Source organism: Lactuca saligna, chromosome 1 (assembly GCF_052625555.1).
Source record: "Lactuca saligna cultivar CGN05327 chromosome 1, ASM5262555v1, whole genome shotgun sequence".
Classification (NCBI taxonomy): domain Eukaryota; kingdom Viridiplantae; phylum Streptophyta; class Magnoliopsida; order Asterales; family Asteraceae; genus Lactuca; species Lactuca saligna.
The window spans coordinates 47,796,708-47,868,796 of record NC_136417.1 but is presented as its reverse complement, the minus strand read 5'-3'; the positions used below and the strand labels follow the sequence as shown (position 1 = coordinate 47,868,796).

The following is a 72,089-nucleotide window of genomic DNA, read 5'->3' as shown; positions in this document are numbered from 1 at the left end:
CTTGTTTGTTTTTGATAGAGTTATGGAAATCTTGAGTTTTCATCCCCATCGTATGAAACATGTCCGAATAAGAACTCGGAAATGATTTGAATATTCCCAAGGAAATGCAAGAATAGCCATGGTGGGGAAGGCCTCCATGAAATTGGGACAAACAAGAATGCGATCCAATTTACTGAGCGTATAACCATAATCACAAAAGTAAGTAAATTTTATGTCACCCATGTTTAACTCGATTAGCCATGCATTAGTAAATTGGATTCAAGAATGAATTTGTTAAATGAGGCGGAAATATTGTGACAAAATATTAAATTGTAGCTTTAACATTAAAGTCCCCAAGAAAAAATCTAATTGACGGGCCTGGAGTTCATCAAATTCAACAAGCTGGTCCATAGAATCTTCTTTTCCGTCGAAGCATGAGGCGCGTAAACGTTCACGAGAATGGTCTCACCTAAAATTCCGATCTAATACCCACAATAAATAATAACATTTATAAAACTTTGATGATCAATTAAGTCTATTGGATTAATTGGTTAAAAGGAAAGTTTGTTTTATGTTAGGAAAACTTTGATTATAGAGAATAGCTTTTCTTAGTTTTGGTATTGGAACAGGAGTCTAATATCTTTAGTATAAATATATGTGTAGGTTCTAGTTTCTGATTAATAAAAAATAAAAATATCGTAGGAAGTTTAGATCTTTTTTGTGCTTTGTAAGTGTTCGCAAGAGAATCAACTCGTTGTTTCTTTCTTTTACCTTGGTGCACAAGGTTTGATATCAACTTTTCGTTTACATTTGGTATCAAAGTGGTTTCGTTGAAGTGGGTGTGATTCGAGGTTGATTACAAGTAATTCCGGTTTCTCTTAATCGGGCTTGTGAGAGACTAACCGGAGGTGCGAAATAAACGGACGGGAAGACGTTAAAGCGGGTGGCTTTGATTCGGTTCGTTTTGTGGGTGACGGAAGACGGTAAAGGTGGTCGTGACCATGTCTTGTTGCTCGGTGGAAAAGTGCTCTCGGAACAAGCTTGATTAAAGAGGTCGGGGTTGTAAAAAATAATAGGATGTCGTTGGTTAAAGAATGAGATTCGATAACGTATCAAGTTCTGGTTTTGACTCCAACAAATTATCTGGTGTGGGCGATCAAAATCAAGTCAATTATGGATACACACGACATATGGGAGATGGTTGAACTAAAGACGTTAGGTGAAACATCAAATCAAAAGAAGTCAAAACAAGCTCTTGCCTTTTTGTTTCAAGCGATACCCGAAGGCATGGTGTTGCAAATGACGAGTTACACCGAACCAAAGCAAGTGTGAGATTGGCTAAAAATATGGTATTTAGAAGTGGATTGGGTAAGAACGGTTCGACTTGAAACCTTAAAGAGAGAGCTTGAAAGTTTACGCATGAAGGAAGGTGAAACGGTTGATGATTTTGTGACGAAATTATCCGGTTTAACATCAAAAGTAAGGAGTCTTTGTTACGAGTTTGATGAAGTTGATTTGGTGAAAAGGTTACTAGATTTAATGCCTATGTCGTTTCTCCAAATCGTACCTTCAATAGAGCAATGTTTCGAGTTGGATTCGATGTTATTCAATGAAGCGGTTGGAAGATTGAAGGCATACGAGGAGCGTATAAAAGGAATCGAGAAAGTGGAGGACACTCAAGATGGGTTGTTGTTGGCTAGTGAGGAAAAATTACATGTTTGTAAGCATTGTGGCAGTAGACGTTTAAATCGGGATGACTGTGAACATGACCAGGGAAGAAGTCGGGGGTCCGGAAGAAGTTGAGATGGTAATGAACGTATTCGGGATAAAAGACATGTTAGATGCTACAAATGTGGTGAGCTTGATCACTATAAAAATGAGTGTCCTAAATGGGAGAAAGAAGAGACGGGTCTAATCGAAGAGGAAACGTTGTTGTTTTGAATGAATGGCTTAACCGATTAAGGAGGTGATCGTTGGATTAATCGGTTAAAACGAAAAGTTGTTTTATGTTAGGAAAACTTTGATTATAAACAATAGCTTTTCTTAATTTTGGTATTGGAATAGGAGTCTAATATCTTTAGTGTGTGTATATATATATATATATATATATATATATATATATATATATATATATATATATATATATATATATATATATATATATATATATATATATATATATATATATATATATATATATATATATATCGTACTAAGTTTAGATTTTTTTTGTGCTTTGTAAGTAAGTGTTCATAAGAGAATCAACTCTTTATTTTACCTTGGTGAAGAAGGTTTGATATCAACTTTTAGTTTACAAAATCTCTTTATAAATATTTATCAAGTTATCAATTGGACTTTTAGATTAACCTAAAATGGTTGGTTCAAGCTACCCAAGTGAGAGCTTGTCTTATCTTGTTTGTAGCGTAGTGGCAGTGTGGCACCTAACATGAAATTGGAATAACAATAGCACGGTCAATAAATAAAAAGCAAATGCCAAGAGCCAAGTATTAAGTGAGTGGATTGGATTCATGCATGCTTTGGCGGTGGCTGGTTGCCAACCAATACATATTCTGACTCTAACAAAAGTCAAACCTTCTTTCACCAAAAAAAAAAAGTAATCAGTGAGTCAATATGGGTTGCCCACAACTCTTGAAGTTGATCCAAGGATTAATCGGTATATTCTTTTTTTGGCCACGATGTGAACGTTTTAGTTCTGATTCACAAGATAAGTTCTTTTTCTTTCTCTTACTTTAAGAAAAGATAAAACTAAATAAAAGATAGAAATTTTATAACACAATCACAAATTTTAGACTATATAGTAATTTTCGATTAGCTTGTAGTAATTTTGGACACATTTGTTTATTAACTGATTAACATGGATGTGTTTAATTTGTGACTGTTCATTTGGTAAAATAAAATGTAAATATATATATATATATATATTAAAAGTCGTCAGCATTGTATTATCAATACATAAAACCTTCTACATTGAATTATTTAAAAAATAAATTATTATTATAAAAAATATAGTTTAGTAATAACATCTAACGTTAAATTTGGAGAGAAAAAAAAAAAAAAAAAAACCCATCAAAGTTTGTCTAATTTTGGGATTAACCCTCACTGGATCAATCTCCATAAATTACTGCTAACCTTTTTCGAAAGAGCCCGATACAAATCAACAAGAAAGTCGAACCAAATAAAAGGATCCACCATACCAAATGGAAAATGAAACTCATTATTTCAACAAATTATCATTATATACATTAACTGCCGCTTAAATTACACTTATTCACCGTTCCTTTTAGTATATGTTATAAGCTTCTTTTCAACGTTTCTAAAACAGAATTGTTTGCAACCTTACTGGTAGGCACCATTCATTTGGATAAAAGAAACACGTCGGCAATGTGATCGATTCTCACCCACTTCATCTTCGTGACTTCATCTATCTTTTAAAACTCATGGGTCAAGACTATGCCCCCCTCTTTTGGCAATTTTTACCTTAAGTTTTAATTTTTGTCTAAATTTTTTAACAAATATATATATATATATATATATATATATATATATATATATATATATATATATATATATATATATATATATATATATATATATTTGCTAAATGTCAAATTTTATTGAATTTAGCACATGTTATTTTTGAAGAATTTTAAAATTATTTTTTTTCTATTTATCATTTTTGTATTTTTTTTCTTTTTTTATTCAAATCTCAAATATTAAATGCTATCTCATATTAATTTGTTTTATTAATATATTAATTAATGTATATTAATGTAATTAGTAACCTTCCATTTATGAATTTCTATGTCTATTAATATGTTAATTAATTTTATTAGTATTGATTAGTTAAGACAAAATTCCATAAATGGTCATTGTGGTTTATCAAATATCACAAACTCAGTCCTTGCTATTTTTTTGTCGAACATAGTCCTTATGGTTTTCAAAACTTGCATGAATAATTATTTTTTTATTACAACATCACTTTTGGTCTTTTTAGTTATGAGAGACTGAATATGTGACCATTGGTAAACCATAAGGACTATTTATGCAAAATTTTCTATATTTATGTTTATGAGTTTATGGTTTTCTATCATTTTACTTTTTAAAATATCAGTTTGATCCCATTCATTTTAAACTTTGTAAATTCATCCTCCATTTCTAAACTTTCATGGTTATCCACCATGGTATATATAATATGATTTTACTTTATAACTTTCGTCCGTTAAATAAATAAATATTTTTTACGTACTTATTTTTATATACGTGTTAGTATACATTCAAGGTGATCAATGTTTCAATATGAATTTATAACTTAATGTAATTAAGATGTGATAACATTTTCGTTGCTATCTTATATCATATCTACTTTACAAACATTGTTACCAAATAATATTCATAGGCACGACCACCCAACCCTCGTTATTATGCAAACATGGTTCATAAATAAATATTGGGTTATTGTCACTATAACAATAATGTTTCGTCTATTGGTGTAAGTGGTTTTTTGTGATTTTTCTAAGGATACAAATTCATGTTTTTAGGGTTTAAAAACCATTTTGAAAAAAAATAAAGGGGTCACCCGGTGAACCCCTTCCTAACCAACAGGTTTAAAATTAAAAAAAACACCACCTCATTAGACACGTTCCTTATCAATTAAGATCTCTCTCTCTCTCTCTCTCTCTCTCTCTCTCTCTCTCTCTTTCTCTCTCTCTCTCTCTCTCTCTCTCTCTCTCTCTCTCTCTCTTATCCTCACACCGTCGGAAAGCCCTAATCCCCTGTTTCCTTCCAGTAAGGACTACCTCTATTATTCTCTTTACCCTTTGTTCCAACACCACCACTAATCCACCATCATTTCCCACCAGAACTATCCACCAGGTTTAAGAAAAAAGATTCTAGATCCAGTTTAGGATTTTAAGCTATCGAACTAGTTAAATTTATTATACCTTTATATAGCTCTTCGATGGTACATGGAAGATTGGTTCATTCGACTCGATGCCAATTGATTAATTTCCAATATGATATATGGACCAACACTCCTACAAGTGTTCTCCAACGAAAACATACCTTCCTTAGATTAATGGGTTTAAGCTCTGACGAAAACGATCAGATTTTGTGTAACAATGCAGTTGACGACGATGTGGTGATACAGGAAATCGAAATTGACAATAGAATTATACGGACCAATGAAGTTGTGTTGAGAACCCCCCATTGAAGAAGATGAATACACCACCACCACCGTCGTTACTAGAAAATGGTGAACAACTGTGAATTACTAGAAAACTTGATTTCTCTCATGCTGGCCAGATCTGCCTTCCACTCCCTTAAACCTCGAAGGTGTGAAAGTTTCATCGTCATAGAGTAAAAGCGTTTGTCTTATTTGAAATATTTAACTAATTCAAGAGATTTGTTTCTTGAGCTCTGTTCTTTAATCACTTTAAATAGTAAATTTGCGTTTACAAATCAAAAAAGTATCGAAGGAAATAGATTTGATTTCCAAAGGGGTTAATCAAATTATGGGTTCGTAAATTACCAAACTAGGTGTTTGAAGCATCCATTTGGTGCATAGATTGAATGTGGAGGAGGAGATAGAAGCGAAAAGACAAGCAAGTCGCAAATTTGAAGACAAATTTCTTTAATGAACTTGACCCATCCATCCATGAAGTAATATTTGTCTTTGATTTTAACGTATTTGATACTCCATTCAACAGTAGATTTGTTCTTGAGAACAATTGTTGCTCTCTTGTCTTTTTCTAAATACTTCTCGGCAAAAGCAGGCGACAATGACCGCAAAATATGATGAATGATTGAAGATCTATGTAATGAGAAGCAAAAAAATGTTACGTGTGTTAGAGAGAGAGAGAGAGAGAGAGAGAGAGAGAGAGAGAGAGAGGTTCTTGCAGTTGACTAAATGGACATAATAACTATTGGCTTACGTGACAACGATAAATTGTCTCACTACTGAATCATTGTTGACTCACCTACTTAGTTGGTAGTTGACAAGACACCTACTTAGTTGGTAGTTGACAAGACAATGTAACCTTCAAAAGTGGATAAATGTATAAAATTAAACCGTAAAACAAAAGTTTGTACCCTTCAAAGACAAAAAAAAAAAGTCATGTGAACCATTTAAACAAATATACTCGAAATATTATTGGGCCACAGTGATAACAATCCATAAATATTTAACGGTATTATTTTAATATTTTTATATATCATAAACCTTTGTGTTTGCAGAAGAAAAAAAAAAGATTTGATAAACAAAATTCATTATGTATACGATTCGATTCGAATTGTTCTTTTTCGGTTTCGGATGTTGATGACTTGATGTTGTTGTTCAATTTGTGTATATATTAATGATTTTCATCATTTTGTACCTATTCTATGTGTCTTTAAATTTTACTCAAAGATTCTGAACCTTTTTATGGAAATACACGTGTTTAGGTTTTTTTTGCATTGTCGACTTGTCGTTCCTACCATGTGTCTGTGGAAAATTTAAACAGTTGTGGTGTGCCTACCATGTGTTTGTGGATATATTTTACAGCCTGACAGCATAAATGATCTCGACCTCTCTTCTCGTATCATTAAAGCTTGTTTGTATTGTAAGCACCAAAGCTAAGACAATGGTTTTAGACGAGACCGAAAAAGACAAGAAGGAAAAACAGGTAAGTGGCTAAGCATCCCATCAATAAATTCTAAGTCCCATATCTAAGACAATGATATAGCCTCTCGGCATACTTAAAGTGAACCAACTTTAGATGAACTAAAAGAGGAATGAGTTTAATCTTTATACATGATTATAAACTAAAAGCTACGTACACTAGAAACAGGTTTGTGTTTTTATCGCAACTGTTTGTTATTATTAAAAGAACTTGACAAGAGATCAACTTCAAACAAAATTTTTAGAGATGACAATTTCAACTTATTTACTTGTTAATGAGTTGATTTTATTATTATTATTATTATATATCTAAGGCTAATGGGTGTGGAGTGCGGTTTGAAACCGCGATTGTGTCATATAAACTGCAAACACCGCTCCCAGGGTGCGGTCTAGTGCGGTCTTGGCCACATTGCGGCTAGAAACAACCACGGCCGTGGTCTTGACTCCTTTTTTGACCGCTGATTTCGTGTAATTTTATATATATATATATATATATATATATATATATATATATATATATATATATATATATATATATATATATTACCATTATTTACACAACCTAAACCAAAATCCTTACTTTTTTCTTCCAATTTTTTTTGAAAAATGTTTTCTTTCAAAAGATCAAGCAAAGAAAAAACACTAGTTAGAAACACCACCACCCCAATACCTTCATTTGATCAACTGATTTTTTCACATATGTATTACCACTACGGCGGTATGTTTCCGTATTTTCCACAACGACCAGCGCAACCACTACCACAAACACCACCACTACCACAAACACTACCACAACCCGACCCAAATTTTAATCAATTTGATTTTTTGTCTCAACCCGAGTTTGTTCAACAAACACAAACACAACCAGAAACAGTAGTTTCTGATTCTGAACCAGAATTCGTTACAGAAACTCAGCCCACTTGAGCAGCAACTAAAAAAAAAGAGAAGGCGGAGGCTAAATGTTGGGAACCTCTGGAAGTATTAGTTTTGGTACAATCTTGGATCGATATTTCAGAAGATGCGACGGTTGAAAAAGACTAAAAGCATGACCGCTTTTGGATTTACGTTTTACATAAGTTCCATAAAGGAATGAACCGTAGAGAATAACGTACAAAACATCAAGTGTACTCCAAATGGGGGAATATGAACAAGGAAATCATGTTGTTTAATGACTTGTATAACAACATGAAACGTCAATGGAAAAGTGGAGAAAGCGATAAAGTGATTTTGAAGAAAGCGTTGAAAGTGTATCAAAAAGAAAATCTGATGGCTTTCAAGTTTCTTGAAGTTTGGAATTTTTTGAAAGATAACAAAAAATGGCTAAGTAGCAAAACATCAGACGAGCATATCGACAGTGGTTCAAAACGCAGCAGAACATCTGAGTCCGACCACACTATATCAGATGTTCGTGTTCAATTTGATCTGAACGAAAATGAACCTGTTTTAGTTTCACCACCTTCCCGACCTATGGGAAGAGACAAAACAAAAAGCAAAGGCAAAGCGTCAGATTCAGATGAGTTGAAAGAAATGGGGGCCGACATGAAGAGTATAAAAGATAGAATGAACAAGATTTTGCAAATTGCTTCTGAAAGAGAGCTTCGGAAACAAAGGGAGAGCGACATACGAATACTAGCGATGGACACGTCAAATATGATTGTGGACGAGCTTCAAGTTATTTTGACGATGAAGGAGGAAGTGAAAAAACCTTACATAAATCATGACTAATTTCTAGTTTTTTTTTTTTTTTTTTTTTTTTTTTTTAATTTTATTTTATTTTAAATATATTAAGTTTTTAATCGTTTTGGTGTGTGTGTGTGTGTGTTTTAAAATAAGTGTAGGTTTTATGTTTTTAATATGCTTTTCTAAATTTTTAGTTTTTTTTTAAGTTAAGCAATGTATGGTATTTGTATTTTTAATTAATGAAATATTATCTTTTTAAAATTATGTTTTTTTGTTAAAAAAGAAGTTTTATTAAATTAAAATAGCTACAAAAAATTAAATAAATAAAAGTGTGGCATCACTCCCTTGGTGTGGCAAGAAACCATACTAGTGTAGTAACAAATGACGTGACGCTCATGTGGCGGTGAAGAGATTGCGGTTTCAATGACACCACTTCCTCCAACCTAACAAGTTTGTAAATTAAAAAAACAAATTACACAATAAATAAGCTGAGTGGTTGAAAATAACTCCAAAATGTATTTTTAATTTGTATAATTATTCAAATAAAAGATAAATAGGAGGTGTAATGATGTTGATTTTATAATCATATTAGTTTATACATGTGAGAACTAGAATTATAAAATTAATTAAACTTTCATAGTCAAAACTCAAAATTATTAATAAATTGTTTTAAATAAACTATTAATTAAAAGATATTTTTTTAGTTATATAAAATTTTAATCGTTGATTTAAATAAATACACGACCTTATAATCTATATTAATTTTATTTTAATTTTTATTCTAATGTTATTTAATTTAAGATAATTAGAATGAAAAATTCTAAATTTGAAATGAAAAATAAATAAGTTGACATATAACATAACATTAATTAACAAACTCAATAATAGGATATATGAAAAAAATGATAAAAAAAAAAACCAACCTATTCTTCTATTAGAATAGGAATTTAATATATCTAGTATTTTTAAATGAGTTTAGAAATAGTTCGAGGTCAACTAACCCGGCATGTACCAGAAGTATCCTTGCGAGACACATGAGAAATTACCCAACCAACTTGATGACGCCAACTGTTTTGTTCATAATTGACTCCTTAAAAACCAAATCTTTTAGCCAATTGGCTTGGTCTTTAATCGGACCCATTCTTGCGAGACACCGGTCTAGACCCATTATTGCTCCTAATAAACAAGATAACTACACACAGCTCCGACCGGTTCTCATTGCTCATATACTATATTTCAGTTTTATTCTTTTTACAAGAACAATGGCTCTTCTGTCGAGCAAATGTCGTTTTCTTAAAAATACATGCCACAATTCAAACATATCCATTGCCCTAAAACGGAAAGAATTTGCCAAACCATAAGCTATGAGACTCTTTTAAGTATTTGAAAGGGAAGAAATGATAGATTCTTTAACAACTGGCCAAATTTACTCACAAAAGTGGCAGATATGATAAAATCTATGGTGTTTTTATAGGTCAAACGTAGAAAATGTTTAGGAGGGAATCTGATTTGAACGGATTTGTGTATTGATCTTTTTTTCTTTATTTAATTTTCTCTAGAATTCTTTGTATGTTGCTTTGCCTTTTTTCTAACTCTTTGTTAGGTTGGTTTTTCTCACGTTTAATAATATATTATATATTTGATGGTTCAAAAAATTTTTATGAGGTTTAAGTTTTTTTAATATGATAGGATTAGTTATGATGTTTAAGTTTTTTTTGTTATCATACTTGATATTGGGCCATTTCAAATATATATTGGGTTTGGATGGAAGAGAAAAAGAATCATTGGAAAATAAAATTTTATAAAAATCCATTATATATATATATATATATATATATATATATATATATATATATATATATATATATATATATATATATATATATATATATATATTGCTGGCTTTCCAAACACAAAATTAAAACAAATAAGCAAAACCATTAACGGACTTAAGTAAATTGTGTATTACATGTCATATTTAAAGCAAGTTCAACGAAAATGACAGCATCTTAATACATAAATGTTTATCCTTTTTAATGCATGGAGTAACTCACTTTTAAACAAAATTTGTGATTTTAAAAGAAACTCAAAACTAATCATATCACTTTGAATTTGCTTGCTTAACACAGATTTCTAATATTTTAATTTGACAAATCAGTTCATAAAAATGGTTTGATAAACATGAGAGTTATGTGTCTTGAATAATGACAAAAACATGTTGCAATAAAAAACACATACTTATTGATAGATTTAGAGTTCACAAAAAATAGAACTATAACGAATACATATTGTGAGTGTTTTATATGTTCTCCAAGTTTAAAGGAAAAAACAAGTTAGATTCTTGTAAATTACTTACTGCTTTTTGAAAAACATGAAAAGAAGTTGTCACTTCTTACCTATTACAAAGCCAATTAGTCCTCTTTGCTTATAAAGTGACTCAAAATATTGGTATGAAAAAACTAACTTTTCAGTGTATGTAATATATACCCGTGTTTCAGGTATTTTTCAATTTTGTCTTTAAGTATAAAAATATTGCAAATTTAGTCCTTAGATTGGGTATACCTTATAGGTACGTCGTTCGTAGCTCATCAAAAGATGTTGCGGGTTCTTTTGTGTACGTTGGGCGTACTCATGCAAATCCCAAACCCTACTTTTTTAGGGTTTAGACCATATTTAAAGGACTTTATGACCTTAAACCCTCCCTTACCTTCAACCTCTATCTTCTAAACGGCCCCTTGCAAACCCTAACTTTCCTTTGTAACATCCCGAAAATCAAAGTATAAAATTTTCATTTTTTAAATCCAGAGAAATCATTGTTTTCAAATAAAACCCAAATCAAAACCAAACATTTACAAAACATTGTTTTCAAAAGTAGAAATCATATATCAGAGTATCCCAAATCAGTATCATCAAAAGGCAAGAGGATGTGCACGATCACACCTTTTCTTTCCCACGGTCATCTGAAGTATCTGAAACATAAAAAAAAAAAAAAAAAACTATAAGCCAAAGCTTAGTGAGTTTCCCTAAAGTACCATTACACAAACATATAACAACATGCATATTGGGTTCACAACTAACAAACTAGATTACCCTTGACTCCACAACATGAGTCTAACTTGCCTTCCGGCGCACAACTCATGTCTGGCTTACCCTCACGCCCACAACACAAGTATGGGTTGCCCCTCGTACCCACAACTTATTTCTGGCCTTCTTCTACATTTGTTGGCTTACGAAACCAAAACGTCTGAAAGGTCAACTCAAATTAATTAGAAAACTAATAACCAAGATTGCATTTTTATAACCTTAGACACTACAAAATGTCTGAAAGGTCAACTCAAATGAATTAGAGTAACCCATAATCAAATACATCAAGCTTATGGAACCAAAAAGAACATAATTCATGACTAATCAACTTATAAGCAAAACTTTATCATGATTTGAGCTTTTTACCTCTAAGTGGTGTCAAATGTGATGTGATTATGGATCCAAAGTGTTTCACTTCTCTAAGATGGTCTCCTTTTCCTTCTTCTTCCTTCAAGATCACCAAAATACACACTCAAGGCTCAAAGATGCTCTAAAAATAGATTAGGGTTTGTATGGGTCGAATATGAGGTTGGAGGCTGATGAATGAAAGGGGCCTTGAGAGTTAAGGATGTATAAATGGTGCACAAACCCTAAATATTAGGGTTTTGGGTCCAGGCTACGTACACCCAACGTATGCAAGCAATTCCAAAAAACTACAAAAATGCCATGTGGGACCAAATTTGCAAATAATACTCATACCAAGGGTCAAAATGTAAAATACTTGAAAAGATGTTACAATCCCCCCCACTTGAATCAGACTTCATCTTCGAAGTCCTTTATTGTGAACAACTCAGGGTAATGCTCCCGGATCTCTCCCTTAGGTTCCTAAGTTCATTCGAAACCCTCTCGATGTTGCCACTAGACCTTGACCAAAGACACCACCTAGTTGCGCAAGGCCTTAGTTTTCTTATCCAAAATCACCACTGGCTTCTCAACATAATTCAAGAGATCATCAACCTGAATATGATCCAGAGGAACAAGTGTTGAATCATTAGCCACACACTTCCGAAGTTGAGAAACATGGAAAGTTTTGTGAATTTGATTAAGCTCCTCAAGAAATGAAACTAGTAAGCTACTCTACCAAACCTGGAAATCACTCAAAACAACCCAATAAACTAGGGACCCAAATTTACCCTATTCCTCATGCGTATTACACCCTTCCAGGGTGATACCTTCAGTAGAACCTTATCGCCGACCTGGAATTCCAACTCCAATCAACGTCTGTTAGCATAACTCTTTTAGTGACTCTGACCTGCCTGCAACCTCTATCTGATTTGTTGAATAAGCTCTATCATCTGAAGGACTAATTCAGTCCTTCTTATAACCCGGTAATTGTCCTCTCCCCAGAAGACTGGGGTACGAAACTTCCTCTTATATAAAAGCTCGAATGTCGGTGCACAGATACTGGAGTGATAGTTTTTGTTGTATGAAAACCCAGCTAAGGGAAGGTAGGAGTCCCAAATCCCACCGAAATCAATCACACAAGCTCACAACATATCCTCAAGTGTCTACATGATTCGCTCGCTCTGACCGTCAGTCCGCGAATGATAAGAAGTGCTAAAGTGTAGTCTCGTACCTAGTTCCTAGTGGAATCTCTGCCAAAAACGCGAAGTGAACCGTACATCCCGATTTAATATAATTGAAATTGGAAACACCATGTTGGGTGACGATCTCGCGTACATACATATCAACCAATTTCTCAGCCGAGAAGCTCTCCCTGATAGTTAAGAAGTGGGCACTCTTGGTCAAACAGTCCACTATCACCCATATCGCACCAAACCCCTTAGCCATCTGAGGTAGCTTAATGATGAAATCCATGGTTATCTGCTCTCATTTCCACATGGGAACCTCCAAAGGCTAAAGCTTTCCATGCAACCTCTAGTGCTCGTCCTTGACCATCCGACAGGTCAAGAACCTCTTGACATACCAGGCTATCTCCCTCCTTATGCACGACCACCAATAACTAAGACGCAAATCCCAATACATATTGGTGGCTCTAGGGTGTATCAAAAATCTAGACTTGTGTGCCTCCTGAAACATAGTTTTCCTGATCGCACCAAAATCTAGTACCCAAACCCAACCGCACCAGGTCAACAATCCACGGATGTCAGTAGCAAACCTGTCAATCTTGTCCCTAATTAGCTCATGCTTCCACTTCTCTTTCTTGACTCCATCAGTTTGAGGCTCTTAATCATATCCAGAAATGGAGACACAATCACAATCCTTCATACATAAGCCCTCCATACCAGAACTAACCGACTTGCGACTCAAAGCATCAGTGACCACACTTTCTTTCCCCAGGTGGTACAATTTTTTGCAGTCATAATCCTTGATCACGTCGAGCAACCTATGTTGTCTCATATTCAGATTCATATGATCTATGATATATCTCAAACTCTTGTGATCCATGTAGATAGTACACAGGACCCCATAGAGATAATGCCGCTAAATATTGAGAGCAAAAATCAATGCTCCCAACTCCAAATCATGAATCGGATAACAAACCTCATGCGATTTCAGCTGCCTAGAAGTATACACAATAACTCTATCGTGTTGTATAAGCACCGCTCCCAAACTGGTGATGGATGCATTGCACTATACAATAAAATCCTCAACACCCTCAGGCAGGGTCACTACTGGGGCCTCACATAATTTCTGCCTCAAAGTCTCGAATGCAGCCTGTTGCTCATGCCCCTAATGTAAATCCACGCCCTTCCTCGTCATACGTGTGAGGGATAAAACAATCTTGGAGAAGTCCTGAATAAATCTCTGATAATACCCTCCTAATCCCAAGAAACTCTTGAATTTCAAGGAGACTTCGGAACCTCCCACTGCATCATGACCTCAATCTTGTCCGGGTCGACCAAAATCTCGTTATTGTTAATGAGGTATCCTAAGAACTAGACCTCCTGTAACCAAAAGTCACACTTTGAGAACTTGGCATACAACCGTTCTCATCTCAAAAATCCCAGAAGCTCTCAAAGGTGCTGCTTATGATGCTCCCTCGTCTTGGAATAGACCAAGATATCATCAATGAAAACAATGACTGAACGATCGAGCATCGGCCTGCATACTCGATTCATCAAATCCATGAAAGTTTTTGGCGCATTGGTGAGCCCAAACGACATCACCATAAACTTGTAATGACCATAACGAGTATGAAACACGGTATTCTCCACGTTCTCATTTCTAACCCTCATCTGATGATACCCGACCTTAAATCGATCTTGGAGAACCAAGATGGATCATGTAACTGTCGAAAAGGTCATCAATCCGTGGAAGTGGATAACGGTTCTTCACCGTCAACTTGTTCAACTCCCGGTAATCAATGCACAGTCAGTGTGAACCATCCTTATTCTTGACAAACAAGATCGATGCTCCCCATGGTAAACTGCTCGGTCTAAAAAACTGCTTACCCAATAGCACCTGAAGTTGAGAGGACAATCCCTACATCTTCAGTGGTGCCAATCGGTACGACACCTTAGCAATAGGGGCCACATCGGGAACCAAATCGATCTTGAACTTAACCTGCCTCTCAGGAGGCACTCAAAGTAACTCCTCCGGGAACACGTCAGCAAACTCTCTAACAATGAGCACGTCTAAAACTGAAACCTCCTTCCCAACCTAGGTGTCAACCACATATGCAATATAACCTATACACCTGTGTTGCAGATACTGTCAAGCCCTGCCAGTTGAACAAAAGGCTGATTCCAATTTTGGCACCCTCTCTAGAAATAATCAGTTCTCCCCCACTTTGGGTTCAAACTACCACCCGCTGACCCTCATAGTCGATTATCGCACCAAACCTACTCAGCCAATCCATCCCCATTATCACACATACGTCCCTTATGGGGATAGGGATCAGATCAATCGGGTAAGATACCCCAAAGATCTCCAAAACACAACCTAATAAATGAATGATGTAGAAATCCCGTGTTCATTAGAGACAGATACCCACAAAGGACATTCCAACTCTCCAAGATTCATATCAAAACCCTACTAAAAGACTAAGATACAAAAGACCGACTCAAGTCTGATTCAAATAGCACAATAGCATACAAGGAGTTTAGTAGGAAGGTACCAGTAATAACGTCTGACGCCGGCCTGGCCTCCTCTGCTGTGAGCTAGAAAGCATGATCTCGAGCCCTCGGGAGATCCGCCTAGCCCTAGTTTCCATCTTTGATCTTAAAAGTAGTTGGTGTTGGAGCCTGAGCCAGTATCTTAGCGAGCAAGGGACAATTGGCCTTCACATGGCCAAGCTGCTCATAACAGTAACATATCCTAGTGCTTGGTACTAGGTCCTACCGACAATAATCATTCATATAATGCCCCATCTTGCCACAATTATGGCACCCAGAAGAAGAATCACAAGCACCCTCAAGAAACTTGTCGCACTTTACACAAGTAAGGCCCCTCTGTCCCTTAGAATGCAAATCAACGGGCTTGAACGGCTTCGCTACCGACTGTGACTGAACGGGAGCCTGGCGCTGCTCTCTCGTCTAAAGCTCCATCTTGATCTTTTGCCTCCTCACGACATCCTGAAGCTCGGCGAGAGTACCATAGCACTGGGTGGAAATGAACTATCGAATATCTGTCTTGAGCATGCTCAACTACCGGGTCATCTAATCCTACTCCGACTCAACAAATCAGGTCAGAAAAGAGCCCTCTCCATAAACATCTTTGTGATCTCCATCTCCATCATCATATCAATCATCTGTCGTAGATCCAGGTACTCCTGAGACAATCTTTCCCTTTCCACAAGGGGAACATATATTGTACAGAACATCTGTGAGAACTGCTCCTAAAAAACAGAAGACCTCTACTCAGGAGTGTATGAATTAGTCACCAATCTCCACCAATCCTTCGCCCCTGATTGAAGAAGGTTCAGGGTGCACTTGACCTTCTGGTAATTCGAGCACAAACATGTGAAGAAACAACCTTCCACATTATTTTGGGTAAAAAAAAACAAGTTAAGCACTTCAAACAAATATCAAAAACAAACTTTGATAAACTCACAAAACTTCTGAAAAATGTAAATAAAAAGAACACGATATTTAACGTGGTTCAGTCAAGGTGACCTACATCAACGGGAAAATAAAAGATATATATATATATATATATATATATATATATATAGAGAGAGAGAGAGAGAGAGAGAGGATTTTATTAACTTTCTGGAACTACTAGAAGCACTCAAAATTGTATCTCACTTTAAGCTCTCACAAAAATCTATAAATTTACAATGATGGAGGTATTAGCCTATTTATACTTGAGGGGTCAGACCTAAAAACCTAATAGGCCAAGCCCATTGGATCGTAGGCCCATGAATGGTAACAACGAATCATATTCTACAATGCATAATCTTTTAGAACATTCTTCCATGGCATACAACCTAAGAGCATCAACAACACACATAATGGACCACCTTGACCATAGTGGAGCATCATGATGCACAAGTGGAACATCATGAACACTAATGGTCTAACATCCATCATGGTGGCACAACATGGTGTAAACCATGAGCAATACCAACTTCTGAGCATCTTTGAATGATCTTGAGCACAATTTAGGACTTTATAGCATACTTGGCTCATCTAGGACCAAGATGGTCCATCTTGCACCATCATGGTGTAACAAAAATATGGATGACGCAAGTGGCTTCAAGTGTGGCACAAGAACATCAAGATTAGAGCAACAACAACATCATGGCACAACAGGAACATACATGGTGCAACAAGGCCATGCATGGCGTAAGAGCATACCTTATGGCACAATAGGAGTACCACATGGCACAAGAGGGATCCTCATAGCGCAAGAGGGAGCATTATGACACAAAAAGGAATTCCATGGCGTAAGAGCATCCTTCTTGGCCCATCCCTTTAACATATGGCGTAACAAGATCTACCTATTGCTCCATATTACTCTCAAGCGCTCCAAACCTCTTATAGGTGCTTCAAACAACCTTCTGCATGATCCATTCCTTTAGCACTTGATCTATTCCTTTTTCACATGCTCCATGAATCCCAAATGCTCCATTGTGATCTAAGTTCTCCATGTTGGACAATACTTCATACCCTAACAATCTCCTACTTGAAGGCTTTAACAACTTCATCTGCCATTCAAATTTCACTATTTCTCAAAGTGGTTCCTCTTTCTCTACCAAGCCTTTTTCTTTAAACTTCCAAAAGGCCAGTTGAAGCCATGCAAAGCATCAGCTTCTTAGTGGTAACCACCTTGCTGAAAATATCGGCTGGATTCTTTGTTCCAAGGATTTTCTTCAAGTTTAGAGTTCCTTTATTGATTAAATTTTAAATGAAATGGTACCTTATCTGAATGTGTTTTGTTATGTTATGAAACAATCAATTCTTTGCTAAGTGAATTGCACTTTGGTTATCATAATATTGTACACAATCTTCCTGCTGCATTCCAAGTTCTAACAAGAAACTCTTTAACCATATGATATCTTTGGTAGCTTCTACAAGTGTCATGTATTATGCTTCTGTGGTTGAAAGAGCAACACTCTTTTGTAACCTTGACATCCAGCTAATTGTTGCACCTCCAATTTTGAACATATAACCCATTGTGCTCTTTCCTGAATCTACACATTCACCTGAATCTACTTCAATGAACCCTTCTAAAACTACTTCTTTTCTTCTGAAACATAAGGAACACTCAAGTGTTCCTTTTAAGTAGCATAGCAACCATTTCACTCCTTCCCAATGTTGCCTTCCTGGATTTGATATGAATCTGCTCACAACTCCCACTGCATGAGTAATGTATGGTCTGGTGCATATCATTGCTTACATTAAATTAAACTACTAACTCCATCAGCTGCACCCGACTCTAACCTGACCTTCTCTACTGTAAGCTGGAAAGCGCGTCCCTGAGCCCTTGGAGGCTCCGCTCCACCCTGAATTCCACCCGTAATCCTCAAAGTGGCCGGTGATGGAGCCTGCATCAATCTTGCAACAAGCTGTGGACAATTGACCCTCAAGTGTCCAACCTGATGACAATGATAACAGATCCTCATATCCTGAGCTGCGACCGACTGACGGAAATCCCTTGCATAATGCCCTTCTTTCCCATACTTGTGACACACACCATCAGACCCACAAACTCCGGCATGACCCTTCCTACACTTCTCACAAGTGCCGCTGCTATGACCTCCAACCCTAGAGTCAACGGTTTTGGACTGTTTTGGCACCGGCCGCGACTGCACCGGGGCATGCCTCTGCGCTCGTAATTGCAACTCCATCTTTAACTCGTGTTGCCTGGCGGGCTCCTACAACTCTAACAAGGTATCACACCTCTGCGTGGACACAAACTGCATGATGTCCCTCTTGAGCATACTCATATATCGGGACATCTGAGCCTGCTCCGAAGCAAACTACGAGAAAAACACCGCCCTCTCAGTGAACATCCTGGTGATCTCCGTCACCGAATCTGAATCCTGCTTCAGCTCTAGGAACTCCTAAGCCAACCTCTCTCTTAACCCGTGGAACATAACGAGGGCTGAACATCTCCCAGAACTGATCCCAAGTAACCGCAGCCCGCTGCGTATCAGAATAAGATCCCGTAGTCAACCTCCACCAATCCTTCGCCCCGAGCCTCAAAAGGTTCAGCGCACACCTCATCCTCTGATCCGCAGGGCATGAACACGTGAAGAAACATCCCTCCACTTCTGACAACCATCTCATAGTAAAGATCGGATCCTGAACTCCATCGAAAGTAGGGGGCTTCGTATTCTCGAAGTCCCGATACTGAAAACCTCGACCGGTTCCTCCCCCTGTTGCTGTTACAACCGTTGTAGCTGCTGCGGCAGCCACCTCCATAAGAGCTGCATATCGCTCATCAAAGTACTCAACCATGACGGTCTTGATCGACCGAAACATCTCTGATAACTCAGCCCGGAACATAGCAACAACCTCATCATGCAGGATCTCACGAATCCTGGCATCTAACTCATCCGTACTCATTTGACCAATGACCTCGGGTGATACTACTCCATCCTGATCACCCTCTCCTGATCCCGACCCCGAACCGAATTCTGCCCCGAGACGTCTCGTAATCGCCATACTGAAAATACACCACAAGATATTAGGAATTCCTCATAATAACCCCGAGAACTAGCTCCCAACAAAACCTTAGGGGTTGTGACTTCCTTGATACGCGTATGGGTCATGTGCTTTTAGTAGTACGGGCCCATACTACCTTCCACACCTACCCATATTTGTATCAAGTATCACCACAACACCCTAAGAATAGCATATACATAATAAACACCTGATCCCCACTCCTAGAGGAGCACTACCATCCCATAACCGACCTGCCGGTCTCACGCAACCCTCCCATCCATGAAACTTCCACCAACCCTGCAACACTAGTGTAAGCTAGTCATACATAACATTGGACCCTATAGACTTTTGAATATCCAATCCTACCCTAAGCTCCCAATCATATAAGAACAGAACATAAGGCTAAATCAAACATTCTCGAGCTATAAGATCTTAATTATGTATAACCATGATGGATACACTAAATAACTACGGTAATGATGTCAATTTCATACAAAGGAAACCCTAGGCTAGCAGGCATCATATAATCAGACAACTCTATCTTGCAATTCCTGAAGATCCCTAGCCTAGTACTAGCATGCTGTTTTAACATATCACATAATCAAATAACTTGTATGGTATTTGGGGGTCTACTTACCGGCTCTAGCTGATCGTACCCTCCGCAACCTCCTTTACTTATTTTGAAAAAAACCTTTTGAAAATCCCTCCTTGATTTGAGACTGAATTCACACGAATGTTCCTCCAATTCACTCAAACCAAGGCTCTAATACCAACTTGTAACACCCATAAAATTTAAGCCAAATTAAAACATTTTAATACATTCAAAAACCATTAAGTTCATACATCTTATTTTCAAAATAGTTTATACATCATAGAATCCACCAAAACCATATCACATAAATCATAAAACATATGGAGCGGTACGATCACGTCTTCGCCTCGCCACGATCTCCTGAAGTACCTAAAACAAAACACTGAACTGTAAGCCTGAAAGCTTAGTGAGTTACCCCCAAAATACAAACCACACATAAACATACTCATAACATATCACAATTAGAACAACCATGCACATTGGGTCTACTATGTGACTAGTCCGCCCGCACAGGGTCTTTAGTCCACCTGGTCCACCCTTCGAGACTAGCCATGTACATCGAGTCTACAGTGTGATTGGTCCTCCCGCACCGAGCCTTCAATCCACCTGGTCCACTCTCTAAGTCTACAGTATGATTGGTCCTCCCACACCGGGCCTTCAGTTAGCCTGCTCCACTCTCTGAGCCTCAACATGTCTGGTCCACCCTCTTCGGGCCTTCAGCCTATCCGGACCGCTCGCCAGGCCTTCGGAATAACCGGTCCACCCTGGGTATGTTGGCCTACATCACAATGCATGACCCGCCTCAACCCATCCCCCGTCAAACAACCATGTGCACATAAAACAATTAATCACATAACAAATCCTTAACCAGACAAACAGTCTAACAGATCACATAGCATATCAACATCCTAACCAGGATTCCGACCTAACCGGTCGCTAGGATGACATTACCCTATATACCGGGTACCGACCTTAACCAGGTCACTAACATAACACCATCCTAAATACCAGGATGCAGATCTAGCAAAGCAATAGTGTAACAGACAATACCTAGATTACCATCCGATAACGGGTCAGCGTTGGTGCCGTAGACCATGTCGATATAGTGAGGATAACTCACCAACAATTGTCGAATGAAGACATGAGACCACGTTGCTCCGACCATTGACACGAACTTCACCACATAACACTACCAAAGAACAAATTCCATAAATACCAAAATTACCAAAATACCCTTGGAAGTCAAACTGGTCAACTGTTGGTCAAAGTCAAAGTCCTCAGCCAAAGTCAACCTTCCTGGTTAACTCTACTCGCCGAGTCAACCCGTCAACTCGTCGAGTTCTTATACTCAGAAACTCCCATAACACGACTCAACTCGCCGAGTCGCCCCATGAATCGTCGAGTTCAACGATCTCGGAATCCCATCCTGTCCAACTTACTGAATCGCCAACCGAATAACTAATCCAAAGCTTTAACCAAAAGAGGTTGGGTTCTGCGACCAGAGTCGCCGAGTCCAAGGCAATCTTCAACAGACTCGCCGAGTTTTTCTTCTAACTCGCCGAGTCCATGCACATGTTCATACAACTCGTCAAGTACACCTATGTGACTCGTCGAGTCTTTTCGGTTCTCAATCCATGCAGTGGCTTTTCGAACCATGCATGGGCTCCAATCCACATATCCACTCTTCTACAGTCTAACCCTCACATAAAGTGGCAAACTTTACGTGAAACCAAGGAGATATAGGCCCAAAATACTCTAGGGCTTGGGTTTAAGACAAATAGGCTTCACCAATAACTCTTAGACAGAAGCTTTATGACATTTTGGAACATCACAAGTCTAGACTTGAAGTAGCAACCTCAGATCTAAGCCCCTAACTTGAAACAGTTCTCAATCATACCAAAAACGCCACAAATCTCAAATGATAATAGATCTATATACAGAAGAGCCCAAGAAACATATTATTACCTCCAATATATGCTCCAACTGAAGTAGATCCCGGATCTACACCACTCCTTCGCAGCAAGCCTCTCGATCTTCAAGCCCCTTTCCAATATTTTCTCCTCCAAAGCTCTATTCTCTCTATTAATGGAGGCTCAGTCGATTCTAGGGTTTCTGGATCTCAAAGGGTAGCAAATAGGTTGAGGGTAGGTTATAATGAGCTTTATATAGGGCACAACCCCTGGGATTAGGGTTTTTTCTCTTTTGCACCAACTCGTCGAGTCCAAGCCGCCAACTCGGCGAGTTGGCCACTTAAACTCGCGACAAATCCAGCTCCGACTCGGCGAGTAAGTATGTCTACTCGTCGAGTCCCTTTCCTTAATTTACACTTTAAGTCCTTCAATAGCACCTCCAGAATTTGGGGTGTTACAACTCTCCCCCACTTAAATTAGGCTTCATCCTCGAAGCCTACTGCAATATACGCTTCAGAACAAACCCCTTGCACTGCAGACTCCGATTTCTCAATCAACTCATGCTCTTACAAACCCTACTTCTGCATCTCTCTTAAAATGGCTTAGGTTTTGTTTGATAAATGTATGACTGGGTCGAGTCAGCAAAATGGGCTGACTCGGTCAAACCTGTTGGTGTTTGATTTTAGCTTTCTTGGTAAGATTCCTGACCCAAATCGCTTTCTGGCTCAGGCCTCAAATAGTTGCTGACTGGAAATTAGACAATATTACCCTTATCTTGCCCTGCGTCGTTATTAGGCCTCGTCCCCCTTCGCTTCCCTTCCAGTTACCTAAAAGCACACCAGTCGCCAGGAACAACTCCACAACATTGAACGCCAAACAGTCGGATCGGACCTCCGCCGCTGGATCGCCGGACCTCCGCCACCGCCATCAGTGACGCCTTCTCGATCCATCACACAGGTTACATGATTTTTTTTGTTAATAATTTTCAAAATCAGATATCATTTATGCTTTGATGGTATGAAATTTGTAGTTCTTTATGAAATCAAATTAGTATTTGTTAGAATATTATGAATTCTTAAGCTGTATGTTCATATGATAAGCTTTTTTTTGTTCTTTTTTGTAATTGTTTGTAAATCAAAAATTGGGCTGTTTTTTTTTTTTTTTTTTTTTTTTTTTTGTATGTTCATATGATAAGTTGTATGTTCATATTATGAAATTGTTTGTTAGAAATCTGAAATTTTTTGTTCTAATATAATGAATTTCGAAATTATATGTGAATTGGAAGTTTGTTTATGTTTTGTTTTGTAGTTCTTTGTGTATAAGAACTGAAAATTGAAGTTTTTTTTTTCTAATGTTATGAATTCTAAAATTGAATGTGAATTGTTAGTTGTTTTTTGTTTTTTGTTTTTTGTTTTTTGTTTTTTTTGTTTTTTTTTTTTTTTTTTTTTTCTGAATTTGAAGTTTTTTTCTCCAATTCACATTAGAAGTTTGTTTCTCCAGTTCATATTTTATAGCTTATGAATTGAAATTGAAAGTGAATTGGAAGTTTTTTTTTTTTTTTTTTCAGAATTTTGATTTTATAGCTTGTGAATTGAAATTGAATGTGAATTGGAAAATACAAGTAGGTTTGTAAATCAAAAATTGGGCTTTTTTTTTTTTTTTTTTTCTAATTTTATAGCTTTGATATTGTTGACCTTAATTGTTAGGTTGTTATCTTTTGTGAAATTGTTAACTTGAATATTGATGTTTTGTGTATAAGTTATCAAATCATAATTTAGGATGATGTTAACTTCCTTAGTTGAAAATTGTTTTATGTTTAAAATTGTTCTTTAACTTGATAAAAAGTATGATAAATTACTTTAAATATTAATGTTTTAGGATGTTGGTTTGGAACGAGAGTGAGGACAAAACTTTTCTTGATGCATGTATCCATGAACTAACCACTAATGGTCGTGAGGGTTCTGGGCTTAAGGCAAGTTCATGGAAGACAATACGCGAAAAATTGATAAACGAACACGGTAAAGAGGTTGATCAGAAGCAAATGAGAAACTACTTTGATTACTACAAATCAAAGTATGTTGCTTGGGTGAAACTTAAAAACAAAACTGGCAATATATATGATCCTATAAAAAATAAATTTAATTTGACCGATGAACAATGGAAAGAAGAGGGGAAGGTAATATTTTTTTAATCAATACTATTATGATTATTTTTATAACATATACTAATATTTATAAAAATTGTAAACAGTTGAACAAGTTCGTGTTGTCATTGAAAACTAAACCCCTATTGTTCCCTGATCTGTGCACCAAACTATTTGAAGGGTCGACATCAACCGGATTTCAAAGTTGGGGGCCATCTTCTACACTCCCTCGTCCTGTAGAAGAGTTTAGTCCCCATGATTTTGATGATGATGTTCCAATGGAAACCTCAACACAACATGTAGGTGCAAGTGAAGAATCTTCGGGGCGTTCAAAAAATAAGGAAGTTGGTGGAAACAAAAGAGTTGGTGGAAAAAAAAGAGATGCAAGGGCATTAGAAGTTGAAGAGGAGATTGTCAAGCTTGCAAGGTCGTTAGTGGAAAAAAATGAAAGAATTGAAAAAAGTGAAATGGATAAAGATGTTGATGCGTGTATGGACAAATTGAACAAAATGGAATGGGGAGAAGAAGATGAAAGACACAAGACCGCTCTTTTGCTATTTGGTGAAAGTGCTGATGTTCGAAAAGTTTGGTTACGACTTTCGCATAGTAGTTGTGAGTCGTGGGTGATGGGTGCGGGTAGGAAGTATGGTTACCTTTGATAGGCGCGGGTAGAAAAGTTTGGATACTAGTTTTTTTTTATGATGTTTACTAGTTTTCTGGATCCTATGTTTGATGACTTTTTTGGATGATGTTTACTAGTTTTTTGGATCATATGTTTGATGACTTTTTGGTTTACTAGTATTTTGTTATATGACTTTTGTTACTTTTGATGTTGTTTACTCATTTTTTTGGTGCATTTTTTTTTTTTTTACTTTAACATGTTACCTAATTGTTTGTAACAGATCAAGTATGGTTTCTAATGGTGAATTTGTAGCTTTTCTTTTACTTGTGTTTTATTGGTTGAGGTCAAACCGGCGCAGACTAATCAGAATTCATAGAATTAGAGATAACGAATCAAGCGGGTATGCATATACACAAGATTTGATGTACGGAGACCCTACACAATGTTTCGATATGATGCGTCTTACACAAGAGGCATTTGCATTATTATGCAATCATTTTACCCAAAAAAATTGGTTGCAATCTAGTAGGACAATAAGCATTGAAGAGAAGATGGCTATCTTCTTACATGTTATAGGACATAATGAACGTTTTCGCGCGGTTAAGGGAAGATTTCATCATTCCACACAAACGATTCATCAATGTTTTCACGAGGTCCTAACAGCAATGATGTGTTTTGCAAAAGTAATTATAGTACCAACAACTCCTAACCCAACAAGACATAACTCGGAACGACATAGACGGTTAAAAAATATTTTTTCTGGAGCAATTGGTGCATTAGATGGAACTCTTGTACATGCGGTTGTACCTGTTGATCAACAAACTGTTGGATTAGTGTCTATGTCCATAACTATTTTGGTATGTACTTGACCCGATGGTGCATGGTCCTTTTGGGTTGCCTTCACCAAAGCAACTTGATAGGATGAATTATGGAGAGTAAGGAATAAATATGATTTATTAATGTATTATGAGAATAATATATTAAAGGAGAAATCATATTGTTTAATTAATATTAGTCAATAATTAATTGGTAATAGTTTTGTGACTAAAAGAGATTAATTAAACTTAAGGGACTGGAATTGTAATTATAAGATAATTATAATTTGGGCCATGGATTGCCTTATATTAAGGGATGGACGAATTCTAATGGGAAATCCATAAGGAAATCGTCCATGGGCTTGATAAAAGGAGTCTATGGGTTGCTTAGGGCTTAAGCATCCAAATTAGGGTTTCCTTGTTAGATAACCCTAATAGCCCAACTATATAAAGACCCCTTAAGGCTCAAAAACGTGGCTAATGATCTTGCTAGGGTTTCTACACGTTTTTGGTAGCCTCCAACCTCTCTCCTCTTCATCCTCTTGCTTATGGTGTTTGTGAACCATTAGAGGAGTGACATTTGTGACTCTAAGCCTTCCAAAGTCAATACAAGGAGGAATTGGGATTGTGATTGCTACATAACAATCAAGGTATGATCTTAAACCTAATTACATGTTAATATGATTACTTGCATGCTAGAATTAGGGTTTATAGTCTTGGATTCAAAGCATGTACAATAGAGAAACCTAGATCCGAGCATTAGGGTTTGTATGAGCACATAGGATGTCTTATGACCAAAACCCATCACAAACTCGTTATAGAGGAAGAGGAAAAGGAGAATGTTTTCAAAATGTAATAGGAATTTGTGATTTTGATATGATATTCACCTTTGTTTGGGCTGGATGGGAGGGTATAGCACATGATTCAAGAGTTTTGAAAGAAGTTGCATTCAATTCGACTTCTGGATTTCCATTTCCTCCACCAGGTTTGTAATCTTTATATAATTTTTATTATCTATCTTCTTTATATAATATGTGTCATTATATAATGTGTCACATTCTTTTGCAGATAAATATTACCTTTGTGATGCCGCATATACAAACACTCTTGGGTTTATGGCTCCATACCGCAATACTAGGTATTGGTTAGCCGATTTTCAAAGAGGTAGACCTTTAACTAGAGAAGAAAGGTTCAATCATGCTCATGCACAACTTAGAAATGTTATTGAGCGTGCTTATAGTGTACTGAAGGCGAGATTCCCAATCTTAAAACAAATGGATCCTTATCCTTTTACAGTGCAAAGAGACATAGTCATTGCTTGTGTCGCAGTCCATAATTTTATAAGGAAATACAATATAGAAGATGACTTGTTTAGAAATTTTGAGGAGGACACTATGGTTACTCCTGACGTCCAAGGTGGGGGAATTGATAGAGAAAACATACAAGGCATAGAATGGGGTCCAGAAGCCGTTAAATATATGCGTGTTTTGCGTGATCAGATTGCAAATCGACTACTTTCACCTACTTTACATTAAATTATGTTATTTTAAATTTCATTATGTTTTTATTTGGATATTAAATTATTTATGTTTAATTTACATTTTGTATGACATTTTTTATTTGTGTGTAATTTAGATTTTGTATGACAATATGTATGTTTTTATAATTATTCAACAATTTAATCCATCAATATATATAACAGCAGGGTAAAATGGTCATTTTTCATCACTCAGCACATTCAGTCAGATGTACAATCAAACAACAAGATTTCTTACCCAATCAGAATTTCTTACCCAGACAGACCTTTCTCAGTCAGCACTTTCTCAATCAGCAACTATCAAACAAGGCCTTATTCTCACATGGCATCCTTGCCACTATTCAAAGCCAACCATCAGCCTTTCAACTCCATAACACCACATATTAACCACGTATCACCCGATGATACCATCGCTTCAAATCAGGAACACACCTTTGTGCCCTGCGAACGCTAGATACCACAAACACCCACTGAGCTCTGTTAAGACACTAATCCATCTTCCTTTGCCCAAGATTGGAGATAACCCTGATAACTTGCAACCTGAAATGAACCCTGATTTCCCTTCTGATTCTATACCTTACGCACTGACAGGATACTGCATCCTTCAACTCCCATAACCTATCAACCAATCATCTCGCGTAACCACTTGTACCTGGCCCAATCAGCCTCGGGCTGGAATACCGACACACCAGGTCCAATCAATCATGGGGTCCGGTCATCCTCATGATGGAATACCCCAGATTTGAATACCTCCACATACATAACTCAAACCTACAACCATACTCGAAACTAAGGACCTTGTCCTTGCGTCACCCTCGAACCCTTCGGTTCGATACAACGGAGTGCAACCCACTCACACCTCCCTATCACGATCTCTACGTCCTTGACCTCCGACTGTAATATCCTTATACAGTCCTCAGCATCGGTCCAGACTACTCCCGAGTCTTGTAACCTGCTGTCTCACCTTCCTCTGTCCAAATCTCCAATCTGGAACCACTATCCTCCTCCTCTTCCAAGGAGATTGAAAACATGCCTGCATATCATCCAAGATTGCCACAACCTCAACGGGCATCCTACTCGTAAGTGCTTCCATATATCTGGTACAATCCCAGTGCTTACTACTAATAACTGAAGCACTTTCGACCATCCATTTACTCCACTGCCTTCCCGAGTCTTGTAACCTGTTGTCTCACCGGGGACCGCCTCTGCTCTCATAACTGCAACTCCATCTCTAACTCCCACTACCTGGCGGCCTCCTGCATCTCTAACAAGGTATCACACCTCTGCGTGAACACAAACTGCCTGATCTCCCTCTTGAGTATACTTAGATATCGGGATATCTGAGCCTGATCTGAAGCAAACTCTGGGCAAAACATTGCCCTCTTAGTGAACACCCTGGTGATCTTCGTCACCGACTCAAAATCCTGCTTCAGCTCCAGGAACTCCTGAGCCAACCTCTCTCTCTCTCTCTCTCTCAACCTGTGGAACATAACGAGTGCTGAACATCTCCCGGAACTGATCCCAAGTAACCGCAGCCTGCTACGCATCAGAATAAGATCCCGTAGTCAACCTCCACCAATCCTTCGCACCGAGCCTGAAAACGTTCAGAGCACACCTCACCCTCTGATATGCAGGGCATGAACACGTGAAGAAACAACCCTCCATGTCTGACAACCACCTCATAGCAACGATCGGATCCTGAACTCCATCGAAAGTACGGGGCTTCGTATTATCGAAGTCCCGATATTGAAAACCTCGACCGGTTCCTCCCCCTGCCGCTGTTATAGCCGATGTAGCTGCCGTGGCAACCGCCTCCATAAGAGTTGCATATCACTCATCAAAGTACTCAACCATGGCGGTCTTGATCGACCCAAACATCCCCGACAACTCAGCCCGGAACATAGCAACAACTTCATCATGTAGGATCTCACGAATCCTGGCATCCAACTCATCCCGAACCGGATTCTGCCCCGAGACGTCTCGTAATCGCCATACTGAAAGTACACCACAAGATATTAGGCACACCTCATAATAACCCCGAGAACTAGTTCCCAACAAAACTTTAGGGGTTGTAACTTCCTTGATACGCGTATGGGTCATGTGCTTTCAGTAGTACGGTCCCATACTACCTTCCACACCTACCCATATTTGTATCAAGTATCACCACAACACTCTAAGAATAGCATATACATAACGAACACTCGATCCCCACTCCTAGAGGAGCACTTATATCCCATAACCGACCTACCGGTCTCACGCAACCCTCCCATCCATGAAACTTCCACCAACCCTGCAGCACTAGTGTATGCTAGTCATACATAACATTGGACCCTATAGACTTTCGAATATCCAGTCCTACCCTAGGCTCCCAATCATACAAGAACAGAACATAAGGCCAAATCAAACATTCTTGGGCTATAAGATCTTAATTATGTATAACCGTGATGGATACACTAAATAACTACGGTAATGATGTCAATTTCATACAAAGGAAACCCTAGGCTAGCAGGGATCATATAATCAGACAATTCTATCATGCAATTCCTGAATATTCCTAGCCTAGTACTAGCATGTTGTTCTAACATATCACATAATCAAATAACTTGTATGGTATTTTAAGGTCTACTTACTGGCTATGGCTGATCGTACCCTCTACATCCTCCTTTTGTTATTTCGAAAAAACCTTTTGAAAGCCATTTTGAAAATCCCTCCTTGATTTGAGACTGAATTCACATGAATGTTTCTCCAATTCACTCAAACCAAGGCTTTGATACCAACTTGTAACACCCATAAAATTTAAGCCAAAATAAAACATTTTAATTCACTCAAAAACCATTAAGTTCATACATCTTGTTTTCAAAATAGTTTATACATCAGAGTATCCCCAAAAATCGTATCACATAAATCATAAAACATGTGGAGCGGTACGATCACGCCTTCGCCTTGCCACGATCTCCTGAAGTACCTGAAACAAAACACTGAACTGTAAGCCCGAAAGCTTAGTGTGTTACCCCCAAAATACCAACCACACATAAACTTACTCATAACATATCACAATTAGAACAACCATGCATATCGGGTCTACTGTGTGACTGGTCCGCCCGCACAGGGCCTTCAGTCCACCTGGTCCACCCTCCGAGTCTAGCCATGTACATCGAGTCTACAATGTGATTGGTCCGCCCGTACCGGGTCTTCAATCCACCTGGTCCACTCTTTGAGTCTACATTATGACTGGTCCGCCCACACCGGGCCTTCAGTCGGTCTGGTCCACTCTTCGAGCCTCGGCACGTCTGGTCCGCCCTCTTGGGGCCTTCAGGCTATCCGGAACGCTCGCTGGGCCTTCGGAATCTCCGGTCTACCCTGGGTACGTTGGGCTACAACACAATGCATGACCCGCCTCAACCCAACCCTTTTCAAACAACCATGTGCACATAAAACAATTAATCACATAACAATTTCTTAACCAGACAAACAGTCTAACAGATCACATAGCATATCAACATCCTAACCAGGATTCCGACCTAACCGGTTACTAGCATGACATTACCCTATATACTGGGTACCAACCTTAACCATGTCACTAACATAACACCATCCTAAATACCAGGATGCAGATCTAGCAAAGCAATAACATAACAGACAATACTCGGATTTCCATCCGATAAAGGGTCGGCCTTGGTGACGTAGACCCTGTCGATATAGTGAGTATAACTCACCTGCAATTGCAGACTAAAGAGATGAGACCACGTTGCTCCGACCACCGACACGAACTTCACCACATAACACTACCAAAGAACAAATTCCATAAATACCAAAATTACCAAAATACCCTTGGAAGTCAAACTGGTCAACTCTTGGTCAAAGTCAAAGTCCTCAGTCAAAGTCAACCTTCCTAGTTGACTCTACTCGCTGAGTCAACCCGTCGAATCGTCGAGTTCTTATACTCAGAAACACCCATAATACGACTCAACTCGCCGAGTCGCCCCATGACTCGTCGAGTTCAACGATCTCGGAATCCCATCCTGTCCAACTCACTGAGTCGCCAACCGACTCACTAATCCAAAGCTTTAACCAAACAAGGTTGGGTTCCGCGACCAGAGTCGCCGAGTCCAAGGCAATCTTCAACAGACTCGCCGAGTCCATGCACATGTTCATACAACTCGTCAAGTACACCTATGTGACTCCTCGAGTCTTTCCGGTTCTCAATCCATACAGTGGCTTTTCGAACCATGCATGGGCTCCAATCCACATATCCACTCTTCTACAGCCTAACCCTCACACAAAGTGGCAAACTTTACGTGAAACCAAGGAGATATAGGCCCAAAATACTCTAGGGCTTGGGTTTAAAACAAATGGGCTTCACCAATAACTCTTAGACAGAAGCTTTATGACATTTTGGACCATCACAAGTCTAGATCTGAAGTAGCAACCTCAGATCTAAGCCTCTAACTTGAAACAGTTCTCAATCATACCAAAAACGCCACAAATCTCAAATGATAATAGATCTATATACAGAAGAGCCCAAGAAACATATTATTACCTCCAATATATGCTCCAACTGAAGTAGATCCCGGATCTACACCACTCCTTCGCAGCAAGCCTCTCGATCTTAAAGCCCCTTTCCAAGATTTTCTCCTCCAAAGCTCTATTCTCTCTATTAATGGAGGTTTACTCTATTCTAGGGTTTTTGGATCTCAAAAGGGTAGCAAAGAGGCTGAGGGTGGGTTATAATGTGCTTTATATAGGGCACAACCCCTGGTATTAGGGTTTTCTCTCTTCAGCACCTACTCGTTGAGTCCAAGCTGCCGACTCGGCGAGTTGGCCACTTAAACCCGCGACAAAATCCCCATCCGACTCGGCGAGTAAGCATGCCTACTCGTCGATTCCCTTTCCTTAATTTACACTTTAAGTCCTTCAACAACACCTCTGGAATTTGGGGTGTTACACTTCTGGCTTTCACATCTGCCATGCTGAACTTTTCTAAAAATTTCTTGATATACTTGGATTGTGAAATTTTTAATTTACCAGTAATACTGCTCTGGCTATGTTCATGCCCAATATTTGTTTAGCATCCCCGAAGTCCTTCATCTCGAACTCACTAGCCAACTGCTTCTTTAGCTTGTTGTTCTCCTGCATGTCGGATGCAACAATCAACATGTCAATAACATATAATAATAGGATGACATAAGAGGTCTTAAATTTCTTCAAATAACAGCAATGATCCATTCCATATCTGTTATACCCATTCCTCTACATGAAGCTATCAAACTTCAAGTACCGAAGCCTTGGATCCTGCTTCAAACCATACATAATTTTCTTTAGTTTGCACACCAGATCTTCCTTGCCAACTTCTGGGTATGCCATGTGGATGTCTTCTTCAAGGTCACCATGGTGAAAAGTTGTTTTCACATTGCTCTAGATGTAAGTCTTCAGAGGCAACAATTCCCAAAACAATTCTGATTGTAATCATTTTCACAACTAGAGAAAAGATATCATTATAATCAACCCCTTTCTTCTGTTGGAACCCATTGACTACCAACCTTGCCTTGTATCTCTTTGTGCCATCAATTTCATCCTTAACCTGAAACACTCACTTGTTTTGCAGTGCTTTCTTCTTTGTTGAGAGCTTGACCAAGGACCGAGTTTGATTCTTGTCAAGTTAGCCCAATTATTCTTCCATAGCCTTTTTCCAGTGCATGGATTCTTTCATCCTCACAGCTTCTGGATAAGACTCAGGCTCGCCATTCTCTATCTGTAACAAGAAGTTTGCTGAAGGGGAATACCTGGAGGCCTTCATACTTTAGTGGATCTACGGGCTGTAGGAGTTTTAGTTTCTACACCTTCATTCCCTGAACTACTATCATCCATGCTCCCACTATCTCCAGTTTCATTAGATCTCCCACTGCTTCTTGAACTTTCACCTATCTCTGGAGTACTAAAAAGTTTTATAATTTCATCTTCAAAAGTTTCTTCTAACTCAACTTGTTCTTCATTTTCTGGTTGTTCGTTACTGCTTGAGCCTATAACAAGTTCTTCCTTGTATAGTGCATTCTCATTGAACACCATATCCCGAATTCTGATAACCTTTTTGTGCTCGTTATCGCAGAAATGGTATCCTATATTCAACCTACAGCCTATAAGGGTGCACTTCATTGACTTTGCCTCTAGCTTGTCTCTCTCAGAGTCTTTGACTTTTACATATGAAACATAACTGGAGACCTTCATGTTTTTGAATGAAACCTCCTGATCTTTCCATTCTTCCTATGGAATCTTGAACACAATTGGAACTGAGTCCTCTATTGATCAAGTATGCAACTGTGTTGACCACATTTGCCCAAAATATCTTGGGTAAACCTGCATGCAGTCTCATGCTCTTCGCCCTTTCATTCAATGTTCTATTTATCCTCTCAACTACTCCATTCTGTTGAGGTGTTTCTAGAATGGTCTTTTGCATCTTGATTCCATGTTCAGTACAAAAATCAACGAATTATTTTCTATTGTATTCGCCCCCATTATCGGATCTAAAACACTTGATACTCCTGCTTCAAGAAATAAACCCAAACTTTCCTAGTGCATGTAACACCCAATTTTGAAAGTACTTGCATAATCTATAATAATCGTCTCCGCTCTCCTGAGTGAATCATTATGTTTCTCATATGCATGCGCTTGAACCACCACAATCTTCATTCCCTTAATTTCCCGTTGATTGTCACCACTCTAAGCGAGATTTTGATTGACACATTCACAGCCCGGTTCAATCAGGTTCTACCATAGATCTACCACAACATCCTTACATTTTTGTGACCTACATCTTCCTTTCATGCTCCTTATTAGCTAGCCAATATTTAGATTTATAGAGTTTTCCTTTAAGTTTTCTTGTCACAAAAGCTCTAGTAGATGTTTTCCATTTTATCCATCATGTTTTTATACGTTGGGTAACTTCATCATCAACACCTAGCTCTATACTTATGAATTATAGACCTCAAAGTACTTGAATCTCCCTTTTGTTTGTGCAACTTAGTCACCAGTACAAACTTCTACACTTCACTATTATGTTCATAAAATTTCACCATATATAATTAGTCTTAGTTGTATAATGCCCAATCTTAAAAGTTCAAGTACATCAATCCAACATAAATTCTCTATTTTTCAAATTATACAAGACCACCATAATAAAATCTTGCAAAATAAATGAGTTAAAACTCAGAAACATGTCGTGAAGGCGGGACTAAAGCTGTCAACAAAGGTATAATGGTTTACCAACTCATGTTGATTGAATAAAAATATGATGTACGGTTATCGAGTTAAATGAATCGCCCAACAGATCGAGATAAATGATGGTGGTTCATATGTTCTGACCTAAAATAACTTTTACCAATGTAATAAATTTTATGAATAATTTGAAAGCGATGAAAACTACATTGTTAATTTGTGAGACTATTTTCACAAATTAGGTTATTAGTTTTCGATTTTAGCTCTTTTAAGACTGCCTACAAAATTCATTAACATCCATGTATATTATTGTTAAATGAATCGTAGAGAAAACTAATAATAAAACATTACTATTAATTTAAATATTTTTTATTAAGTATTTAAAATTTATCACGGTTCTAAACAACATAGGTGGTTATTTGGCGGCAATATCAACCTTTAAACTTTTACGGGTGGTAACGAGTGATGTTTATAAAGTGCGGCTTAAAACGGCAATTATATATATATATATATATATATATATATATATATATATATATATATATATATATATATATATATATATATATATATATATATATATATATATATATATATATATATATATATATATATAATGACATTTTATAAAGCGCGATGTCGAATATAAGTCCTAGAGTCATGAAAACTTTTAAATCCTTAAAATTTATCGAACATTCATTAATGATACAATTTTATAATTGTTTTCTAAAATGATAAAATCTCTACAAAAGTACAATAAAATATATTTCAAAAATCATTAATCTATTTATCAATCATTTTATAGTTTAAAACTTTTTTTTTATTTATTGAAAATGTCTAGCTATTGAACTGTATAATGATTGAAAGCCGATATGATATCTTATTTTTATTTATGATATATTTAATATCAATTACATATTCCTTTTCATTAATTAACAATTTTAGTAACTTATAAATTATAAATGTTTTTCACTAATTTAATTGGATACAGTATAAATAGATTAAACTCTAATATATATATATATATATGAAATTCAATGATTATTAAACTATTCAATAAAAAAGAATATTTATAACTATTAAATATATATTTCATTAAACTCTATTTAGTTAAATGCATTTTAGGAAAATTAATATATAGTTGTATAGTTAGTAAAATGGCGATGTATCATTCCATTAAATTTTAATAAGTTTAATATATTATGAATGCCTTAGACAACTTATAAAAATATGTTAACGTTCTTACAATTTTACCATCTCGACCGAAACATCTAAAGGGGTTTTGATTTTAAATTGCGACAATTTTAAAATAATTAGAAGAAAAACTCACTACAAGAAATTTGAGCAATAGAGGTAATAAGTGTCGTCGCTACTAAGTATAATAGCTGTCACTATTGTTCTTACCGGCGTATGTGACTGTTATTGAGTCGTCACAAGCCTTGTCGCTAATGCTGCGAAGTCGTTGCTATTGGTTTCACAGTATTGCTTATTATTATTATTTTTTTTAATAATTGATCACGACCATGGATGTTAAGCTATGACACCTTCTAATCCCATTAAACTAATTTATTTTAGTTTGGTAAGATCTTTAAAATCATCATTGTTAAACTAATTTGTTTCAGATTTATCATCTTCAACAAAGCTTTAACAGATTGTTAGAATATATTTTTTCCCATGCTCTTGTCCAGTAACACCCCCCCCCCCCCCCCCCCCCCCACCAAAAAAACATTACCGTCTTCTTCACCGCCTGCTTCCCCACCGTTATACTCCCCGTCGATCTTATTGCTCCTCATATTCTGACCGGAAACCACCCATTCACATCTTGTACAATACAAGTGCTCCTTCGCCATGTCCAAGAGCACCATTTAAATTGGGTGATGATCGATGAGATTCAGATTCCTACCATTTCCAACTAGAAGTGAGACTTTTTTAAGTGGTTAATCTAGTATAAACATCATGTGCAAGATAAATCATAACAATTTTTATCTAAATTTTCTTGCTTTATGATTTCGAAAATAATTTTTTTTGTCTAAGATGGATATGAAACAATTAAATTGTAGGGTATGCAAAAAGAATTCTTCCAAACCCTAGAATGCATCTTTAGAATCTCACTGGCACTCTCCTTCGTCTTCCTTCCACAATCTACTTGCAGCACCAAACACAACTTTCCGACCACCCCCAACTGCAACATCTCTCGTAAAACACTTCGGTTGCCGGAGAATTTCGCCACCGAATGCAAGATACTCACCGCCCTCTCACTGGCCACCGACGACACACGGAAGATCTTCTTGGAAACCACCGCTAATCCACCTCCATGTTTCAACAGCTCCGATCGTCCTTCTGCGCACTGACAAAGTTGGTCTAGAACCACAATAACCATCTCCGAGACTCTCTTTTCTGTGCAATCCAGGAGGATGTCGATCAGCACCTGAACCGCCCCTGCCTCCGCCGCTTTCATCCTGTTCCGCCCCCATGGACAGACGTTGATGAGTAGCTTTAGTGTTGCTTTTGTGGCTTTCTGGGAGATTTCATCCACCAAGATTTGTACAAGCACCATGAAGAACCGAGGGTTCAGTGATGTCACTTGCATGGGCTCCGCCACCTCTAACATCGCTTTTAGTAACATGACGGCGTACGTGCGTGACTCGTAACTGGTGGCGCGTTCCATCACGCGCGTCAACGTCTCAACGAATTCTCCAGTCTTTCCGAACAATGATTTAAGACTCATTGGTGACAGGTGAAGGTGATGAAGAATGCTTAGCACTTCGTCTGTTCCAGTCGAAATAAACTCGTCGACACCGGAAACGTCTCCGGCCGTTGGTGATGACGTCATCTTATTATCCATGTTGGTTAAGATCCACGCAAGGTAATCAGCTGCACCTACTGATTCCATCAACTTCTTGTTCTTTTCGTTCTCCATAACAATCGCTTTTAACTTCTTTAAACAGTTCAGTTGCAGGTGAGGAGACTTTGAATCCTTCAAGAGTTTTATGATTTCGATTTTGGAGATCGGAAGTCGTGGTGTTGACAATCTCTCGATGCCAGACGACGGATTAAGGGTGCACCATGACTGGATTAGACGCCGGAGGGTGTGGTTTGGTGTGAGCTCAATATCAGCGACTACTTGTTTGGTTACCGGACAAACGTCATTCTTCTGAGAAAACAACCATTTCTCGATGCAATCACGATCATATGTGATCCCTGTAGAGAGAATTACAGGGTCTTTCATGATCTCAAGCGAAATTGGACATATAAAAAAGCGAGGAATTTGGACATCTTGTTCAAGATCAGCCATTTATGAATGCAAGAATTTGTAGTATAAGTTAAAGAGCTCGGAAAACAATGGGTTTTTATTTTGGGGAAGTACTGGTATGTATTATGCCTATAAGAGATCTTGGTTTTATATGAGTTCAAGAAGATACTAATTCTGGTAAGATAGTCTAGACACGTAATATGTTTGACTTTTCAAAGAGAAGTGAGAAGGTAGCAAAAGTGTATTTGTGCGTTTGTGGAGTGTGGTGTGAGATGGAATTTATACTCTTAGCCCTTTGATGAAAGCCAGTTGTATTTTACAGGCTCTAACATATAAGATTCGTGAAAATTGGTCCAAACTTGCCACTTGCAAAAAAATAATGGTAGAGTTTACAAGGATACCTTTAATAAAAGTCATATAAGTTTGGTTTAAATGCCAAAAGAAATTTTATTTTATTCAACCATGGAGAGCGTTTCAATAAAACATTATAAGAGCTAATCGATAACGAATCGGAAAAAAAAAACATTTGAAATTTATTTTTCTAATGAGCGTTTTTTTTATTTCAATTAAAAGTTTTAATGGTTAAATAATAAGAAATTTTTCTTAAAATATTTAGGCGGAATAGATTTCAAATTATAGTGGTCTTTTACAGAAGTCAAAGTTTCATATACCTATTTAAAAAAATCAAAATCAAAATGTTAAACTAAAAATAAGTTTTTCGATAATTAAACCTATTTTTTGTTCAACTATATTATTTTTTATGGAATTTATGATTTTTGAATTATAAAAGAGTAAGATAAATTTATAGTTTTGTTATACTAATAGATATTTCTATAGAAAAATATATTTGTTTAAACAATTGCAATAAAACAAGAGAAAATTATATTAAGACACTTTAATTCTTTTTAATATGGTTTTAACATAAAATCATTTTTGGTGCTTTATTTATTGTAGTGATAGTAGGTTAACATGCAACGTTAGCAATCGACTAATTTTGATGGCTGACGTGGCGTGTAAAAGAAAAATAGAAGGGTTTTAATAACTCCTATTGTAGGGGTGTAATTGATTCGATTCGACTTGTCAGATATTCGAGACAGACTTGAAAAATACTTGAAATCGACTTGGCTCAAGTCCAACCCGAGCTACTCAATTACATTATCCAGCTAGCCGAGCTTGAGTATTGAAATACTCGACCCGTGAAGCTTGTGAATTTAATCAAGTATTCTTATATTTACACATTTACCCTTTGTTTTATTCATATTTACATATTTTAGAGTTCGGTCAAGTCGAACTCACAAGCCTCGCATTTTTATTATAATTTAATGTAATATTATTTTCTTGATAGTTAATTGAGTCGAGTCGAGCCAAGCTTGAAACTCTCGATTACTTTATTAAGCTCTCAAGCTCAAGCTTGAGCTTGAATATAAGGATCACGTCGAGCGAGCCGAGTTTCAAGCTTGGTAGTACTCAACTCGACTCGAATACACCCACCCCTTCACACATCTATCTTTCCTTCCTGATTCCTTGGCATTCGCAATCTACCACACATACAACCTTTTTTGGAATGTAACATTCTAATTTTCGAAATTAAAATTTTCATTTTTAGTTAAGATAAAATATCATTTTCATAAAACAAGTCAATAAAAATCATATGTTCCAAGAGTCATTCATCTAAAAACCGGAGTATCATAAAAAACATGGAATCACAAAAATACTGAAGCTGCTAACGAGTGTGTATAGTCAAACATTCGTCTTTCCACGGTCATCTGAAGTACCTAAAACATTTAATCCACAATTATAAGTCAAAGTTTAGTGAGTTCTCCAAAATACAATATACACTAATAAACATACACACATGCAAACAAGGCTCTTAATACTACAACATATCTATCTAATTAACATATTAAGTGTCTAGACTCATAACAGTCTAGTTGTTCTAGCCATCAATTCACCCTTGTGAGTGATTAGACTCACAACACTTAATATTGATCTTGCCATTAACTCAACTATTGGCCTTCAACATAAAGTTGGTTCACCCATATATTCACTTTCTTCACAAGGCTGGAACCAAGGTTCCAAATGACATGAGGCACGACGTGGCCGCAAGGTCAAGCCTCAAGCTTAACGAACCATGGTGAGCCATGGCGTTTTTCAAGGCGTGATGTAAGATGACAATTTTGTATTAATTTAAAATTATATTACCACATAAATATAAATTTATATTAAATATAACTACTTTTTAAAAGTGTTAGATCAATAACTAGTAACAAAAATTTAACAAAAACCACAATACTTGTATCTCCGATTAGAAAAGACATAACAAAGAGCAAAAAACCATGTCTCAAACGAAAAAACACGTGTCATAACACGCCATAACGCGCCATGGCGCGCCATATCACGCCTTGTCACGCGTCACGCCTAACAACAACGTTATGAGGCTTTTCGCAACGGCGGAGCCACGCTTCACGTCATGGCGCGCCTTTTAGAACCCTGGCTGAAACGCCTCAACCCACCATCACATATGTCGACATATACATAAAATAGATAAGTAGACATCTCAACATCACATGTAACGATCTACAAGTCTACCTGCCTAAAAACTTTTCACAATCTAAACTCATCCTAGCATACTAGGACACATACTATCGTAAATAGTATAGTGAGAAAACTCACATCTTAGATAACTAGATAATCACCAGTACACGTGAATAAGGTAGTGGTCGGTCTCACGATTCACCTACACATTTGATAAAGTTAAACCTCAGTCCAGGAGCCAAAACCCTAAAGTTTGACCCAAGGTCAAAATTAGTAAAAAAGTATGCATGTCATGTTTTGAAAACCGGATCGAACCGATCGGTTCAACCGGGAACCGGTCCCAGATCCGGTTCTTAAAGGCCAAAAAACTGGTATTCATGTGAACCAGTAAAAATTGGTTTGGTTGAACCTGTAAAGCCGGCCAAAACCAGGAATTTTAAAAGATATTTGTTTTTTTTGTATTTTTTTTATATAATTAAAGTTAAAAATAATGTAATCATGATATCATTTGATTTTTCCGGTTTTTTAGACCAGTCCGAACGGTTGGACCGGTTGAACAATCAAACAAGTAACACGATCGGTTCAGTCTCCGGTCTGGTTTTCAAATCCTTGTATGCAGGTCGACATGTTGGTCAACAAGAACGCCATGCCTCCATCTGGGCACCTCACATCCATAAAAGCACAAAACAGTTGGGTCATTTGGTCGAAAACAGTCATGAATTAATTTTACTAAAAACACGTCGTGTCATTAGAAAGCGTGCCGCGATAAGGTCAAAATCAATTATTCAAAAACGACTTAATACATTAAGCCCAAGCTTCAAATTCTCAGATTTTGTCTTAAGTTATGTCTTAATGGATAAAGTTTACAACTTTGTTCATTACCAAGCTCCAAGACAACTAGGTCTAGAAACCCTCCAAGTTTGCATTTTTATACATGCATGGAGCATAAAAGAGCATGCATCCACCAAAAGCTCCAACCAAGAACTAATATCGAAAGTATTAAATGGTCCTAAGATCATGGGGTTGCCCAAACTCCATAGACTAAGCCAAGAAGGAACTAAAACATCATATATACAGATATAAACAACAAATATTCCTAGATCCTAAAATGGAAAACAATAAAGCAATGAACTAAGACTTACAAAGGACCAAAAGTATAAGGATAGCTACATCTTCACTTCCAACAACACCAATGGCCAACCTTTGGATGATTTCTTCAGTTTATGCACCAAAAACACACATAAGAGGATGAAAGGAGAGAGGATGGCTCACAATACTCAAATAGAAGAGGGTTTCACACAAAGGATGAATTGAGGTTGTTGGAGGATGAGAATGATGCGTCCTTAGGGTTAAGGGTACTTAAATAACCCTCCAAGACCCTAAATCTCAGACAAGCTTGTGGGCCTGAATCTCATTGCTATTCATATAGGCGTGTCGCGACTATCAATCTAAACAAGCCCAAATATATATACTGGGCTTCTAGATAGGCAAAGGCCCAATAAGTTAAATTCAATTTAGGAATACATACCGAGAACTTGGATGTTACATGGAACGGTCGGAAGAAAAATGGAAACACATTCATATATTGTGGAGAGAAGCAAATGAGACCATTTTCCTCTGTTTCTTAGGCTATTTTTGGCACGAAGCTTTTAGAAGTGTTTGGGAGCTTCTAGATTTTAGCTTTTGACAAAATGCTCTAGTTTAAACAAAAAGCTTTGTTTGACAGTACGAACGTTTAGCTTTTAGTTTAAACTATAAACAAAACACTCCAAATCTAAAAGCTACTTCATGTAGCATTTAACAAAACGCTACTGAGCTTTTGAAATCAATTTCCATAATTACCCTTAAAAATCTATTTATATTTTTTATTTATTTTTAATCAATTGTTCTTTTATGTAATTTTATATATTTCAAAAGCTTCTTGCTACTTTTGACAAACACTTATATAACAAATAAAAGCTACAGCTTCCTGCTAACAGCTACCCGCTATCCGTTAATCACTTCCAGCTAACAACTACTTTTGTTAATTTGTGTGCAGTCATGAAATTAGAAAGATAGATAATAAAGGGAATAAGGTTTAATTCAAAATATCATTGAAACAATAGTGACGTCGAGTTAAGAATCTAATTATGCAGTCGTTTCACTATGTTTTGGTAGTTTACATTGAAGGTTTTGATTTTGGTGTGTCGATGATTTAGGCACTAGTAGGAGGTGATTAGAAAATACTGCCTATAAAGGGGATCCGGTAGAGAGTAGGGATGATATTTGGAACCGAAAGACCAGACCAGAACCAGAATCGGACCGGAAACGGAACTGTTAGAACCAGAATATATAGAATCGATTCCGGTTCCGGGTTTAAAAAATGCCTTTGTCCGGGTTCCGGGTAATCCGGGTTTAGGTTTATCAGGTCCGGGTAAACCGGGTCTAAAAACCGGAACCTGTGTTTGGAACCGGAACCACTTTTAGGGCTAGAACCGGTTTTTGTGAAAGGTTTAAAAGATACATATCTCATTTGTAACAACGCAAATTTTCAAATAAAATTTTCATTTTAAATAAAGTGAGTTCATTCAACCAATAATATTTATTTCATGTTTCAAAACAAATACATATGTAAAATTCCCAAGATCTCAAATATCAGCAGTGTGTATGCATCATGCCGGCGCCTTCCCACGGTCCTCGCTAGTACCTGAAACACATACATAACAACTTGTAAGCATAAATGCTTAGTGAGTTCCCTAGTATACCACTTACACATATACGCCTTTCCAGGCCCGGACCTTCCGGTCCACAGTACAATGCCTTCCGGCCCATATGATAATCGCCTTCCGGCCCATAATATAATTGCCTTCCGGCCCATAAGATAATTGCCTTCCGGCCCATAACATGATTGTCTTCCGGCCCATAAACATATATAACACATAATACATTTACTCTAACGCATATATCACATATATCATATATCATACCTGACCTTCCTGTCACATAATACATTGCCTTCCGGCCCATAGAAACATACATAGCATGCATAGCAACTATTCCTTTCAATTATAGCATATATATAACACATAACATATCCGACCTTCCGGTCACACAGTCAAACCCTTCCGGGTACAGTATAGTGAGAAGACTCACCTCGTGGTAATGTAAGCTATCAACTCTTGAAACTACTCGCGCTCGATCCGCCGATCTGCAGACTCCCTATAATACCATATACCCTTATTAATACTCTTATCATTCAAGACAACTGACCCTAAGAATTTACATGCAGGTCAACTCTGGTCAACGGTCAACTTGACCGGACTCGTCGAGTGCAAAGGCGACTCGGCGAGTCTAGACGTCCTCCCCAATTTTCCCTGTTGTTCTCCTTTCTACTCGTCGAGTATCCCTCTTGACTCGACGAGGTCCTCGTGGAAGAATCGCGGGGCCACCCCGACTCCACTCGCCGAGTCTGAAGACAACTCGACGAGTTCCAATGAATCCTCAACTACTCGCCGAGTCTGAAGAACGACTCGGCGAGTCCCAGTAAATCTTCAAGCTACTCGCCGAGTCTGATCATTGGACTCGGCGAGTCCATGCCATGCAGTCGATCATCTGCCTCCTGAAATACGCATGGTCCCGAGACATGCACCCATGGGACTTTCTGGACCTCTAAGCATCCTATTACTGGGGTATAGACGATTGGGTAACAACATAATAATCTATCTAATCCCCAAATGGGTCTCATAAAACCTAGATTCGTGTACACCACCAAAACAACAGAAATGGTCCGAGTATTACCTGGAAAACGTGTTCTCTATGTCCCCAACCTTCAGAGCTCAATCCTCTTGATCTTCCTTTGACCACAACCTTGCCTCTTCTTGCCTAACAATCTCCTCAAAGTCCCAATAGCCTTCCCTTCTCCTCTAGTCGTCCACAGATGCTTAGGTTCTTCACAATCGGCCAAAAAACGTACAATGACGGCCTAAGAGGCATTATATACGATCCATAACCAAACGGATAGGGTTTCTGCTGAACAGCGTCGACTCGCCGAGTCCCTAATGGACTCGTCGAGTCCAGTCGCGAATCTGCGACCAAGTCCGTGGTCCTACTCGGCGAGTCAGGCACCAACTCGCCGAGTCCCCTCCTCAAAATGCCCCAAAAATAGTTTTAAAGCAATACCTGAAATTCCGGGCTGTTACATCATTCGTTTTGAACTCCAATTGACATGCGGTTTTTTCCAATATGTAGTTTAGAGTTTGTACATGATTTTAGACTATAAATTTGTCATTTTTAGTTTTATATTCATTGACTTATATTCCCCTAAAGTCGAGATATCAAGGCTGGAAGTTTTTAGTTTTTCAGTTTTTTGTATTCGGTGAAAGCTTTAAAACATGCATATCTAATTCGTTTGAAGTCGGATTGACATGTGGTTTTTTCCAACTTGTAGTTTACAGTTTTTAAATGAGTTTAGACTATAATTTTGTCATTTTTCGTTTAACATTCAATGATTTACAGTCCTCCGAAGTCGGGATATCAAAACTGAAAATTTTCAACTTTTCAGCTATTTGTTTTTGTACTTTGTATTATGTGAAAATGTTAACACATGCATATCTCATTTGTTTAAAGTCGGATTGACATGATCTTTTTTCCAAAGTGTATTTTAGAGTTTGTACATGATTTTAGACTATAATTTTGTTAATTTTGGTTTCATATTCAATAAGTCACAGTCCCCAAAAGTCGGGATATCAATATGTAAATTTTCAAAGTTCAAACCACTAAGTAGTAAGTAATTACAAAAAATTCTGGTTTTTCCAGGTTTTCCGTTTCTAAATCCATTTTATCCAGTTCCAACCTACCCACTTTGATGTTTCCGAATTTTCTGGTTCTAGACCCACTTTACCCGGAACCGGTTCCTATATACTGGTTCGGTTTTCTGTTCTACAAAATCTCGTTAACCGGTTCCTGGTTTTCCGGGTCTGGGTCCATCCGGTCCGGGTTTGGACCCACTTTCATCCCTAGTAGAGAGTATGATATCAAGGGTTGGGGAATGAGGAAAGCTACAAAGAGAAGAAGGTTCCACCGCTTACGTCTTCAATTGGCTTCTTAGTATTGTCAAAATTAAAACCTCTGATTCACAACTTTGATCGTTTTCTTAGCATTTTCATAATAAATTTGTAGTGCTTTTGAATCAAACACGAAGTCGAGTGTAACAAACCAAATGTTTACAAAGAAAATTTTCATTTTTCAATAATCAAACCATTTGCATAAGCCATAAATTTCCAAAAATATATGTTTTCAAATTCACATTCATTACATCATTATCTTATTTTAAAAACATCATAGTATCCCAAAACACACTAGTAAAGGAGAGATAGAGTGAACGTTGGACCATCACGCCCTACCCTTTCCCTTGGACTTAGATGTACCTGAAACAAATCCACAAACGGTAAGCTTGAAAGCTTAGTGAGTTCCCCAGAGCACACCCACACAAACACGTATAGCATAACATACTAGCTAAACAGCTATCCAAAACACATAAACCATGCATGCCAATCACATAAGGAACCCCTGGAAACCCTCCGGGGTCTTACTCTGGGTGCCATGGGAAGCTCCACATGATCTTAGCCCAATGCCTCAGGAAACCCCCGAGGTCTTTGACCTAAGATGCCAAGGAAACCCTCTAAGGTCTTACACTTAAGTGCCTTAGGAACCCCCCCCCCCCCCCCCAAGGTCTTACATACAACCACAATCACATAACATATCAAATCACAGGATGTCTAACACATGTATCATAATCACATAATGGGCCGTCCTTGGTGCCTTAGATTCATTGGTATGGTGAGGAGACTCACCTCTGTCTACTGAATACAATAGCTACTCTTTTAACAATCCGAAACCTCCCAAGCTGAATGATAATATTAATCAATGTTAGAACTTTGGTTAACCAAGGGAGCCCAGCTCCCCAACCCTTCCATAAGGCCTAATATCCATCCTTTGCTAATGGGCCCAAAGCCCAAGTCCAAAATCCTTAATGGGCTTCTTGGCCCAATAAAGGCCTAATACTAATTCCATGGCCCGCAACAATTATATGACTCATAATTCCCAGATTATACCAGGCCTAATAATCAAATGAGGCCTAAATAACCTAAGGGCCCAAAACAAGTTCGGCCCATCTGCATTGCGTACGCTCAACGTACCTTCTTGGTACGCGCCGCATATTGGGACATGGGACTACGCCTTGCGTGCACTGAGTTACGCCCAACGTACCCTCAGTTTAAGCACTTTCCCTATTAAGTGCTTAATACTCGATTCCTTTACGTCCAAAAACTAGATCTAAGTTTGTAAAGATGTCCTAAGGCATAAAGTTGGCAACTTTATGCCTTTGCATGACTCAAAAACACCCAAACTCTCCGTTAAGACCTTTCCAAGGTCTTTAACCCATGCATGAGGCCAAAGCTCTCATCAAACTTCCATTTTTATGGTACTAAAGGACTAAAGGACCTCAGATCTGTCTATCCCTTCTCCTGGAGTTGCTTAACTCTCAAAGGAGGTACAAAATCATCCAAAAGGGACCAAACAAGAAACCATATCTAGATCTAGAGATTAAGATGGAAAAGTGCAAGCTTTATACCTCCAGAAGCTTTGCAAGATGACTAAGATGCAGGATCTTGAAGCACCAACTCGTTCCAAGCTTGTAAAACCACCTCTTGTTCTTGGAATAAACACTAAAAGAGTCACAATGCATTTGTCTAAGCTCAAAATGGTCTTACACAAGTTCTCTAGAGTGTAAGGGCGTTCTAAGGCAGTGGAGGCTCTCTAGGGCTAAGTCCAAGGCACTTAAGGTCGTTTAAATAGGTCTTATGTCCGACAATTAGGGTTTTGAACCCCTGGCACGTACGCTTGGCGTACGGCTTGGTACGCCCAGCGTACCCCTATATCCTCCGTGGCCAACCAAGTGTAGTACGCTAAACGTACACTTAAGTACACCCAGCGTACTTAAGGGACCACTTATGCTAAAATGAATTTCTTGGGGGGTCTCGAGACATACCAGATTTAGGGTGTTACATCGAGCTAAGAAGCCAATTATGCAGTCATCGTATCACTTTGCATTGGTATTTTGAAAGAATGGTTTTGATTATGAAAATTTTCAAATTAAGTAGTTTTGCTTACTGAATCTAGGGCTTCTTTCACCGTACACTTGGCACTTAAACACGGTTTGGCATTGTGGATCAAAGCATTTACTTTATTGAATCTACATTGCTTTTGTGTGGTAGTCTAAATCATAGTTTTTTATTCTGAAAATTCTTCAGATGTTTATGGACTCCTTTCATTTCAGTCAAAGTCAAATTCAACATATATTTGTATCGATTCCTTTCATTGTGGAAACCTGTTATATCTCATTGTGCTTTTGTTGTTATATCCCAAAATATGGATATTTTTTTTCCATGCCAATCGATAAAAAGGAAATGGATTTGGAAAGATGATGATGGCGTTAAGATGATGGTGGTTGACTTTCAAGAAGGTGGTGTGGAGATGATAAACTGATAAGCTTTTTGATGTTTAAAGAATATAGAACATCACCTTCTTTTTCCCCTCCGATATGTAGGTGTAGTAAAAAAACAAGAACGATGCAAGTTTTTGGAATGGTCTATGTCCAACTCAGCTTCCACAACTCACATCAGCAAGTAGTAACCGGATAAGAGTGGAAAAACCTGCTAAATGTCATATATGTTATAAAAAATAAAAAAAAAATAAAAAAAGTTTTAATGCACCTAAAAGTAATTTTGGGGGTTGGTTTGGAAATTACAGTACGATGTGTGCAAATTTTGAATATTCTTCTTGTTGTTAGTGGGGTTAGTGGTCGTGATGTATATGAAATTCGTTGTCTGCCAGGTGCCAAGTGCCAATACTCCTTTGTGCAATTTTCTTCAACAGCTAGCCTACAAAACTACAAAAGTCAACTGTCCTTTCTTAATCAACTTTTTAATTTTTAATAAAACTCAAAGTATTTAGTAACATTTAAAGCTGAAGTTGTCGACTAATAAATAGTATACATAGTATTGTTTTCGTTAACAGATTTTTGAATACTTAAATGATTTATCAAGTAAGACATTTTGAAAACTACGTTGTCAAAGCTTGATATAGCTTTTCACAAATCCATGGAAAGTAAAATCTCATTATATAGAATCTTCGCTATAAAGAGTAAGAACCTTAACCAGTTGATATTACTTCAATTCATAAAAAAAAAAATGCAATTCTCACGAAGATTAATAAATTTACAAGAGATTGTATCAGAAAATGTAAACAAGTTTTCTATGTTATGCCTATTCGTGAATTTAATTGGTGAATCCATTTAACAAGATAAGTGTATTTTTTAATGAATTTAGCGAAACCATTTAACAAGATAAATGTCTTTTTTATATTTTAAAAAAGTATGGTTTTTGAGAAAAATAAGTTTTTGATATATATAGTCATTTTAATGAATAAATCATAAAAAATGAATAATGGATACATAACATTTTATTGGTAAAATGTAAAAATATCAAGAAATTTTAATCTCAATGCTAAAATCTAAAAAGTATAAATGTACACTTTTCGGTTGCTAGTTTAAGATTTTACTCACGACTCAAATAACAATTCTTATATTATTTATTACTTGTTGAACATTATCGATATCTTTAAATGTTCCTAAATTTTATTCAATTTAGAACAGTCGATTAGGAAAGAACAGTCGACCTTAGTAGATTTAAAAGTCAAAGGAAACTATTGCCTATTAACACTTGGCACTTTGGCAAAAAAAACGACTTTCATTTAAACAGCACCACCATTAACCAGTCCCCAGTAACAACAAGAAGAAATATTCACAAATTGCACACATTGTATTAAAATTTCCAAATCAACCATGAAATTAAAAGTAAATACTTGTCTGTATTTAACTATTTGAAGACATACTTTTATACAATTAACATTATTAATGGATCAAAAATATTCTTTCGGAATATATATTAGTATTGCTATGATAATTTTTTTAACCCTTTTATATTATAAATAACTAGGATTACTTTTCCAAGTGGCAGGTTTGTACCCATTTTGCGGAAATAATAAACGTTAGACCATGTAAAAGACAGTTGATTTAAGTTAAAGGGCTAAAAAGGAACATTTATGCTTACACAGTTACACACTCCACAAACACTCTTTTGCCACTCTTTGAGCTCCTCAATTCTATTTGAAAAGTCAAACATTTTGCACGTGTTGACTTTCTTTCCAAAATTAGTATCTTCTTGAACTCGTATAAAACCAAGTTCTCGCAACTTTTTGCATCATTCAATTCATATCTATATTCGTAACCACTACATCAAAAGAATCGATTGTTTTCGATCTCTTTAAGATAATCATCAAATTCCTGATTCATTAATTAATGACTGATCTCGAAAACGATGTTGAAGTTCCTCGGTTTTTCTTGTGCCCAATTTCACTTGAGATCATGAAAGACCCTGTAACGCTCTCCACCGGAATCACATATGATCGTGATAGCATCGAGAAATGGTTGTTCTCTCAGAAGAATGACGTTTGTCCTGTAACCAAACAAGTCGTCGTTGATATTGAGCTCACCCCAAATCACACCCTTCGCCGGTTGATCCAATCTTGGTGCACCATTAACGCGTCTTCCGGCATCGAGAGGTTTCCGACGCCACGCCTTCCGATCTCCAGAACCGAAATCGTAAAGCTCCTCAAGGATTCAAAGTCTCCACAGTTACAAATGAAGAGCTTGAAAAGGTTAAAAACAATTGTTATGGAGAACGGAAAGAACAGGCGGTTGATGCAATCAGCAGGAGCAGCTGATTACCTTGCGTCGATCTTAGTCAACGTGGATAATCACACCATGTCATCGCCACAGGCCGGAGAATTTAGCGATGACGATGAGTTTGTTTCAACCGAAGCCGACGAAGCTCTAAGCATTCTTTACCACCTTCAACTGTCTCCAACGGGACTTAAATCATTGTACGGGAAGACTGGAGATTTTGTTGAGACGTTGACGCGCGTGATGGAACGCGCCGCCAGTTTCAAGTCACGTGCTTACGCCGTCATGTTATTAAAAGCGATGTTAGATGTGGCGGAGCCCATGCAAGTGACGTCATTAAACCCTCGGTTCTTCATGGTGCTGGTGCAAATCTTGGTGGATGAAATCTCCCGGAAAGCAACGAAGGCAACACTGAAGCTACTCATCAACGTCTGTCCATGGGGGCGGAACAGGATGAAAGCGGCGGAGGCAGGGGCGGTTCAGGTGCTGATCGACATCCTCCTGGATTGCACAGAAAATAGAGTCTCGGAGATGGTTATTGTGGTTCTAGACCAACTTTGTCAGTGCGCAGAAGGACGATCGGAGCTGTTGAAACATGGAGGTGGATTAGCGGTGGTTTCCAAGAAGATCTTCCGTGTGTCGTCGGTGGCCAGTGAGAGGGCGGTGAGTATCTTGCATTCGGTGGCGAAATTCTCCGGCAACCGAAGTGTTTTACGAGAGATGTTGCAGTTGGGGGTGGTCGGAAAGTTGTGTTTGGTGCTGCAAGTAGATTGTGGAAGGAAGACGAAGGAGAGTGCCAGTGAGATTCTAAAGATGCATTCTAGGGTTTGGAAGAATTCTTTTTGCATACCCTACAATTTAAGTGTTTCATATCCATCTTAAAGCAAGAAAATATGGATAAATACAGTTAAGATTTATTGCTTGGGCTTGATTGTCAAGATTTCATAACTTCATGATCATAATTGTCTTGTAATTAGTTGTAAAACAATAAGATTTTCGCTCTAAATATTTTAGAAATGGGGGGAAAATAAAAACTCCTTTGAGATGTTTTTTTTTTTTTTCGAGATGGCAAAAATAGTTAGAGCTTCGAAATATCTTTCTAAGTCGTCAATTTTTTGTTTATTCGCATTCTGCAAACGTAAATCCCAACATCGTGATTACATAACTTTAATTTGTTTCTTCCCTATTATGGTCCGCTTGTATTCATTAAAAATAGGGATAATGATTTGAAAGGGTAACGAACTTTCGATTTTTGTCACATTTAGTCACTAAACTTTTTTTCGTTATCTATTTGCCATTGAACTATTGAAACTGTTCACATTTTACCCCTATGACCGGCTGTTGCCGGTCATAAGCCGGTCATAGGGGTAAAATGTGAACAGTTTCAATAGTTCAATGGCAAATAGATAACGAAAAAAAGTTTAGTGACTAAATATGAACAAAATCGAAAGTTCGTTTCCCTCTAAAAAGTTCAATGACTAAATGTGAACAAACTTCCTCTTATATTATGTTTTACCAAATTATTTATTTTTGTTAAATTGTAGCAACATTTGTTGATGAAGAAATCTATGAAATAAAAAAAATAAAAAAAAACCCTGAAAATATATTTAAAAAAAAAACAAAAACCCAAAACCGAAATAAAAAACCAATGGTTTGACATTTTCCAAAATAAAAAATCAAAATTTCCAATCTGATTTTGGTTTTACAAAAAAAATGAATCATTCTCACTGATGTGAATTATGACCATTGGTTTGGCATGCGAAATTTTGTGACATCCCATGAATATGTAGTTACAAAATCGTCTGAACTCGTAATTCATAGTAAGGGGTTAGAGTATCATCGCATGAATACGTAGTTACAACATCGCCTGAAATTGTAATTCATCACCTACAGGTTATGGCATGCTGGTGTTTCCACTGGGTTGTCTAGAATAGTTCGTGGTCACCATCTATACTCTGATAGATTACTGCATCGCCACATTGCTGGTTAAGGCTATGGTATCTCCTTTCATCGTACATCACATATTCATCATCATCTATTTACCTAATTATCATCACCTTTCTATCATCACCTATCTCTCATCATTTTATTTCATCACATTGTTGGTTAAGGTTATGCTTCCTAACTTCGAACCCCAATGTTTACTCTACTAAAGCTTCATATTCTCGGCTCTCTAGACCTAGAAGGGTCCAGATCTATCACACCAAAAAGCTCAAGATAGCTCTTCCTCTCACTCTACACACTCAAGCTCGCTAGGGTTCTCACTTATGGGAAAGGTAGTCGCAATTGAAGGCCATAAGTGCCTTTAAATATGGCTCGGCCCAAAAATTTAGGGTTTCTGCCAACAGCGTGGACTCGTCGAGTCGCCTCACCGACTCATCGAGTCCATTCATTAATCTGAGTCATTAGTCGCGACCTTACTCGACGAGTTGAGGCGTCAACTCATCGAGTCTCTCTTCTTAACTCAAAAGAAAAATACTTAAATTATGATACCTGAAAATCCGGATGTTACATTTTGTTTTTTTATTTTATAGATTTAATCATCAACAAATGTTGCTACAATTAAACAAAAATAAATAATTTTGCTAAAACATAATACAATAGGAAGTTTGTTCACATTTAGTCATTGAACTTTTTAGAGGGAAACGAACTTTAGATTTTGTTCACATTTAGTCACTAAACTTTTTTTCGTTATCTATTTGCCACTAAACTATTGAAACTGTTCACATTTTACCCTTATGACCGGTAACAGCCGGTCATAAGGGTAAAATGTGAACAGTTTCACTAGTTCAATGGCAAATAGATAACGAAAAAAAGTTTAGTGACTAAATATGACAAAAGTCGAAAGTTCGTTACCCTTTCAAGTCATTATCCCTTAAAAATAAACATCCACATTGGATTAAAAGAGTTTAATAAATTATCACATTATCATTTTATTTTTTTAAAACTTTTTGTTATTTTTTTCTAATATATGTATTAGAGATGATGAAAAAACTCATGTCGTACGGGGCATCTAATACTTTAATCTGATCTGACAAGGGAATCCTTGAGCGGACTGAGTACGGGGGGTAGGGCTGTAAACGAACTGAACGTTCGGCGAACCGTTCGTAAACTGTTCGGCGGGAAGTTCGTTTATGTTCGTTTATTTAATAAATGAACGAACATGAACAAAAATTATCGTTCGTTTAGTTAAATGAACAAACATGACCAATGGTCTCGTTCGTTTATTTATGTTCATGAACGTTCGTTTATGATGTTCATTTACGTTCGTTTATATTCGTTCGTTTAAGTTTATTTATATTCATCTATATTCAATTTTTTTATTATATTGTTATATTATATGTTCGTTTATGTTCATATATGTTCACTTATGTTTTTTTTATCTTTGTTCGTATATGTTTGTTCGTTTGTGTTCGTTTAGCATGTTCACGAACATAAATGAACGAACATGAACAAAGTAATTTGTTAAACGAACGAACATGAACAAGAAAATCTCGTTTGTTTATCTGTTCGTGTCCGTTTGTTGTTCGGCTAACTTAAACGAACGAACATGAACAAGACCTTGTTCGAGTTCGTTTGGTTCGTTTACAGCCCTAGGGGCAGGGATGGTAATCCCCGAATAAATAAACGGGGGATGAGGATACCAATCCATCCTTGCACCTGAACCTGAACCGAACACCAATATATATTTAATAAATAAATAAATATTATATTAAACAATAAACACCTAAAATTCACTACTAGAAAGAAGTATCATTAACATAATCATTCCCTCGGTTCAGCAACCACTACTAGAAAGTAAGTGTTTTAATGATACGTAAACTATACATGACACTCATTTATGTATGTCATGTTTCATTTTCATAATAATAATAATTAAAAAAACATGGAGTACACTATGTGATATATGTGTGTCATCTTAGTTTAAGTGTCGTCTTATAATTCCTAAACCCTCTTCAAGTACGTATTATCCTCTATAGCTCGATCTTCATTGCTTCACTTTTCACCGAAAATCGAACGAGTAGTGCTCACACGGCCACACAATCAACTATTGATGGAAATAGTGTTTCGGTTTTTATTGAAATAGAAGGGTTTCAGCTTATAGGGACACGAAATTGAAATCGAAGGGTTAGTGTTTTGTTTCTTACCGAAATCGAAGGATTCGTGCTCATAGAGCCACAAAATCGAAAGGTATTATTGGAATTAGTGTTTTTATAAATGAGGTATGTTCTAACTCACAATGGCGTTTTACTTTTCTTAAATCTTAATTATTTATCTCTTCGAGTTACTAAAAGCTACCTTTAAAAACATTTGAGTCCTCATCAATCATTGGTTAAAGCCATCAGGGCCGACTTTATTTATGTTTGACCAAAGATAGGGCTTATGGCCACACTTAACCCAAATACCCAATACCTATTACCATCAGTGAATCCTGATTTCTAGCCCTCATGTACACCAATTTTGTTCTTTTTCTTCTACATGCTATGTTGTTTCTTCTTTTTCTCCATTCTCGATTTCTCGGAGTCTGAATCAGTGAATCTCTGATTAACGATCAAGATTCTAGGCTCCTCCATTCTCAGCTTCTCCTGTTCCCCATAACAGCATTCTGATAACTCCTTCTCAGTTCTCATGATTTGTACTTTTGTAGGTAAACTCCATTGTTCAAAAATCAAAACATTACCATCTGTGAATATAATCGATTATTAGGCAGCATTTTGATCTCTGAAGTAAAGATCGATTATTGTCATTTACTCATCTGATTGTTTATCACTAAAGGTAAATTCTATCAGCCCATTTTTCAAAAATTGCTAATCTTTCCCAAACTCAAAGTTCACTATTACTATGTTACACTACAATGGTATTTTATATTTTCAGTTATACTTTGTGAATTTGTGAATTTTTCATTGTTCATTGATTACAAGTTTACAACAGATTACAGAATAATTTTATTCTTAATCCGTTTTCTCTCTATTTCCAGTTCTTATTTTTTCTCTGAAATGATATTTTTTTCAGTTTTCCAGATTTGATCTTTCCAATTTCCATTATCTTATATACTTCTATTCTCAAATCTCAAGTCAGCAAGCTGCAGGTATAATCATAAATCCTAATCCATCTTGGTGATTGTTTATTTTTATTGTTATTATTAATCAAATAATTAATAATTATGTCTTAATATATTCATAAAAAACATATATATATAATTAACTCCACCATTTTTAAATTTTTTAGTTTATTATTGTCGGTCCCAAATTCGGATAAAGGATGAAGGTTTATAACATTAAATATAATAAATGTGTAAGGGCTCCAAATTGTTGGTTTGCTTAGAGCCCCCAAACTTGTTGAGCCGTTCATGAGAGCCATTATATGCTCAGTCCTTTTTAATGGCTTTGTATCTATGGTGACAGGGGGCGGTATACATCATCTATTCATCGTGAATTTTATCCAATTAGATGTTTTTTAGTGTACCCTCGAAATGCTTTTATCTAAAAGTGTTTCACAATTCTCATTGATCAATCTAATCTTAGATAAGTAATAAAAGTAATTAATTAGCTGTACTGGAGAACATAAATTGTGACCACAATTGTATTTATTTAGATTAATCTTACATAATTTATCTACATTCTATAACTGATTATGTGTTTGCCAGTGTATGACCATACATTTACATGAATTAGTAAAAATATTATTAAATTTGGACTCGAATTGCCAATAAAATAATAATTAATAACCAACATTAATAAACGATAATTAGTAGCTAACCATAGAGGAGAAGATGATTCAAACTAGATGGAAGTATTTTTAGTAATTGATTGAAACCGTTAGTTAAAGAGTTTAAGTTTGTTCGAACTTGCAAAATCAGATAAAAAACCATGTTAACTTTTGCTTATTTTTAGTAGTTAGGTTAGTAAATTAAATTTGTTTGTTGTGTTCGACTTCAACTTACTTTATTATGTTATACACTAACTAGGTACACTGCCTATAAGTGCATCAAGAATATAAATAATCGATTTTTGGCTTGGTTTAAATTCAAAGCATTACTTTGTGTATTCATCTTCAAAAATAATAACAACAAATTAAGACTAGGATAGTAGGGTTGGTTTAAATTACTTTAAAGATCTTGACTAGAACATTGTTATATACAAAATTAGGGTTTTATGTAGAAAATTTTTATTATTTTGGAATATATATTTTTATTTATTTATTTATTTTTGATAAAATCTTTAAAAAAAATGGACAGAAAAGTCTTGATTATTAACATTTTGTCCAAATTAACGATTTTTTTTTTATTTTAACAAGAAATGATAGTTCATGTGATTTTCCCAGAATAATAAGATTTTTTTGTTAAAAAACATTTAAAACTTTATAAAAAAAAATTCAAAATAATAAGATTTTTCTATATAAAATTCTACAAAGTTAAGTTGATGCATGACATGTTTAAAAAAGATCCACCAAATTAGGCTATGACATTTTTTTCATATGGTTTCCATACTTTGAAATAGAAATATGAACTTTTTTTAATATTGATTATGAATGCATTGGATTAGAAAATTGAATAATAATGCCTTAAAATCAAATATGAATATTTGATTTTGGCTTTGGCGTATAAATTTGGATTTCATTTGCGAATTTTGGTAATACGACACTTTGACACCAAATATATTGTCGCTAATTATGACAAGGAATAAGAATTAGAAACAGAAAATTTTGTTGACAATTTATAAGGATATTTTTTTTTGGAGAAATTAAATTGATTCCTACTTTTTATACCTATAAATATGTCTACCCAATAAAATTATGACAAGTATCATCTTTCCATATTTTTTAAACTAAATCATTAAGACTATATTAGGAATATATCAAATACAATTAAATTGAATGGTGATTTGTCATAATTTTAGTGGGTAGGAATAATTATAGGAGTAAAAGGTAGGAGGCAATTTAATTTCTCTTTTTAATTTAGACACATGAACATTAGTTTTAATTGAGAACCCTTACCTTTTTCTTTTATCTTTCTTTTTTTTTATTTTTTTTACACCTATTTACTCAATTTTTTTAAATAACATAAGTTTCTCTCTCTCTCTCTCTCTCTCTCTCTCTCTCTCTCTCATATCATCATATCATATCATAAATACTTATAAAGCTAGTATTTTTTTTTAAATCTTTTACATTTGAAACATTTTTTTTTAACTTTCTCAAACCACATTCATTTGAAACCATTTTTTTAAACTAATGCAACTCATAAAATTTCTTAATTATGATTTAACACTTAAAAGTTTTATAACTTATGTTTAATTACCATTTAGTAAAAACTTTACTATAAAAAGATCAATCTTTTGTGAAGACATACATACAAATCATATACAAATTTCAGAAAGAAAACAAACTTAAAGGTTTTTGTATTGGTTGAGGTCTTATGACCACTTTTGGAGATATGTTATTATATTAGAGTTTTTAATTTGTAAGTTTGCTATACTAATTCGTTTTTATATTTTCTTTGTTTTTGGATTGTTGTAATATAGTCGTTGTATATTGTTGTTTAATCGTTAATATATTGATCATATGTTATATAGGGTGATGTCGAAAATATTTAATTAAATATTTTAAATATGGTTTTTTTGTTTTGTAATTGTACCATTTCAAAAAGATAATTAATTAAAACTCATACATATGTTATACTTTTCATCTCTCTCTCTCTCTCTCTTTCTCTCTCTCTCTCTCTCTCTCTCTCTATATATATATATATATATATATATATATATATATATATATATATATATATATATATATATATATATATATAGATCAAAACACTTCAACCAAAATTCATTTAAAATCTAATATTTCAAATGCTTTTTAATAATGATTGTAAAAATTTCAACATGTGTTGCTTAATTGATTTATTAATATAAATATTAATGTTTTGGAACTCCTAACTCTTAAACTTATATTATTTACTTTATTAGTTAATTAAAATATTTTTTCTATATAAAGATAACATATTTATGTTTGATTACTCATATTTGTTTATGTAATTAGAAAACAATGTGTACATAGAATGACTACTTCAATTTCACATAGGAATCAATATCACTACTTAGGTATGTTGTTTTTAACCGGTGGTAAGAGATCCACATACCCTTTTTAATTATTTATATTAATGCTTAGTAATATCTATTTTATAGTCCTATTCACCTTAATTTTTTAGGTACAAATTAAGGAAGATGATTCTCAGCGCATCAACGTAAAGTCAAACGTACGCCTTGCAAAATATGTAATTAAAATTAAATATCATATTTATTAATCGACTTATTTTAAAACTCTTGATGACATTTATGTATAATGATATATTTTGTATGACTTCATTCTTAATTTCAATGTTCAATATTTGAAAGTTCATATATGAAACCTTGGATGTTTTGGTGTAATATAAATAATGCAATACAAAGTTTATTAGTTCAATATTGTTTATTATTAGCTCATTCAAAACAACTTATTTCTTATTTTATCCAAAAAAATATTATCGGACATAAGAAAAATAGATTATATTAATGTTATACAAAAACTTATAATATATGTTGGATATTATAAGTAAAAGTTAACTTTATAAGGTATGAACTATATTAGATATTATCAAAATATAAGTTGATGGATTTTTATGTTATTTGATAATTCGATTAATGCTCAAAACATGACTAAAAACGTAAATTTCAACATATTTATATTTTTTTAACATAATTATTTTAACCACTTAAATGCATTCTTGCGCAACGCGCGAGGTTACGCCTAGTAGCATGGTTGCAGAAATCGCTAATCGACTGCTAATTGGTGGACTAGCGATTAGGGATTAATCGGCTAGGCGGGGATTAATCGGGGATCATTAATTATTAAGAAAAATATTCAAAAATTTATAAATCTAATTTTAATCCTACAAAAAAAGTGATTAATCGGCGATCAGGTCCGATTAGGGCCGATTAGGTCCGACTTTGACCTGCGTTGACCAAACCCGATTAGGTCCGATTAATTCCGACTTTGACCTGTATTGACCAAACCCGATTATAGTGACCGATTAGCAATAAATCTCATCGGTGGAGGTCCGATTAGCGATTAATCACCGATTAATCGGCCGATTAGGCCGATTTCTGCAACACTGCCTAGTAGTATTATAAAGGAATCATTTTTCCTTTCACTACACCAATTTGAAACTCTCTAAACTCTTCATATTTCCATATAATTTACTTAATTTTTTATAACTTAAATATGTTGTTACTTATAAACATTATCATCAATGAAATACATCTTGAATTATCAATATGATATACCAATTTTGTTGACGTCAATATAGTGTTAAATACATAACCTAATTAATATATTAAACTATACTATAAAGTAGACCTGGAAAACGTGGCGTGTCGCGTACGTGCCTTGTCAAGACATTAAACGGGTTGAAAGGGGTTGATCCTAACCCGACCCGTTTAATTATCGTGACGTGTCGTGTTGACCCGTTCATTTTCGTGTTGATTTTGTTTCGGGTTTCGAGTTAAGGTTTAGTCATTGTAAATATGTTGTGTCATGTCGGGTTGAAATATTTTAAAGGTTAAAAAGTAGGAGTTGCGGGGGCATAAAGGAAAAGGTGAAACACTGGAGTTACGAGATGGAATGACAAAATTTATAGTAAGTTTAAAAGGAAAAATGAAAAGAGTTAAAGTCGGGGAGCAAAGGGATAGGTGGTGAGGATGACTAAAATTAAGTAATTTTGAAAATCTGAATATTACCTCTAATTCTTGAGTTTGGCCCACTATAAATCTATAACATATATTATATTTATAAAAATATGAAATTTATAATAAATAATATATAATTAAACGGGTCATATTCGAGTCATCTTCGAGTTGAAAGTCTTGACCCTAACCCTACACGTTTAATAACTGTGTTGTGTCGTGTCAACTCATTTACATAAACATGTAAAAATCTCTGACCCTAAACCGCTAATTTCGTGTCGTGTAATGTTTTGACAGGTCTACTATAAAGGAAACATTTTTACTTTCACCACATTAATTTTAAACTCTCAACTCTTCATATTTCCATATAATTCACTTAATTTATTAACTTAAATATGTTGTTACTTATAAACTTTATTATCAATGAAAGACATCTTGAATGATCAATATGATATACTCATTTTGTTGACTTGAATATAATGTTAAATACACAACCTAAATTAATATATTAATTAAACCTAAAAATATAGTGTAAAAAATTAAAACCTAAACTAAAATATAAAACAAAGTTTAAAATTCAACGTATATTTTTTAAAATAGTTAAAAGGAAAATATTAGATACGGTAAATATAAAAATCTTAAATCTAAAAGTCGAATTAACTAAAAGATGTCCAAAAACTATTTTTTATAATAACTAAAACTTAGTAAAGTTGTTTTTTTAATTAATTTATAACAATAATTAAAAAAAATAACATAAAGTTATAAATTAAATTATGATACATTACAAACACTGGTTGATAATCTCTCTCTCTCTCTCTCACTATATATATATATATATATATATATATATATATATATATATATATATATATATATATATAATTAAAACTTTAATGGAAATTAGATTAGATTCATCTTATCGATTATATGCTATGGAAAGTGATATAGATAATATTTAATTAAATATTGTATATATGTTTTTATGTTTGTGTTACTTCAAAGTAATAATTAATAAAAAAAAATCATGGATATGCAATATTATTCATAGTATCTATGTAAGTCTTTTTAAAATGCAAATTATCTATCTTATCACTTTATATTTTAGTATATGTTTAACATTTTAATTATAATAATAATAAGTGTTTTTTTAAAGTTTTCTTTCGTTTATTAATAAAAACAAGTGGTTTTAAAACTAATGAACCATAATAAAGTTATGTGTTTAAATTTTAAAATATTATACTTAATTTATTAGTTTTAATATATTGTTGTATGTAAACCATTATCATTTTAAAATTACAACTTTTGAACGGTTTGGATAAATACTTAAATTGTTAATTTAAACATTCAACTTAAATATAAATTTAATTTCAATTTAAACAACCCAAATAATATTTTGTAAACAGTTAAAAGTGATAAATTATAATGTATTTCTAATAATGATTTAAGTTGGTTAATAAGGTTAAATAAACATCAAACATAAGTTATCATCATAAATAAACTAACATTTAATATTAAAATAATATATTCCTTCTACTTACAAAGTTATGTCTTTAACTTTTAACATATTATAATTAATTTATTACATTTAATATATTGTTGTATATAAACCATTGTTAGTTTAAAGCTATAAATTTTGAAAAGTTTGGATAAAATACTTAAATTGTTAATTTAAATATAATATTAGAGAATCAACTTAAATATAAATTGCAATTCCACTTACAAAACCCAAAGAATATTTTACGAATAGTTAAACGTGATAAATTGTAGTGCTAAATGCAAAAACAAAAATTTTAATCTCAATTCAACTAGAATATTTCGTAATGATTTTTTTAATAAACATTAAACGTTTTTAAATAAATAGTTTATAATAACAACAAGGGTAAATGGCACAAAAAACACTCTTTTTTACACAGAAATTCGATTTTGACACTGTGTTTTTTTTGTGTCAATTTTGACACTGTGTTTTTCAATTTGTTACAATTCTGACCACTTGACCGGTTAACCAGGTTACATGCTGACGTGCATGGCATGATGACGTGTCAGTTTTGATGATGTGGCATGCTGACATTATATGCTGACGTGTCAAAATTGAATTTTTTTCTCATAAAAAACACTAAGTTTTCAATTTTTTCCGATTTTGACACTAAGTTTAATTTTTTCTTTCAACTTTGACACTATGTTTTTTTGTTCCAAATCGAACATCATTTTTTCCAATTTTGTTCAATGTTGACAATTTTCTATTTAAAACCGTATAAATATTTTTCTAATACATTTAAACCGTATAGATATGTTTTTTTTCATTTAAAAACCATAGTTTTGTATAAATACATTTTTTTTACACTCAAACCATATTTTTATATATAAATATGTATTAGTTATATAAAAAATGTATTTTATATTAAATATGCAACGTTAAAATGTGTTTGGAAGTTTGGAAGCGTGTAGTCGATCAAAACTCAGATATCAAGTTTGTAACCCATCAAATTTTTACATCTTATTAAAAGCTTGTGGTTAATGTGATTCTCATCATATAACTAATGCTTTGAATGAATGAAAAAAAAACACATTGTATTTAAATAAAAATGTGGTTTTTAAACGAAAAAAATTTGTTTATATGGTTTAAAATGTAATAAAAAAAATATATTTATACGGTTTCAAATAGAAAATAGACAAAATTGAACAAAATTTGATAAAAGATGTTCGATTGGAACAAAAAAAAACATAGTGTCAAAATTGAAATAAAAATTTAAACTTAGTGTCAAAATCGAAAAAAAGTGAAAACTTAGTGTTTTTATGGAAAAAAAAAATCAATTTTGACATGTCAGCATGCCACGTCATCAAAAACTAACACGTCATCATGTCACGTCAGCATCTAACCTGATTAACCGGTCAAGTGGTCAGAATTGTAACAAATTGAAAAACACAGTGTTAAAATTGACACAGAAAAAACACGGTGTCAAAATCGAATTTCTGTGTAAAAAGAGTGATTTTTGTGACATTTACCCTAACAATAACTCTATATAAACGATTATATTATTATCTTCAAAAAAAAAAACAATGTTTGATGTTTTAAATAATTACAATGATAAAAATAAAAACGTTAAACAAATAAATTTTAAAAAATTAATTAACAATAACAACAACTATATATATAACATTAAACCATATATTATATTTAATTTTATTCATGAGTAACTTGCAGATAGAAATCATTTAAACGATTGAGATTATGCAGTTTTAATAGATGTATATATATTAATATATAATTCAAAATAATCAATATATTTTATCAACTTAGTATATGAATTATCATATCAAATTTAACAACAAAGTTATTGTTATATTTAATAGAACATATATTCGTAAAAAATTTAATTATATATGTGTTTCTGCGCAACGTGCGAGCATTCGCCTAGTTATAACATGAGAGAGTAAATTTTTATAATATATGATAACTCTCTCTCTCTCTCTCTCTCTCTCTCTCTCTCTCTTTGTGTATGTGTATATATATATATATATATATATATATATATATATATATATATATATCCGGTAAGAAATTATTTTTGCTAGGAAGGAAAGAAATTTTCTGTCGACTTATTTGTTTCGCGAAAAAAATAAATGAATCAATAATAACATGATTCACCAAAAAAAATTCCGAAAAAACACTTTGATGATTCATTTTTATGATGATTTTGTTGATATTCATTAAAATTGTCATAAAAGTGAATTTTTTTCTTGATTACCTAAAATGAATCATGAAGGTGTTTTTTCGGAATTTGTTCTTGTGAATCATCTTATTTTTGAATCATCTAATGATTCATTTCATTTTTTGCTAAGAACATATGCATATAAAAAAAATTTCTTACCTTCCTACCAAAAATTTCCTTCTTATTTGATCTATATATATATATATATATATATATATATATATATATATATATATATATATATATATATATATATATATATATATATATATTATTGATGTTATATTTTATAATATATCATAACTATATACATTTTTTATAATTAATGATATTAGGTTTATGGAAATAAAAAAAAAAATCTAAAAAAACGTTTGTAGCTTACGTTTAACAAAAAACAAAATTAAGTATGTTATAAAAAAATATGGGTTTATGGAAATGGAAAAAAAAATGTATTAAGTTTTCAAGTTTACAGCTAAAAACAATGATAAAAAAATTGATGAGAATTTATTTGAAATTTTATTTTTATAATATTTTTATATTATTATATTATACAAACAATATTATTGTTGTTTTTTTTTTATCTCTTTTTCTTTTTTCTCTTTTTTCATATAATTGTAAGTTTATTAATGTGAATTTAAATTAGTAACTACCAAATCATTTATAACTATTTACAAGTAAACATTCCTTAATTTAGCATATTAAATTTTAATACAATTACTAAATATGATTTATTTAAATGATCGTCTATTTTTTAACTTTTATAAATTGTCTTTTAATCAATCTTCAATAGTTGTAATATAATACCAAAGGTGATTAATCAGATACTTTATTTTCTATTTACATTATTCTGTATAATAAACAACTCAAATAATAAATGTTTTAATTTGTGTGAATGAATTTAAGCGTTTCAATCTAAATAATACTCCTATAAGTGAATCATGCCTTTTTTTTTAATTTAAATTTGGTTTTTTTAATCAAAATGAAAACAATGGATTTATTGAGGAAAAAAAATGGTTTCTTTTTATTAAAGATTTTTCCTATTTTTGGGGTTGATTATAAGGGCTTAGATTGTTTCTTAGATTATTGTTGTTTTTTATTTTATTAAAATATAAATTTAAAATTATTAATATTTATAAAATTAGTAATAAAAATATAATTATTAAATAATAAAATAAATATAATTATGTTATAATGAAGTAAGAGAATAAAAGATAGTCAAATAATTATTATTAGATAATGATGAAAAAATAAACTTAGATATCTGTATGATAGAATAGGAGGTCTGGTGTGTTTTTAGTAGAACCAAATTTATACTCAATGATAGATTTCTCTCCGTTAGTGGCACCAAGTTAGCAACAGAAATGCAAAAGAGCTCACATGAATATTCCGTCAAAATAATTTGTAGAAAAATCTATCACCGAGTCAAATGTGTCCATCGCTATTCATCAGTTATGAAGGTTTTTATTAGTCGATTTTTATGTCGCTATTAACCATTAGCTACCGATTTATGAGGGAATTATTCGTCTCTGAGGTATACTGTGTCTAGTAATTATTAGGGAAAATCACTTACGTAACAACCCCAAAACAATGATAAGATTTTTCATTTTAAAATCGATAGTCTCAATCATTAAATAGTTCAAGACAATCACAATGTATAATATCCAAAACATCATAGTGAAAGTATACAAAAAGCATGTAGATCATGAGGGGTGAATGTTGTATGATCACGTCGGGTCCTTTTCTTCTATACCGGAAGTACCTAAAACCAAAACATATATGTAAGCACAAAACTTAGTGAGCTTCCCCAAACTACCATATAAACCATACACATAATATAACAGCATGTGGTTGTGTCAGGTCCGTATCAACCCCAAATAACAGCAAATAATTGTGCCATGTTCGTATCAACCTCCGGGTCTGTACCAACCTCGAGTCCATAATGACTCCAAGCCCAGATTGGCTCCATGCATGTATCATATAATCACATCAGTAAAAGTCATATAATAGCATACATTCTACTTATACAATACAGTGGGTCGGTTGTGGTGCCTTCGACCCACCAAGGTGGTAAGATTACTCACCTCTAAATGAAGATAATTGAATTGTAGACTCGAGTTATTGTGAACACGGATACTCACACTAAGCATAATCCAATAACGACCCTAATCAATAATTAGGGTTTTAACCCATAATCAATAGTCCAATTTATCCTTCATCATATTAAGGGAAAAAGACAAATTTTCCCTTTCCATACATTACCCAACTAATCAAAGCCCAAAACCCCTAATGGCCCAAGGCCCAAAATCAACCCAATCGGTTTTCTAGGAGTATGCCCGACGTATTCCGTATGACACCCGATGTACCATTTTGCCCATCGTACTCAGGCTTACATCCAACATAATCCCCTGTGTTCCAAATTCCAAACTAAGGTCTTAATGGGTTAACACTTAACATCCAAACTTTAGATCCAAACCTAATAAAATGTATAAAGCCATAAAGTTTCAACCTTTATGCCTTTGCATGGCTACATGGATCCCAACACCAAAATCCTAACTCATTTAACCATCTAAAACTCCATAACTCTTGCATGGAAGAGTACCAAGATCCAAGTTTGCATTTTTATGATCCTAAACATTCTAAAATGCCTAAAAGGACAGCTCAAAACTCTAGAGTATACCAAACTCACAAGGATCAAGATCTTGGGACAAAAAGGACATAAATCTAATCTAATCTTAAGAGCAACACCACAACTCCAAGGGCTTTCCTGATGGGAAATCTAGGTTTCAAGTACAATGCCATAAGCAGAAAACAATCAAAACAATTTAATTGATTAGGGCACATGCAACCTAGTTTGATCTATGTCTTTCAAATATAGCAACATACTATGAATCTCTAGTATACAAAACTTTCCTATGGATAAACTAATTCATAAGATAACAAAACTAACCTTTAGATTGTTATTGTAAACAATCTTGAATCCTTCTTCTTCAAAACTTTGGTAGCTAGCACCACAAGCGGTGTGCCTCTAATGGTTCACACCCAAGGCTAGCAAATAAGTAATATGGAGAGGGAGGATGAGAATTTTGGATAGAAGTCTCTTAGGGTTAGGATTCCTGAAAATGTGATGGCCAAGGTTTTTTATATAGGTGAGGTACAATAGAGCCAAAGCTAGGGTTTAAGGGTGGAAACCCGAATCCCTTAGCTTGGTGACCAAGTAACCCACAGGCCTCCATCTAAGAGCCTTTGAATAAAATTTCTAGTCCCTTCCTAGAAGATTTTGTCCAACCTCTTTTCAAGGAGGTTCTATGGTTTTTTCATCAACTATCAATAAATTGCCAAATAGCCTTTGCACTATAGATTAATCTAATTAACCCCAAAATTAATTTCCTGTTAATTTCTTATTAATTATTAACCAAATATCATAATTTCTAATTAATATATTTTCTCATAATATATTAACAAATTATATATTTCAATTTATTAATCAAATAATAAATTATTCTCTCTCTCTTTCTCTCTCTCTCTCTATCTATCTATCTATCTCTCTCCAAAACAATGTTATCCAATTGCTAGCTTTGAGGGCAACCAAAAAGGAATGTACTACTATCAATTAAAGTATATACCAATTATAGTTATGGGCTTAGACACATAATCCAACAGTCTCCCACTTGGATAAGTCTAATAACTATAAATGCTAGTATAATATTCCAAATTGATCAGCAAATTGTAAAAACCTAAAGCCGATGTCAAACTCTAACCTAGTTAGTAATGTGTCCTAAGATAAGTGATCATATAATCCTCCGTTCTGCAAGATATTGTCACACACTCACGCCCCCAAACCAGACGGCGGAAACGTCCGGGGGTGGATGACTTCATTAGTAGTATCACAACACATGCATCATAGTAATCAAAGTACAAACAACCATTTCATTAATAAGTATAAGTTTTTACATGTGTTCAAACATTGTATATTGACACCAAAATAGTTATAGCAAAAGATAGAAGACACGACTCAAAAACAGCTCTGTCTTCTCAAAAACTCGGGGAGTACCTGTTTACTGATTCTCTGAGAATACGAGTAATTTGAAAAAGAGAGTATCAATATAAATTTGAGTGAGTGCATAAGTATTTACGTTTGAAAGCTTGTTTTCTGTTCTTTAAATATGTAAACTGATCCATAAAATCATATATTTGCTGATGTAAATGAAATGTAGTTTTAAACCATAAAACTGTTATGTGTAAGCATTGTTGTACTTGTATAAAATAGTATAACATAGTTTTAAATCCTATTAAAACTATAAGATTAATGTTTTCAGTATTGTACGCTCTCTGTTTGTAAATTAGTGTTCTATGTTTCTATTCCTTTGTAAAACTGGTACTTTGAAATTTGTACTCATGTTTAGATAATTATACACTAATCGTATTGTTAATATCTTTTTAATGAGTTATTATAACCATACTATGACTAGATGGTCTGAAACAACGCTTTGAAGGTGTCAGAACTGTTGATAACAATTGTCACTCGTAGGCGTAGGACGCCCTTCTCTCTTTCTTTCTTTCTTTCTTTCTTTCTCTCTCTCTCTCTCTCTCTCTCTCTCTCTCTTCTCTCTCTCTCTCTCTCTCTCTCTCTCTCTCTCTCTCTCTCTCTCTCTCTCTCTTTCTCTCATTTGCAAGCATTTGCATCTTTAGAACCCAAGTAATTATCATATTGTTTATATACCAAAATTCAACATACCCACCTACCTACATCTCTCTCACACTCATATACACTCACTGAGATCATCTTTTCTTCCTCTGATGTAACGCCCGCAGATCCGGGCTAGTCAATTTAGAGGCAATAGGGGTCGAAAATGACTTTTCGACAAAAGATTATTTAGAATAAATAATCTTAACCAAGTTGTATAATATGACACAAGCTTTCCGTACATATAAAGAGCGCCGAAATCCGAGTTATAACGAAGAAGTTATGGCCCGTCGAAGTTTTACGGCAAAACCGGCACGACACCGGGAAGCGTAAATAGTGAATTTACGATGGAGGACTTTTTAGCCTTAGCAATCTAAACAAAAGTCGTAGAATATGTTAAACTAAGAACATCGATAAAAAGAACGCCCAAATCTGACTTCGTATGAAGAAGTTATGATTTTTCTAAGATTCGGCTTAGCAGTGCACGGCCCGAAACTCGAATTTTAGTTCGAGCGGTTTTTGGCTTACGCGACCTAAATGAGAGTTGAATATCTCATTAATAGGAACTCAACGGTAAAAATACAGACGAAAACGGAGTCCGTATGAAGGAGTTATGAATTCTTCGCGGTCATTTAACAGTCTAAACGCCTCCTACTGTTAAATTTCAGATCGGTCGAGAATTAGCCAACGGAGTCTAAATGAAAGTTGTAGATCTTGATTTTACCTACGCGTGGATATAAAGAACGTCGAAAACGGAGCTCGTATGCGAAAGTTATGATTTTTCTAAGTTTGAAGGCTGATACGCGATAGGGGGTGACGTGGCACCACCAGAATTGGACACGTGGCACCACCAGAAGGCCACCACATGGACCAACTCGACGATTCATGACTCAGACTCGACGAGTCCATCATATTTCTCCCCTATAAATAGAGGTGCTGGGTTCCATTCATTCTCACACCTCCCAAACCTTCTTTCTCTCTCTAAACTCTCTCTCTAAGCCTCCCTAACCCCCCAAAGCCTAGGGTAACTCCCTAGCACGAGGCGGAAGCCCCGGAGCGCCCGACGGCTCCGAGAAAAGAGCCTTTCGGCTCGGGAAACGCTGCTCCAGCGAAGCCCGGTTTTGCGAAAAACCCGCTGTAAGTGAGCTACGCCTACGCTAGTTTTAATATAGCTTCTAATTAATTATAGTAACATTATTAGGACCTTAAAATAATTGTTTGGGCTATTATTATGAGTTATATTGAGTGTTATTTAACGCTTATATAATAATAATAATAATAGCTATACTATTAATTAGTCGCGGTTATCATTAGACTAAACCCTAGTGGTGTTGATACTAGGTTTTATCAAAGGAAATTGTGTTGAGAGTATCAAAGCGCTGTCCGAGTGTTGAGTCACCACCTATTAGGTGAGTGCATAGTTACTTTCAGCTTACACATAGATATGAAGTATTTTATATAAATTACGTGTTGTGTGTGTATTATCTGTATACTTGCTATCTATGCTGGATGAACGTTTTATACATGTTTTCAATGATTTAAACTGTATATGTATTTTATATCTACAAAATGTGTTGGATAAAACATGGGTAGATGTATTAGTTGCTGTGTGATAAAATGAAATAATGAGATGCCTCATTATAGCTGTTCTTGATGATCTAGTCATCTAGCGGAGTATAGATGACGACCACGGACTATTCTAGACAGTCCAGTGGAACACTAGCAGGCTCGCAAACTGTAGGTGTTTATTTGAACTGTGTGTTTATTCGAACTGTGTGTTCATTCGAATTGTGTGAACTGTGTGCTCACCAGATATACTCCATCCCAATGATAGTCCTTTGACTAGGTCCCTTGTGTTAGATGTTTTAGGGACGTAATGTGAGGATAACGGGAATGGGTAATTGGGTTGATTGTTTGATGTTTAAAAATAATAATTATATTATTGTGGGTTGAAAACCCTATGTACTCACCAGGTTTACCTACCTGACCCACTCAGTTTATTTATATCACAGGTGTTGATATGATGTGACATTACACTGAGAGATTTAAAGAGATGTAGGCCACTAGTGTGAATAATTGTAAGTTCTGTTTATGCTTATGTTACTGTATTAACGATGACATCCCAAAAGTTTTAAAAATGAAATAAATACGTTTCTTCGAAAATGTTTTAATAACGTATTTACCATGTTTTTCTGGGAACAAATTCCGCAACATTTTTATGAAATGAAGTACTCTGATTTTTATCAAGCATAAACAAACCGGTCTTTTCTGGCCGTGATTTTGGGGATGTCACAGTTGGTATCAGAGCATTAGTTTAAGCGAACTAGGAATATGGATTTATTTCTAGACTTAAACTTAGAATGCTAAGTAATGATTGTGAGGAGTGTTTCAAATAGATTTAGGTAATGCACCTGAATAGACACAAGCACTAGCTTATTTAGGCAAAATTCCTAACATGCTTTTATGTGCTAAATGATTTATGATATGCATTATATGATCGGATCTATGGTCTGTTGCCGACCGGATCTGGACATTTTATGTGCTCAGGTTTCTAAACGTTTAATTACGATATTAGAACTGGCATGTAACTTTTTGGAGTAATAAGAAGGAATACGCGTCTAATTCTTCCTCTATCTATATTCTCATCTCGATACACCAAACGCTTGCTTTGGAGAATAGAATGTCATGATAAGGACTCATAGAGAATTGAGTAAGTGGAGGAAATGAAAAGGCTTACGATAGTGAATGACACCTATCGAAAGATATCATAAGAGTGGCATCTTGCCTTTAAAATATGTCATGCAGTACGTTTAGAGGAGTACAGTACGTCCGAAGTACACCTTCGATTGGCAAGATGATGGAATAATTGGCGTAATTCATGAAGTTGATCCATCGTATGGTATTTCCACTGAGCTAAAGCAGAATTGATGATTGAAGATACGCATACAAGAAGTCCTAGTAGAGTCTAGGGAAAATTTTGTGATTGTTTGGACACATTTTTATGTGTTAAAAATTGTTTGGCGATAATAACTTGGGAAAACTACGAGACAATAATTGGGACGAGTATGAGTAGGTGTGAAAGGTAGTAGATGCATATACTACCGGAAGCACATGACTCACGCTTGGATCAGGGAAAGTCACAAGGTTACCAAGAAACTAGTAATTGATTTCGTTTTATTCAAGTATGTCGTTACCATTGTTTCGGTAATGACTAAAAAGATTGTTGATATTCCGACCCTAGTGGTCATATCACATTGAGTCCGACTACGATGAGTAGGTTACGTGGTTCAAAGAACCAAGTTTGATGTAGCGTCCGACTTAAACCAAACGATTGAAATCAAAGCGATCAATAGAAGTATCGCGCTCGTTGTTAAAAGAAGATGGTTGCTAGAGATGCTACCTTTCTAGATGTGACTAGAACATGAAGGAAGGTATAGACTGTTCTGGAATTTGACTCTAAGAGACCTGAGTCTGAGCATTGCAACATACGATGAGAGGTCATTAGAATATGACACATCGGTCCATTGTATTAATAAAAGAACTTATCTTAAGTTCGTATCCAGTGAGGATCGAGATTGTGACTTGAAGGTCATAATTTGGAGTCTAACGTGAGATAGAGAGCGTATGCAAGATCGAGCACCACCTGTAATCAAGGAGTCGAAGAGTTAGATACACGTTCAAAGAAACATCGAAGTAATGACTTAGGATGAATAGATAACAAATGGAGTCATCATGTGAGCCCTGTTTCGTTGATGATTCCGGGACGTAATCATCCTAAGGGGGAGATAATTGTAACGCCCGCAGATCCGGGCTAGTCAATTTAGAGGCAATAGGGGTCGAAAATGACTTTTCGACAAAAGATTATTTAGAATAAATAATCTTAACCAAGTTGTAGAATATGACACAAGATTTCCGTCCATATAAAGAGCGCCGAAATCCGAGTTATAACGAAGAAGTTATGGCCCGTCGAAGTTTTACGGCAAAACCGGCACGGCACCGGGAAGCGTAAATAGTGAATATACGATGGAGGACTTTTTAGCCTTAGCAATCTAAACAAAAGTCGTATAATATGTTAAACTAAG

The 72,089-nt window shown here is 35.3% G+C and overlaps 1 protein-coding gene and 2 pseudogenes across 1 annotated transcript; 2 read left to right on the top strand and 1 right to left on the bottom strand.

Moving 5' to 3' along the window:
• The first annotated feature begins 23,250 nt into the window (after nt 1-23,250).
• On the top strand, nt 23,251-27,111 carry LOC145005975 (uncharacterized). The gene is made up of 8 exons (XM_078965075.1): nt 23,251-23,280; nt 23,564-23,621; nt 23,675-23,702; nt 23,875-24,172; nt 24,247-24,782; nt 25,042-25,234; nt 26,486-26,561; nt 26,645-27,111. Exons 1-8 carry the CDS (start codon nt 23,251-23,253, stop codon nt 27,109-27,111), a joined length of 1,686 nt encoding a protein of 561 aa, XP_078821201.1.
• Nucleotides 27,112-36,332: 9,221 nt separating this feature from the next.
• Nucleotides 36,333-37,708, bottom strand: LOC145035658 (E3 ubiquitin-protein ligase PUB23 pseudogene; annotated as a pseudogene).
• Nucleotides 37,709-49,425: 11,717 nt separating this feature from the next.
• On the top strand, nt 49,426-50,954 carry LOC145035649 (E3 ubiquitin-protein ligase PUB22 pseudogene; annotated as a pseudogene).
• Nucleotides 50,955-72,089: the final 21,135 nt, after the last annotated feature.

Bases quoted from the DNA above. Each gene is read 5' to 3' on its own strand.
- LOC145005975 (XM_078965075.1), top strand. From the start codon at position 23,251: ATGAATTTCGAAATTATATGTGAATTGGAA. The intron at 23,281-23,563 runs GTTTGTTTATGT...TTTTTTTTTCAG, and splicing joins AAATTATATGTGAATTGGAA to AATTTTGATTTTATAGCTTG. The intron at 23,622-23,674 runs GTTTGTAAATCA...CTAATTTTATAG, and splicing joins GAATTGGAAAATACAAGTAG to CTTTGATATTGTTGACCTTA.